We start from the raw sequence: 72,089 nt of genomic DNA, 5'->3' as shown, positions 1-72,089 counted from the left end.
AAGACCTACCACGAGCCAACTTAAGCCTAAAGTGCCAGATTACCTAGTGCACAATGGGGTTCGCCACTATTGGACGGCTGTTGAAGTTTTGACTATTGTTCGCACTCCTAAGTAGGAACTTTCACCGTTATTTTGTCCTCTCACCAGAGCCCAGGGTGAAGAGATGTTTCATAGGGCTTTGCATTTTACTATTTCTTAGGAAAATGTGCCTCTTTGCTTTGCCCAAAGCAATAGAGTTTTGTTTTATAGGGTCTTTGTTTCAAGAAATGACTGTTGATAAATAAAAATGTCATTTTGTTCCTTCGTTAGTTTTTCCCTTTTCTTTTTTTTCGGAAATTGGTAATCCTAAAAAACACCCTAAAAAACATCAAAATATTCCATTAACTGCATACACCGAGTCTTCCCTCGTTGTCTAAATAAAAATTCATCACACATATGCAGATTAATCATAAAACACCCCATTGAAACGTGCGACCGTATGACTTCTCCAAACTTTGGGTTTCCTGTATTCGAGGCAGAGGAAGAAGAAGACGAAGAAATATCAAAGGAAATTTCCCGATTACTTCAACAAAGGGAAGAGGCCATTCAGCCACACAATGAGCCTCTAGAGATCATTAACCTTGGTTCCGATGGAAACAGAAAAGAGGTTAAGATTGGAGCTTCGCTCACTTCAGAGATCAGAGAGAGTTTGATACAACTGCTCAAGGAATTCTCAGATGTCTTCGCTTGCTCCTATCAGGATATGCCAGGGTTGGATACTAGTATAGTGGAGCATCACTTGCCATTAAAACATGAATGCCCTCCGGTCAAGCAAAAACTGAGAAAAACTCATCCGGAGATGGCTATGAAAATCAAAGAGGAATTTCAAAAGCAAATCAACGTTGGTTTCCTCGTCACTTTAGAATACCCCCAGTGGTTAGCTAACATTGTTCCCGTTCCTAAGAAAGACGGAAAAGTCCGCATGTGCGTCGACTACAGAGATTTGAACAAAGCTAGCCCAAAGGATGATTTTCCTTTACCACATATTGACATGTTGGTTGACAGTACATCAAAATCCAAAGTTTTCTCATTCATGGACGGATTTTCGGGATACAACCAAATCAAAATGGCACCTGAAGACATGGAGAAAACAGCTTTCATCACCCCCTGGGGCACGTTCTGCTACCGCGTTATGCCTTTTGGACTAAAGAACGCATGGGCAACATATCAAAGAGCCATGACTACACTTTTCCACGACATAATGCATAAGGAAGTGGAAGTCTATGTGGATGACATGATTGCCAAATCAGAAAATGAGGAAGATCACATACAGAATCTGACAAAGTTATTTCAACGCCTACGGAAGTTTCAGCTTCGTCTAAATCCCAATAAGTGTACCTTTGGTGTCTACTCAGGAAAACTCCTTGGTTTCATCGTCAGCAAACGAGGAACTGAAGTGGATCCAGACAAAGTCAAGGCAATTCAAGAAATGCCTTCACCTAGAACCGAGAAACAAGTTAGAGGATTTCTTGGACGTCTGAATTACATCTCGAGATTCATATATCTCATGACTGCAACTTGTGCTCCAATTTTCAAACTCCTACGGAAAAATCAGAGTTGCGTCTAGACAGACGATTGTCAGAAAGCGTTCGACAGCATTAAGGAATATCTGCTCGAACCACCCATTTTGTCTCCTCCAGTGGAAGGAAGACCTTTGATAATGTACTTAACCTTCTTAGAAGATTCCATGGGTTGTGTCCTTGGACAGCAAGACGAGACGAGAAGAAAAGAGCATGCCATCTACTACCTAAGCAAGAAATTCAATGACTGTGAATCCCACTACTTCATGCTCGAGAAAACCTGTTGTGCTTTGGCCTGGGCTGCCAAGCGTCTCCGCCAGTACATGATTTGACATACTACTTGTTTGATCCCCCATATGGATCCAATCAAGTACATTTTTGAGAAGCCTGCCTTAACCGGGAGAATTTCCCGTTGGCAGATGTTGTTATCAGAATATGACATTGAGTATCACGCACAGAAAGCCGTGAAAGGAAGTATCCTAGATGAGCATCTGGCTCACCATCCACTCAATGGTCATGAATCAACCAATTTTGACTTTCCGGACGAGGACGTCATGTACCTCAAGATGAAAGATTACGACGAGCCACTACCAGACGAAGGACCTGAGATAGGATCCCAATGGGGCTTAATCTTTGACAGAGCTGTCAACACTTATGGACGAGGAATTGGGGCAATCATTGTTATCCCTCGAGGTACCCAATTCCACTTACCGCCAGATTAACTTTCAAATGCACAAACAATGAGGCCGAATATGAAGCTTGCATCATGGTTCTCGAAGAAGCCGTGGATCTAAGAATCAAACACTTGGATGAATACGGAGATTCTGCTTTGGTCATCAATCAAATCAAAGGAGAATGGGAAACACGCCAACCTGGGCTAATCCCTTACAAAGACTACGCGAGAAGATTGTTACCATTCTTCGACAGGGTAGATTTTCATCACATTCCTCGTGAAGAAAACAACTTGGTTGATGCATTAGCCACACTCTCTTCCATGATTAGGATAAATCATTGGAATGACATTCTTCAGATCGATGTCATGCGCCTAGATAGGCCCGCTCATGTCTTCACAGTAGAGGTAATCATCGACGACAAACCGTGGTATCACGACATCAAGAACTTTCTTCAAAGGCAAGAGTACCCTCTTGGGACATCAAAGAAAGATAGAAAAACTTTGAGAAAGTTGGCTGGCAGATTCTTCCTGAATGAAGATGTTCTGTACAAGAGAAATTTCGACATGGTTCTGCTCAGATGCGTTGATAGAAAAGAAGCAGAAACACTCATGAGAGAAATACATGAAGGTTCCTTTGGTACTCACACCAATGGACACACCATGACAAGTAAAATACTGAGAGCAGGATATTATTGGCTGACGATGGAGTCAGATTGCTACCAGTATGCGAAGAGGTGTCACAAATGTCAGATCTACGCCGATAGAATTCATGTGCCACCATCTCTTCTCAACATACTCTCTTCCCATTGGCCTTTCTCCATGTGGGGAATCGACATGATCAGAATGATCGAGCCAAAAGCGTCCAACGGACATCGCTTCATCTTGGTAGCCATTGACTATTTCACCAAGTGGGTCGAAGCAGCTTCGTATGCAAATGTTACAAGACAAGTTGTCGTCAGGTTTATCAAGAATCACATCATCTGTCGCTACAGCATTCCTAGCAAGATAATCACTGACAATGGGTCAAATTTGAATAACAAAATGATGAAGGAACTTTGTGAAGAATTCAAGATTGAACATCACAACTCATCTCCTTACAGACCAAAGATGAGTTGTAGAAGCAGCTAACAAAAACATCAAGAAAATCATTCAGAAGATGGTTATCACTTACAAAGATTGGCATGAAATGCTCCCGTTTGCTCTTCATGGTTACCGTACATCCGTACGTACTTCGACTGGAGCAACTCCTTTCTCCCTTGTATATGGCATGGAGGCAATCCTACCCATAGAGGTCGAGATCCCATCAATGAGAGTCTTGATGTAGGCAAAATTAATAGAAGCCGAGTGGTGTCAAAGCAGATTTGATGAATTGAACTTAATCGAAGAAAGGCGCATACGTGGTCAAGAGAGCTTTCTCAGGAGGGGCCTTAATACTCACGACTATGAATGGAGAAGAATTTACCCGTCATGTGAACGTCGACGCAGTCAAGAAATACTTCGCCTAAATAAATAAAAGAACAGCTCGCTAAGTTGAAAACTCGCAAAGAGCGACTTAGGCAAAAAAGAGCGTCTCGGTGAATCGAAAACCCGAAAGGGCAATTCAGGCAAAAGTTAGAGACATAAAAATATATATATAATCAATCCCGGTAGACTTAAAACCTGAAAGGGGTAGTCTACGCAAAAGTTAGGGATATATGGCAAGTAACTGTGTTCAGGACAAACTTGATCATTCGAAAATCCATAGCGGAGTATTCATCATCAGTAGGCCATCTTCTACGAAGCACGAATACAGAACAATTCATAGTGGAAGGGAAAGATAATGGTCGTCACGTTTCATCGTAGCCCTTTTCCCAAAAAAAATTACCAATTTCCAACTTTGTAAATACTCCATGGAATCAAGCATTTGGCTGATCACCATTCTATAAATAATAATTTGAGCCTTGTGCCTTTTCTTTGCAATTGAGTCTTATTCAGTTTCTTAAAATGCGTTTTAAGTTTAAACAGTCATTTTCTTGAAACAAAAAAATGTTTTCATAAAATAAAATGAATTTACTTGCAAAATAAAGGTGAAATTTCTTTCTACGGTTTACAAACAATAGGAAGAATGCAAACAGTTGCTCCGAGAACGGTTGAGACTCCGGGAACAGGTTTCCCCATGAGGTCGCTTTGCGAACATCTCCCGATAACGGATCTTCACTTTAAATCATATCACTCACTTCAAACAACGGGCAACTGATAACCAGTTATCCCCAATGGAGTGCAAACTGCAAGAAGAAGGCATCTCCTGATCAACGAAGATTCAAGTCGTATCATAGGATTTCACATCCGCGACAATTCTGTTCACATTCGCGTCACATTTTATAATCATCATAATATTCATGCATACTTCACACATCATAATTGCATAGTTAGCATAGTCTAGTTAGGCTCTGATCATGTTAGTGCCCGAGTCACTTGAGCATGTACTTAAGCTTCCCCTGCAAAGTCGTGGAAGGGTTTTCTTCTTAAGAAAGAAGGTTCATACACCCGAATTTCTCCAAGAGGTTAACAAATGGTGGTCTTCTAGAGGAAGATAGTTTGTTTACTTTGAGAAATCCCCAGCAGGTCAACAAATGGTAATCTCCCTCAAAGAGATAGTTTGTTCACTCCCAAGCAAAGTCGACAATAGATATCTACGTCAAATAAGATAGTTTGTCCACTTTTGGAATTCCCCACCTGGGATTCTCTGACAAGTCGATAGTTGGCAGTCTTCTCCGGAAGATAGCTTGACCACTTTCGAATTTCCCCAAAAAAGTCAGCAAATGGCAGTCTCTTTCAGCAGAAGATAGTTTGCTCACTTTTTTTCCTAAGCCGGGTTGACGAATGGCAGTCTCTTTCACAGAAGACAGTTTGTTCCGCTTAAGGATTCCTCAGCAGGGTTGACAAATGGCAGTCTCTTTCAACAGAGGACAGTTTGTTCCCCTAGCAATCGACAAATGGCAGTCCTTCGCAAGAAAGACAGTTTGTCTGTTTAGTACCCCAAGGAATAGGCAAATGGCAGTTCCTTTACGAGGAACAGTTTGTCTAATTACGGATGTTTCATCCCCATCAAAGTTGACAAATGGCAGTTTTCCTCCTTAAAAACAGTTTGTTAACTCCCCAGCGGAGTCAATGAATGGTAGTTTTCGTCAAGAAGACAGTTCAGGTTCCTCAGCTGAATTAACAAATGGTAATCTTACTTTGGAAGATAGTTTGTCCTTATGGAACTGAAAAATGGTAATCTTACTTTGGAAGATAGTTTGTCCTCATGAATTGACAAGTGGTAATCTTACTTTGGAAGATAGTTTGTCCTTATGGAATTGACAAATGGTAATCTTACTTTGGAAGATAGTCTGTCCTCATGGAATTGACAAATGGTAATCTTACTTTGGATGTCAGTTTGTCCTCATGGAATTGACAAATGGTAATCTTACTTTGGAAGATAGTTTGTCCTTATGGAATTGACAAATGGTAATCTTACTTTGAAGATAGTTTGTCCTTGTGGAATTGACAAATGGTAATCTTACTTTGGAAGATAGTTTGTCCTCATGGAATTGACAAATGGTAGTCTTCCTCTGGAAGATAGTTTGTCCTCATGGAATTGACAAATGGTAGTCTTCCTCCGGAAGATAGTTTGTCCACTTTTGGATCCTTTCAGCAGATCGACGAATGGTAGTCTTCCACTGGAAGATAGTTTGTCCACTTCCGGAACCGGCAAATGGTAGTCTTTCTCCGAAAGATAGTTTGTTCATCTCCGGAATCTCCCCAGCTGATCGACAAATGGTAGTCCTCCTCTGGAAGATAGTTTGTTCGTGTCCAAGACTTTCTCAGCATAAGTCGATGAATAGTAGTTTTCTTCCCGAAGACAGTTCGTCCACTTTTAAGCAAAGTCATTAGCTCCTCAAAAGGACGCATAATCATATGGTATCCCTTCGAAGACGTTAAGTTGAAGGAAAGTATGATGAAGTTTCTTATTTACCATCAAATGGTATCTCTCCTCCAAGTGCTGGTGAGAAATTTGATGAGGAAACGAACCCTTGGAGATTTTCTCTTCATCAGAGATATCTTCCAAAAGATGATGAAGTTTCTTATTTACCATCAAATGGTATCTCTCCTCCAAGTGCTGGTGAGAAGTTTGATGAGGAAATGAACCCTTGGAGATTTTCTCTTCATCAGAGATATTTTCCAAAAGATGATGAAGTTTCTTATTTACCATCAAATGGTATCTCTCCTCCAAGTGCTTGTGAGAAGTTTGATGAGGAAACGAACCCTTGGAGATTTTCTCTTCATCAAAGATATCTTCCAAAAGATGATGAAGTTTCTTATTTACCATCAAATGGTATCTCTCCTCCAAGTGCTGGCGAGAAGTTTGATGAGGAAACAAACCTTTGGAAATTCTCTCTTTATCTGAGATATTGTCCAAAAATTGCAAGCAGAATCCAGTTTCGCGATTTAGACATCCGAAACGAGAAGAAGTTGTTTACCTTCCGAAACTTAGTCAAAGAAGGCAAGTCGAGCATTTTGCATTGCTAACCATTCACTAGAATCCGCAACACATTTTCTATCGGAGTTTATCTCCCTATCCCCCGCCAAGCGCGTCAAGGGGATCAAGTCATGCACGAGGACTTTGTTATCACTGCGACATCTTATGGACGCCCAAAATTCGGGCATTCTTTAATATTTAAGTCTCTTTCGCGCAGGAGAGACCAAGATGTCAATCTTTCTCCCTCCGGAAGAAAGAAACTTAAATAGGGGCATCTGTCATACCCTAATTTTGACCCCCCCTGAGATGTCATACCTTCAGACTTTTCATCAAAATTAAAACAAATACTCAGGGCAGTCACTTATTCATCTGGTACTTAATCGAGGATGTTCAAGAACAAAAGAGCGCAGGCAAAGGATCAATCAATGAAAGGAGTAGTATCCAATACAATCATAGGATTCAAAAGCTTCATTCTATTCACCTGTGATTGATTAGACACCAATCATCTGGGCTCAGGTTTGCTTACTTCACCAATCTAGGGTTTTGAGACCATCAGGGACTATAATCAGGGATCACATTTGGGAAACCCTAAAAAGCTCCAGGGCATCTATCAATAGGTTCAAATATCTTCAATTGTTTCATATGACATTATCCATTGGGCATTACACTTCAATTCAAGATCTACAGTCATCAATTCCATCTGGTCGACAATTAGGGTTTTTGACCTAATTCATCTAGGTAGTTGACTTTTAATCAGGACATGGATCCAAAACTCAAAACATGACTTAATAGCTTCCATCACCTCAATATAATCCATTCATATCACTCATTTAAGGAGGAGGACTTGATTCATTACAAAAGACCAAAATTTCACTTCATTTGAAAAAGTCAACTGTACAAGATCACCTTTGACTTTTAGGGTTTTTAGTTAAACCATGACTTTGGAGGATCAATATCATCAATATATGATTATTAAAGTCATTTGACCAAAGAAATTCAAGAAAATTCATCAAGGATCAAAAAGTCAGGAATTAGGGTTTTTGAGGGCATTATGGGAACTCAAAATTTTACCTACACAACTCAAAAAACTTCCAACATGAAAGTTGTAGATCTTGCAAAGTAAAACAACATCTTACAATGCAACTTTTTTCAAGAAATCAATCATTTAAGAGATTTGGGATTTGGAAGTTATAGGCCTTAAAGACTTAGAAATTTTTCTAAGTGTTTTTGACCTAGTTTTCTTCCAACTTTGGGCTCATTTTTCACAATTTTCCTAAATGATTCTGAAGAAACCCCAAACTAATGAATTGAAGTCGATGTTTAGGGCTTTCCAAATTGTGCTCAACCTCCTCCAAATTCATTTTGAGCTAGGAGTTATGCTTGTTCAAAGTTGGCCTCATGGAGTAAAATTATAGGTCATGTACAATTTGAAACTTTGCAATTTTGTGCAAATGACTTCACTAAATGATGTTACACGACCCATAATACATCTGAAAGCATACCATACATCCATTTTCATCATTGCATAAGGATTGAAGAATATTCCCAAAAACAAAGGCATGTGATTATGTAATGATTACATTTGGGAATTTATGGCAAATGGATGAATCACCAATTGGAATCTTCTCCCAACCAATTAAAACTCTCCTTTGCATCAGAATTGTCCCCTAAGATCAGAAGAGATCAATGGATAGGGAGCTAGCTCGAAAATGCAATGATCACATTTGCAAGATTCCTTGAATTTCTTCATGGCCAAGAAACCAAAATGACTTCACTAAGCAAGCTCACTCCTCTCCAATTACACTGAACTCTTTGCCTATAAATACAAGTGCTCTCCTTCATATTAATCACACCCAAAGCAACTCCAATTCTTGATTTCTCCTTATCTCCCTCATGTTTATGGTTTTCAAAAGTTCTTTGGCAAGAAGAATCGAATTCTTCAAACCAGAGCTCTTCTTTTGAAAGTAAGCATTCTAACATCTCAAGGAGGTTGATTAGAGGTGATCCAAGCACTTGGATCACTTCTGTAAGTGGAGAAACACCATAGTCACTCTCACTTTGGAGCTTAAGCAGTTGGAGGTCTATAGAAGAATTCAGAAGGTGTCAAACAAATCTAAGCACATCAACATGTTCCTAGAGGTGTAGTGAAGCTATTCAGATGCCTGCAGCACATCTATAACCACAGAATCACCAACCTCCACGTTCACTTGAAGCTCAAATAGAAGGTGTCGAGTAGAGCAATTCTGAAGCATTCAAGTTACAATAAGCATTCAGTTAGCATCACTGAGTCCCCAGGAAGCTTTTAGGATCATTCAGCCATAGCAAGAAGTTCTCCAATATAGCCATCGACCTCCATTTTCAGAGGTATTTTTTCAAACTCTAACACTCATATTTAAGTACTCTTCTTGATATATCTCAACACCATTTCATTCAGCATCATCAGAGGATTGAAAACCCTCTATCATCATTTATTCATCTTATAGTATAGCCATTTAATTTCATTTTTCAATTTTTAGGGTTCTTCATGTCTTTTATATAATTCGTTAGTTATAGTTAATTATAGCTTATGTTAGTTACATATTTGAAACCATGAAAGAATTTAGAACAAGTTTGATGTTTACATCTTTGCAAATGGTTGAGAATTGAGAGAGTTCAGAAATTCAAAAATGTTTGACCTGGAGGTTGAAGACGAAGATGGTGATGGCGCCATTCTTTTAAATATCAGGGTTTTAGTTTAAATATATTTAGTTGAATCTGTTTACTAAACGAATTCATCGTTTGCCCTAGTGGCCTCACATGCGCTCTTAGTACTCTCTTGCCCACAAGTCTGGGGTTTGAATCCCCCTCGCCCCAGACTTTTTGATTCTTTTATTTTTCAATGATTTACCACTTGTTTGAAAACATAACCAAATGGGTGTGTGTTATAATCACCAAGCGCGCGTTGGCCCAGTGGTGTTATTTTGAGCTGGTGACTTAGAGGGCGTGTGTTCAAACCTTGAAGAAGACAAACCCAGTTTTTTACCACTATTTTCTTTTATTCTCTACACAAACTTCACATAATTATTTCACTTATCATATTAAATCATTTTCTCTGCATTTTTCACACACTTGTTTTTTTAAATATACCTATTTTATGAATAATCAAAAAATCACAAAAATATTATTTATTTGATATATTTTTATTAGGTTTAAAATGGTATGTTTTAAGTATTTTAAAATACTTTTAATACATATTTTCTTTAAAATTTCAAAACCTAAATATCTCATAATTATTTTAGTAAGAAAACCCTAATAATTTAGGTCTTAATTAAGTATAGACTTTGTCTTTACCCTAATTAAGTTAACATTTGTCAATTTTCAAAACTGTTTTCAATCTCCGATCAAACGGACGATCAAGGTTTTCAGACAACAAAACATTGTATCTCCTCAACTGTTTCTCATGAACAGTAAATCATTTTTTAGTGGGCCTCTAATAGAGTGTAAGTCCCAACACCTTTTTCTTTTCTTAGTATGTTTTCAAAAAACTGTATTTACAAAATCTTCTTTCTGTTTTCAAAATATTCTTCTAGTATTTGAAGGGCATTATTCCCGGTGAAACTCTTCAGATACCTATGTGATCTATGTCCATCTTCACTTCTTCTGTTTTCAAAAACCTTTAACTGTTTATCATAAATATTCAACTGTTATCAATAACAACAAAATTGCTGGTAAGACTTTCCACTCCATCCAGGTTAGGCTTTATAGCTTTCAATTTACAGTCTTTATTTAAATTACTGTCAATTATAAACTGTCTATATATTAGAACTACGTCTAAGTGAAACCTTAGGACAGTTAAACTATATATATATATATATATATATATATATATATATATATATATTATAGGAATATGGCCTAGGATTGAGAATGTCTTCCCGGTGAAGGCTCTTTCCTAATTAGAGATCTGTAGTTTAAACCCTCAAGATGAATTATTCCCGATGAAACATCTTGAAAAAGCCTTAGAACCCAAAATAGGACACATTCATCCAAGAGGAATTATTCCCGGTGAAACCTCTTACCCATTTGCTTAGAGGCAAAATAAGTTCAAAACCACATAGCTTTCTCTTGTGCTATAACAAGGACCCTCGATGACCCTCGACTAGCCTCCTCTTGGGCTTTGTACAAGGACCCACAGGCTTCTTAAAAGCATTCCCAGCTTCCTCTTGAGCTTGTATACAAGGACCCATCAGGTTTATTATAAACATAGGAACAGGTCTTTAGTCACCTTTTAGCCTATTATGGTGAGTCTCTTCTTTTCTTTAAATCAGACTTTAAACAAGCTAAGAATGTCTCAATCTCATATTGAGTACATCTTTTGGAATGAGAGACATGGACAGTCTCTGTCACCCTTATCATCTTTAATCTTCCTTAGCAGAGTCTAGGATCCATAGTTATCTATCCTCAATCAGAGTCAGCCTTAATCTTGGGCTTTAAACAAGAAGTCTCAATTAGATAATCTTTCTGCTATCATTCATAAATCCCTGGAAAGGGTTAGCTTCCAAAAAAATCAGTCATTTAATAGATAATTTCACCAGCTGAGTCAAAATCCCTGGAAAGGGTTAGCCTCCAAAAATTGAACTTTCAAAAGATAAATTCTCCAGTAGAGTAAAACCCCTGGAAAGGGTCAGCCTCCATTCATTCTTTAAAAAGATAATCTCACCAGTCCCAGTCAGTAAAAGACATATTCCTCAATAAAGAGTCAGCCTCAATTCTGGGATTTGTATAGAACACAAAAACTTCTTAGTTTAAGTCAATCCCCAGTAGAGTTATCTCCCAGAGTCAATAAAAATCAATCAAAAGCCTCAAGCTTGGGCCTCATACAAGCCAGCTAAAGTCAAATCTTTCATACAGTAGATAGACATAGCTTATCTATATAGAGAGATCTTTCTCCTATCTCACCACATTCAAACAAACAAACATTACATTACATTTTAATTTTAATCAGTCTCCCATTTAGGATTTTGAAAGGCATGCTCTGGCAGTAAAACCCAAGCATGTGGTAACTTTCCCTAATTTGGATGAGCACCTCTCTTTCATTCAAGACGCAGTTGACTGGTATACTTGCATATACACAAGTAAGGTCCCCCTCTTGAATGAAATGAATCCAGTTATTTTGTCACTCTTTTAATGTTTGTGGTGAAATGGTAGAAATACCTCTCTGTAAAGATGATTTCATGCCTCTTTACTGTAAACAGAGATTTAATTCAAGCTTCAACCTTGAGCTTCAAGCAAGGCACCAAAAATAATTAATTTTCCTAATTAGTTCTCCGAACTACAAAAAGCTCTGACTTCCATTAGGGATATGTAGGCATGAGGTTCACAAGGAATCTCAGCGAGCTAATAAAAAACCAAAAATAGTCAGTCTGTCTGTCTTTTTAAATCAATTCAATTCCTTCTCCTAACACAAAAGGAGAAACTTTCCCAATAATAAGCAACAAACACAAACACATAGACACAGAGAAGGTTCCCGTAGAGTACTACGGATATGTAGGGTGCTTAAACTCTTCCCTATGTATAACCGACCTCCCGGACTCCAGAATTTCTAGTCTAGGTGAATCCCCACACTTAGCAAACTCCTAGGGTTTATTTGAGATCTTTTTCCCCTCTCCTACTCGTAGGATAATTAAAAATTTCGTGTGATATCGTTGGAAGATTTGAAACATAATTCATCCCGCCCGGGCGCATTCTCCTTCCAAATTTCGCGTGAAGGGTCTAGCGTGCCGTCCTCCCAAGTGAAACGAGGAGGTAAAGAAAACGACACCACACTATACAATAGTTATCAATATGCTTCGACTATATAGTCCATCCCTGCATCATTCATAAATACATGCATAACATACAGTATTCTCGTTTATTTCAAGAATCTCAATACATGCATCATGACATTGCATAAAACTAATCTTCCCTTTTTAGGTAATAATCAAAAGAATATTATCATCCAAGTGCGGTGCGAATACAATCGTATCAACGATTCAATCTCAACACTCAAGACAAATACAACTCTGACACTTAACTCCGGGTTATTCTTCACAGATAATTCAGAAACAATTAAAGAACTTCATATCCTTTCTAGGAGCCTTTCCAGGTCGGTCTTGTTTAAGACATATCACAACCTTTCTAGGTAGTCTTTTCTAATACATATGACAACCTTTCTAGGAACCTTTCTAGGTAGTCTTTTCTAAGACGTTTCTTACCCTTTCTAGGAACCTTTCTAGGTAGTCTTTTCTAAGATGTTTATCATCCTTTCTAGGAACCTTTCTAGGTAATCTTTTCTAAGATGATTCATATCCTTTCTAGGAACCTTTCTAGGTAGTCTTGTTTAAGACATGTCATATCCTTTCTAGGAGCCTTTCTAGGTAGTCTTGTGTAAGACGTATCATATCCTTTCTAGGAGCCTTTCTAGGTCAGTCTTGTTTAAGACATATCATACCTTTCTAGGTTAATCTTGTTTAAGACGTATCATAACCTTCTAGGTAGTCTTGTTTAAGACATATCTCAACTTCTTTAGGTAATCTTCCTTAAAATAGTTATCCAATCTCTTCTAAGACACCTCTTGCCCTTTCAAGGAGTTTCTCAGTTATTCTTCTACAAGACAGTTATTCCCGAGCTTTGTTAAAAGCCTAATCTCCTTTAAATCAGTAATCATAGTCTTCTTTAGGCCAGTGATCTACCCTTTTCAGGAACCTCTCCAGGTAGTCTTCTGTAAGACATTACTTCATCTCTCTTTCAGATACAATCAATGCATATGATCCATTCTGAAAAGCATTTGCTTTAGACAAACAACTCTTCAAACATCTGATGGCATCTTCAAGCCCATCTCCGACAAGCGCCTTTCAATACTTCAAGCTCGGATATAGTCTAACGTACGACTTATCCTGACTTTCGTATTTATCCAGATCAGACGACATCTTTAAGCTCGTCTCCGGCAAAAGTCCCTGCTTTAGCTAGGGCAAATTCCTGGGTATTCTAGTGTTCAATCCTCTTTTACCCTCAGATTCCGACAGGCACACAAGCCAATCTACATCCTCAGGTATAAGAAGATTGAACAGGGGCAGCTGTAATACCCCAAAATTTTCCCATCATATTTATTCATATTTCAGTCCATCTGACTTTCAAATGCTCAAAGATACACAGGCAGGAAGCATGCAGTCTCTCTCCTAAACAACAGCCTCTAAACTAGGGTTTTGTCTCTCTCTAAGAAAAGTCAGGTTCTGATACCTCAAATGGATCTCATGGCCTCTCATATGCCTTAAAGAATCCTCACATCAAGTCCCAAGCTCTGATTCCCAAGATTGCCCAGACAAAAAGTTCAAATAGTCAACAGCCGACTAGTTTGACCTAAAAGACAATTATGGTCAAAGCACAGTCAAAACTCCTGATTTTTTGTCAGCATCCTTACTATGAAGTATCATTCATCATTTGATCTAGGATTGATCATGGTTCATCAAGGAAAGATCAGAAATCAACAAATTCAAAAGTTTCTAAATTAGGATTTTCATAGGAGAAAGTCAATTGAACTTTGATCAGCCATAACTCCTACATGGAACATCAAAAATTTCCCATCCAAAGCTCATTTTGAAGGAAATTTAATTCTCTACAATTTTGTCTCTCACATGCCAAGTCTAAAAATGCTTCATTTGGGAGATATGACTCAAAACATTATGCATCCTTCCTTTTCAATCCTCCGGTTGTAGCAAATGTGATGAGCGGATCTTCAATCCCTCAATTCCTTATGCTCGGCTGAATTGATTACCAAAGCGAAGCGATTGTCAAAAACCTTCGAATCATGCCTTTGATGTAGAAGGAAAAACCCTAAGGTTTTATACAAGAAACACCCTCGATAATCTTCACCCGAACAAGACGAATGTCTATCGTCGATCCTTATCAACGCACGTTCCTTACTTCGATCGAAAAAGATGATTATGTGTGATTTTCGATCAATAAGCGAAAGGTTGAAGGTGAGAAGAATCTTGAGTATATCTTTCATGTTTCTTGTTAAAATACTTAAGAATGATCAATTGGATATATATATATATATATATATATATATATATACCACACACTTTGCATAGGCCAATTAAAACAGAGCAAAAACCAGTATAAGAAGCGATAGGTCGACCTGCTCCCCTGGATAGGTCGACCTATTGAAGTTTTGCATCTGTTTTTGAACTGAGTAGGACACTTGCGTCGACCTGAAGGGTCGACGTGCACATTCCCGAGGTTTCCTCAAAAATGCCATGCGTCGACTTGAGCCATCAATGCGTCGACGCAATCTGTTCATACACTGAATTTTTGAATCACCAAGATTGGATGCGTCGACCTGAAGGGTCGGAGTGCACATACCCGAGATTCCTCCAAAATGGTATGCGTCGACCTGAGGAGGCAATGCGTCGACGCATTCTGCCTTGACATGAAACCCTTCACAAATGTTTCCAGTAGGTCGACCTGTTTTACTTGTGAGTCGACCTATTGAGGTCTTGTAGCCAAAAATACTTTTCTTTGTTGCATCCATTTGATTTCTTTGATTCCACTTTGATTGTGTCAAGTTCACAATGTTTTGACATCATGAAAACCACACAATTGTCCTCACACAAGGGACAAATGTAAACATTGGACTTCAGAACTCAAAGAAAGGAACAACTAAATATGAAAGGCGAGTGCAAATTAACAAAGTCGTGTGGACTTTATCCAACGCACGAACAAGAACATTTTTAGAGAAGAACAAAACTCGCAACAATACATTCTTTTGTAGGTCGGTAATAGCATAAAGGGTAAAGATAATCTTTGAAAGCCCTTTATATCCTACTTGAGCATTGAGGATCATACGATCACCCCGCACTACCAATGGTTAAGATTTCCTCAAAAACAGTTCAAAATGCACCTTAGTACTATAAAGAAAAAGAAATATCATTACTGGCTAGCATACAGAGGCATTAGAACGACAATGTCTCATTTGGAACTTCCACGTCCACAGGTTTTGTTGTCGAGCAAAGATACATGTCACAAACCCTCACCCTGTAAAGTAGAAACAAGGGATTGGAAGAAACTATTCTAGGTCGTTCACACAGACCCGAAGAGGCAAAGACCCAATAACGACACAACAAAACATTTGTCGCAAAACAGGTAGACTCTTTTCTTTTCTCCTACCGAACAGATAATCATTCTCGAGAGTGTGCTGCTAGCTGTCTAGATCTAACTAACCATTGATTGCATCTCACATTCTTCTACATGTGTGTAGTTACCAATCATTCCCCCTATTTAAAGAGGAAATTGTACACCACTTTATAGATATTCAATCCTTTCATATTCAAAATCACTTTTCACTCTCATACTAACTTGAACATAGAAATTTTAATCATGCATGACATCCCCCTCTCCAACATATCAGTAGCTCTGAACCACTGTGTCATACCCCAAAATTTGCCCATACCATTTCTCCTGTTCAAATTCAAAATCAAGGCACAATGTTCAAAGACACCCTCTCCCAAACAAGGTTAAAGAACTAGGGTTTTTGTTGTTCTGAAGGAAGTCAATAGATCAAAAGCTCCAAGGAATCTCATATGGTCTATGATACTCCACACTATCTCCATAACAAAATTTAGGTCTTAATTCAAAAGATTGATCACTCAATTGTTCAGAAAGTCAACAGTCGACTAGGTTGACCTAAAAGGCAACTGTGGTCAAAGTACAGTCAAAGCTCCTGATTTTTTGTCAAGATCCTCATATTGAAGTATCATTCACCATTTGATCAAGAATTGATCATGGTTCATCGAGGAAAGATCAGAAATCAACAATTCCAAAAGTTTCTAAATTAGGGTTTTCATAGGAGAAAATCAAATGAACTTTGACCCGCTATAACTCCCACATGGAACATCAGAAATTTTCCATCCAAAGCTCATTTTGAAGGAAATTCAATTCTCTACAATTTTGTGTCTCACAAGCCAAGGCTAAAAATGCTTCATTTGGGAGATATGGACCAAAACATTATAGGTCCTTTTCAGAAGTCAACCAAAAGTCATTTTTTTTCAAAAGGACACACAAGGAGCATGGAAAATTATTTTGATATGGGACCAAATACATTGGTTAGAAGACTCTTCAAGGTTTCTAAAAAGTCCAAGAACTTGAAAAAATATTGAAGTATGAGGAAATGGCAAGGTGTACAAGTTCATTGATTTTCAAGGGTATGCATGAAGGAAAAAGGTCCAAAATCCCAAACATTTCCAAATGGGCCTATCTATTTATGTTTGAATCATGGCCCTAAGCATATCCACGACCTCTATGGCCAATCACATGATTTTTCCTTTATTTATTTTATTTATTCTTGGATTTAATCAATTTAAATTCAACTTTAATTAAAATAAATAAGAAAAATCAAAGATTGTATGCTAAGTTTATTTTGTGATCAATATTATGGATATATTCATGATATTTGATTGAGTTATTCATGGAACACAAGATTTGAAAAATATGGAGTGATTTTGGCCAAGTTTGGAAAGATTGAAAACCAAAATTCAACAAACTTCAATCTTTGATTCAATAAAGATTTGATGCAAATTTGTTTGCCCTAATCCATTCCACTATAAGTAGACAAGGATCCCAGACCTGGAACAGGAGGATTCGCAGCCTCAAGCAAGAACAGAACGCTTAAAAAAACCTTTGAAACAGGGCAGGTTCAAATTCGGGGTTGCAGCCATCTTTAACCGTCTCTAAAGATCAAACAAGCCGGTTTATGGTCTTCTGAAGCTAGTGCAATCACCCTCATCAATCATAACGTCCGGAATTGCTCTCTATAGCTCTCGGTTTGCTCTCTCCTTCTATGGATCGATTTCTGTAATTTATGCGCTCTAAATGGATTTTAATGGTATATTCGGCTTCATAATCATGCTTTCAATCTTTCTGGATAGTTTAATTGGGTTTTAGATGCAGGTTTAGAAGCACGCCATTGTTAGGGTTTTGAATTCGTGATTTGGGGATGTGCGGTCGGAACCAAATTAGCCGAAATTAATAGCGTTATTGCGTTTAGAGAGCAACGTTTTGTTGATCTGGATAAGTTATTGGACTTTATTTGGATCATATGACCAGTTTAAGGGTTGCAGGTTTTTAGCCACGGGTGAAATCTGTAGCTAGAAGGTGAGAAAACCGTGGGCAAAAGTCTCATCCCCACGAAGAAGATGAAGACTACTAGGCGTGCGAATGGCTTTTAAAAAAAAATTCACTGTGCTGTTTAAATATATATTATTCAGTGTTTATTTTATTTACAGAAAAGAGAACGCGCACTATTGGCAAAGACAAGGAGCTGGTGATTGAGGACATGCTGGTTCGATTCCCAGGTCCAGCGTTTATTTTTACGAATTCACAAGTTTGTTGATCCCATGCGCCTCATGCATACAAGCCTACCACACGCCCTCAATGCTCAGCCATAGGATCTTCCCAATACAAGATCCAACGTCTCAGAAGGTGCAGTCCATCATACACCCTCAGGAGCGTATCACATGCAATCTGAGCTAAGTGTTTTTTTAATTTTTTTATTTATTTTTAATTACACAAATTGTTTTCTTTTATTGTTTTAATAATAAAAATCCTTTTATTTATTTTTCTTAACAAAAATTATTTCAAACTTATTTTTTCTTTTAAACAATGTATTATAATAAAATATATTTATTTTAATTATTACCCATCTTTGTTGTTTCTTTAAATTAATTTAAAATTGTTTATTTAATTATTAATTTTCATTCATTGATAAAAATAAATATTAGGGTTAGATGTTTAATCAAAACCTTATTTTCACCGATTTGATTAATTAGGTAGAATACCGATAATTAATTAAATTGATCTATTTATTCTATTAAACTTAGTCAATTCGTATCCTAATCAGGGTTTGCGAAGAATTAGCCATACGCTGAAAAAATATTTCTTTGTGTATTCCTTTCAGGGCGATCTTCAGATACCTCCCGATTATGCGCCACGCCTTTTACAAAGATGATCAAAGTCAATGCTCGAGGCTACTCCCGACTACAAACCATATCAGATCAAATCAAAAGCTAAGTTCTATTTTTATTTCAAACATCTATTTTATTTTGTTTTATTTATCAAATTAGGGTCAACCCTAATTATCGTTTGAATTGATAATGCACTCACTGCCCTTTGGTTTCTATTTTTCCCACCTTTTCAGGGTTTGCCAACCGCCAAAGCTCAGATAGTCGGTAACCCTAAAACCTTAACCTCTTTTATTTTTTCTTATTATTACTTATGTCAAACCCGCTGGTTTCGTTCTCTCTTTCCCCCGCTGGTTTCTTTTTCCCCTTCCCCATAGTGCTTTAATTATATTGTTTATATTAATTGATGTGGTTAGTAATCCTAGGGAGTGACAACCTTTTAATTGAATTAGAATCACCTAATTACAAGATAATATAATCGAATCTGATCACGTGATTGTTGCACCCACGCACACTTTTTGGTAACCCCTCTTGTTGCCTTGTTGCCTGTTGCCTTGTGTTTTTTGCAGAATAGCCATGTCCCTCGAATATGAGGATACCTCAGCCATGTTTCCTCGGTTATGTAAAGATCATAGGTCCCTAATGATGCTGCCTTCGATACACTAATATGATTTCGTCCCTCGAAGTTGCCTACGAAAAGGCTGAGGTATCCTCTGGTTGCCTACGAAAGGCTATTCTGATCCTTCCCTTAGACTACTTGCCTCTCTATGGCATGGGACAGTCTTATGGCGAACGATATTGCGACGACCCTTCAACCTCCAAATGAAAGGCTTCCTGCCCTCTTATGGCATGGATAGACCCTTTCACCCTGAAAGGCTAAAAGAACTGATTTTCTACATTATTAAGGTAATTGCCCCTAATTGCCTTGCTCTGGCTAAAAACATTTTCATATTCTTTCTCATAAACCTTCAAAATGGCTACGCTCATTTACGAGCTAAAGTCCGTATTCACTTCTTCTACATTTCTGAACGAAAAAGAGCAAAGCAATTAAGAGCCCATGGAAAACCATGGATGCAAATGGTGCTTTTTAAACCTTCCCTTTGCATAATTATCCCCCGAACCCAGTTTTTCTTTTAAAAAGGTTTTTCCTGTTCTTTTAGCCTTTCTATTTATTTGGATAAAATAAAAGTCGGTGGCGACTCTTGCTATCCGCACATTTCTAATAAAGTCAGTTCACCGTATTACACACCGCAATAAACTTTAAATTCACACATTCCGATCAACTCTAACTCCCGTATGGAACATGTGTTATGTGATTCTTCAATTTTGTCTACTTAGAAGGTGTGTTCCATGGTTTCAAATTTCATCTGCAATATTGTTATGTTAATTACATCAACCATTTTAGCCATTTTAACACCTGTATAAATGTTCATTTTCATTTTCATAGTTGGTCGGAATTTTCTCAAAAAATTAACCTTCCAAACATTCAATTTAATCTTAAGAATATTTTGTCCTTTTATGTCCCTCAGAGCCATGTATATCATGAACCTTATTATAAATCTCAGAATCATGAAAGAAATTGAACTTGGAAGATTGGGAGCTCGAAATCATTCTGAAAATGAGAGAAAATTCACATAACAAATCTTGATTAACTAATCAATATATTAACAAACTCTAACTAACTAAATACACTCATCATAAAAATATATGTGGTATAAGCTAAAAAGTTTCTATGGTAAGTAAACATAACATTATATCACACTACAATGTGCATTGTAACATTGTATTGTATGCAATCGTAATTTTAAACCATATTGTCTTCACCTAATATTAGGAATCATTTCTTGAAAATTAGATGTGGATAGATTTTTTAGGAGCATAAAACACAAAGCAAGTTTAACACATTGAAATATTAACAACCACACAAACGTGTTTAGAGAACACATCTTCACCCAAAATCTTAGCACAATCTTAAAGTGATAAATATATGGATCATTTCCTTTATATAACATTAAAGTTCAAATTCAATTACACTATAATTGCTTACACGTAAAGAATAAGATGCAAACAAAGATGATAAATAAACATGAAGATACATTATTGTCATAGAGACTGATATTTAAAAAGATGGGAACTCAACATTAGATCCACATGATTTGCCATTAGGGAAAACTGGGCAGTCAATGAAGTTTGATCCAGAAGTGTCGACGCACAAGTAAACTTGGTATAGCTGACTGTTACGAGATGAATCCACATTGCATTCAATGAATGGAGCAAACCCAACTCCCTTTTGTATAGCTCCTTTGATACTGCTCAAGCTGTAAGAACCTCCATCAGCTTGTATTCCTGCACTTGTAAGAGCATCAAGGAGGTTTGATTTTTGTTTCAAGTTGAGAGTTGTTTCAAAATAATCATGTTGTTTAAGGCTTGATTCTGAGCAAGTTCCGTGCTTCTCCCATTCATGAGTCCAAAACTGAATTCCATTTCCACTTGGACATGCAAGTGTGGGCCAGTTCTTTAGTAAACTGCTTTTGAGATCGGATATCTGTAATAATAATATGCACAAACACAAGTCAGTAGAATGAAAACATGACATAAAAATGCAATTGGTGAAGAATGAAAAAGTACCTGAGATTGATCAAAAGGGCTGTTGGGATCACAGTTAGATGGATAAGTACCATCTTTGTAATTAGGCCATAAACCATGAATACTAAAATCAGCAGCAGGTTTTCCACTTGTTGGATAGCAGCAACTCTTCTGTGAATCACAGAATGATCCTGGCCACTGCAAATACAAAAAAACCATATTACTAATTCGAATGTAAGCAGTAACTAAACTTATGTTGATGATGATTGAAATGAATTATAAGTTACCTGTTGAACAAAGTAGAAGAAATCAAAATCTTGTTGTGAAAGACATAGAACTGATAACTGAAGAAGCAAGAGAAGCTTAACTAAAATTGACCCTTTGGACTCCATTTTTTCGATTGACGTGATTCTGAGAAGAGTTAGTGAGGTTTTTATAGTTTTGAGTGAGTGTGACAATTATGAAATGGTTGAATGGGTTCATGTATTTATAGGAAGAAACTCAAGAGTCAAAAAATATTGAAATTAATAATAAACCAAAAAGGTAGAGTATCGTAATGGGATATGCTTATCATGCAATAATAATTGTGGTTTCCAATTTCATGTGAAAACGGAGCTTATGATTGTGACAAGTCGGTGCTTCTTTTTTACAACTAACCGTATGTTGTTAGTATTATAACCATCATAATAACCATGAATCTCTTTAGTCACTGCTTTCATATTGGTCGGTAGAATGCGTGTGCAAATCGAAACTTGTTTCTAACTCTTGGTTCTTTTTGGAGCTATGGCCAAATACAAAACAAGACGCAAGGTTGTTTTGTGATATCGACTCATTGATATTTATATAAATTACTAGATTAATCAAATGTTTGGTCCCAAAATAATAAAATGTTTGAATCATCTAAAACAATTTATCAACAGTAGGGTTTCAATAAGATGTTACTAACTTGTTCTAGTTTTAGGTTACCTTGAAATTGTAAGTGTATATGAAAACAATTTTGGACTTAGTTTTAGTTTATGTGTAGTATAATTTATGAAAATAGTTGTTAAAGAATTCGTTATGTCAAAGTTGGGGAGAGTTGTTAGAATCCAAATTGTACATATTTTGTTTATAACTTTTGTGGTATTTCTATAACTCTTTTCCCAAGTGTCTATTCAATTATGCATTATACTTGAGTAAATAAATAAAAACGAGTTTTGATTGTAAATATCAAGTTTCTTGACTTTTCTTTGTTTTTATAGGTTTTTATACTTTTGGCAAGATTAGAATGAAAAGTGTAGAAGGATTTGGCTTGGGAGAAGCTTGGAACCAAAATCAAGAAGTGGAAAATCATCAAGTTTGCTTAGTGGCCTCCACGCGCGCTTCCCCAGCCTATTTCCCGAAGCTAACCAAATTTTGGTGCTCGCTTAGCGGACCAATCTCGCTTAGCGAAGGTCTCTTTCAATAAGCCAGCTTCAAGCGCGCTTTGATGAACTCAAAACAAAGGCGAGACACATTTTGGTGTTCGCTTAGCGGGCCAATCTCGCTAAGCGAGGTATGTTTACTTTTCAGATATTTTGAGTAGTCTGCTTAGCGATCCAATCTCGCTAAGCGAGATTACTTTTTGGGCACTTGTGATTTTAAACACTTGAAAGATATTTTAGGGGTGATCTTATCCTTTCCACCAACCATACTTTCACACAGCACATCTAGGGCAAGAGAAGAAGAAAGAAAAAACAAAGTTCAAGAGAAATACTCAATATTTTCCAAGCATCTTTCTTCATCTTCTTTGAGTTTTTATGCTAGTGAATCTTGTTATGTTCCTTGTTGTTGAAGTTTTCATGGCTATGGAGAGCTAAATTCCTTTTGTGTCAAGATTAGAGGTAGTTAGCTTGTAAAATATGTATTTCTTTTAGTCTTTTGTGTATGAACTTGGTTGATGATTAATATATGGTGAATATATTGTTATTCATGTTCTATTTGTTGTTTTGAATCACTATTGAGAGATATGTTTCAAACTTTGACCTAAAAGATATTCATCTATCAATAAACAAACTCTAGAGATATATTTGTGAGTTGATAATCACTTGTATCAAGCTTTTAAGATTATCATGTTGATTGTTGGCATGAGAGATCATCTAATAGTTAATATGATAATATTCACGATATTGCTTTAGAGATAAACGGTATCGAGAGGATACGTGGTTATATTAATCATTAATAAGTTCATACGCATGATTAATCGAGTATGTATGAAGCAAGCTAACAAAAACTAATCTTGGCACAATTTTCTCAAATCGTTTTTAAATCCTATTTTACTATCTTTGTCTATTTTTCATGCAATCTACATTTAATGTAATCTACATTTCATGTCACCAAACTCTTACAAAACCTTAGCTAAAAACACATTTAACTGTAGAACGGAGGTAGTATCGCACTAATCCCTGTGGAAACGATAAAGGAAATACTTACCCTTCTAACAGAAATGAAAAATCTATGGCAATAAAAGAAAATTGCACTCATTAAGTTGGGTAACCATCACCTGATTATTCAACCCAATGGTGATTGAACCTCAAAGAAAAAAAAAGAACAACCAAGTTTGCTTATGTGGTGTACCAAATAAAAACCCTCGATCGATCTTGCATGCATGTGAAGATTATCATAATTCAAAAATGTCTTAAGTTGATTGTCAAATGAAAAGGGAAGAAAATCGAAAAGAGACTTAAGTCCAAATCGTAGCTAGACATGTGACCTAAGTAAGAAACGGTTGACTATATCTATTTTATGATTTTGTGTTCCGGTAATGCTTTTGGTATTAGTGAGTAAGGGAGAACTTGAATCTTTGTTAGTCACAATAACGAACCGCCTATGAGTATCGATAGATTTCATCTTTTTGAACCTTTGAAGATCTGAAAACCGCTTGATCTTAATTCTTTCTAATCAATCTTATTGCTTGAGAACAAGCAACGGTTCAAGTTTGGAGGTATTTGATAAGCGGTAAATGCATCATATTTATTGCTTGTTTTTCTTTTGATTTCTTGTGTGTTTTCATCGTTCTAGTTCATTTTTATGCATTTTTGTCCCAAATGTTTTTTCAGGTAATAAGAGGTCAATTGAGCGAATTGGGACAAAAAAGACCGAAGATCGCACAAAAAGGAATGTTTCCAGTGCAAAATTCCCGAGACCAACACGACCTGACCGTGTCCCATGACATAGGTCGTGTTGTCCCCTTGATGCCCCATCCATACAAGCAGCCATAGGATGACATGGCCAGCCTGTGTTGCCTAACACGACTCGTGTCAGTACTCAGACAATTACGAACCTTTGATCTTTTGACAGTGTTCTGTGACCTTTTGGCGTTTGTAACTTCCAAAACTTTAGTGATTATTGTCCATTAAACTCAAATTTAGTGTCAATAATTAGTGATTTCTGTCTTGGATTAGTATAAATAGAACTTATAGAAGCTTGAGTATCAAGAGAATGCATCATCTTTTACTACTATCACTCATAACAATTGTTGTTCTTTGTTCTTAGCTTAAGTTCTTACTAGTTTTCTTGTAATTTATGCACTTGTGATATTATAATCTTGCCTTAATTTTCCTTTTGCTATTTATTTTCTTATTTTCAATTATTTATTTTTCTTGCAATTCCCCTAAACTTGTTTATTGTTGTTGTTCATATCACCATGCGTGAGTAGATCCTTAGGAACATGGGGATATGAGAATCCATCACATGATGAACCCCTACTAAGTCATCTATTTGCAATCATAATAAATATAAGTTTTCTTTATTTTAGAATTCAAATTCTAATTCATATCTATGTCGGTTGTGAAAGCAAAGGCAAAATAGATGTTGATCATGTATCGAAAGATAACGATTTAACATCCGAAAGAAGATTACTAAACAACTAAGTTCGAGCGCCACTGACAATGCAACTTGATTTTAGTTCAGAAACAATCAAGATGCAACATCGCGTGACAAGGCGTAACGCTCTTGATTGAAATGTTTAGTCGTACTTGAAACACGTTTAGATGTTCATGCCACGAAATTAGATGTCACACATATGTATCTAAAATTTATATAAAAATAACTTAGAAATTCTCTTGATTAAAATATAGATAATTATAGGGTTAAGTCTTGATGGATGCTCATAGTCCCTAGTCCTGATTTTTATTATTTGTTAAAATCTATTTTCAATCTACATTAAATAAAGTTTTTCCGATCGCTTTAGATAAACATAGTTGAGGTAAGATTTGATAATCATACATCTCCATGTGGGTTCAATTCTTTTTACTAATTGACACAACTGCGCACTTACGATTCACACACGATCATGGAGTGGTAGGTTTTGAGTCTTCTGCCGACACGGAACAATGTATTTTTCAACAAAAATACGTTATAGATCTATATAAAGAAACATGAATGAGTGGTAGTAGGATAGCTAACACTATATGAATCCTATTGTAAAGTTTTAGGGAGAAAGAAGTGTTTCTATTGATATCGGAAGATACTAGAGGTTAGTTTGTAAGATAATTACTTATTTTACACTAAACCTGATATTTTCTTTGCAATCATTATGGCTCGACAATTTATGCATTCTTTTTATGAATAACAACTAGTGGTAGATGGTAGTATATATATATATATATATATATATATATAGAGAGAGAGAGAGAGAGAGAGAGAGAAAACTGAGATAATTGAAGACCACTTCCAAAAATGTTCTTATATTTTATGAAGACAGATGAAAGAAATGTGAATATCTATATTAATGCAAGCTGAACAGATTCACTTTTAGATAGAAGATCAACCTCTAGATATTATCATTTGTCTAGGGAAATCGCGTGACCATGAGAAGAATAAAATAAAGAATTGTAAAATTAAGTAGTACGGAAGTCGAGTTTTGGTTTATGGCTTGAGGAATTTGTAAAGGACTATGGATCTACAGAGAATTTGAGAAACTTAAGATGAAAATTGAGCTTCCAATAAAATTATATTCTCACAGTAAAGATGTTATTAGCAGAGTCCACAATCCATTTTAACATGATAGAAACAAACATTCTGAGATTGACTTTAATTTTATAAAAGAGAAGTTAAATGTTGAAATTATATTCTTGCCTTTGTAACTTTTAGTAAAAAAAACTGAGGATGTTTTAAAAACTTAAGAAGATAGAATCTACACACCAACTTGAAGGGTGAGTTTTCTTCTAAAAGAAACCATGTGACTCTTTTAGTTAATGCATATTTTACTTCCTCAATGACAAATAAAATATAATGGTGTCTATTACTTGATATATTTATAATACATTATTTTTAAAAGGGACGAGATTAGTTACATATTTATACATTATACTCATGCATACCTCCATTTCATTTGAGAAGTGGAAATGTGAGATATTGGATCGAACTCTAGTATGGCTGAAGGGTAGTTTCTTGGTTCGACAGGATTAAGCATGAAGTCGAAGGTTGTTCACATGCTTGTGTCGAAGATGCTAGGGTTGTTAGCATGTTAAATTAGGTTTTAGTGTTTAAACCCTAATTTGTTAAGTTAGCTTGTTTATTAAGTTGACTTGTGTAATGGGCCTTGAGGAAAAAGCCCATTAGTTAGTATGTTAGGTTTTATTATAAATAGCATACTAGTCTTTCATCATTGCTAAGCTTCAAATCTTAATTTAGGGTGAGAGAGGTTATTTGTTATTCTTGTAAACTTGTAATATTGTTTTAAGAGAAAGTAAAAGAATATCATTTATAACCAATTCTTGTGTTCTTCTTATCTTCCCTAATTCCTATTATATTTTGTTCTTGACATCATTTTTCACAACAAATTAGTGCGGTGAGCATGGAGAAGATGCCTTCAACAAAGTATGAGATTGAAAAGTTCACCAGAGTGAATGATTTCGGTCTGTGGCGCTTGAAGATGAAAGCCCTACTGGTTCAGCAGGGTTTCTTGGAAGCATTGAAGGGAGAGGCAGCCATGAATGCAGAATAGACGGCAGCGGAGAAGACGAATATGATCGAGAAACCACACAGCGCAATTTTGTTGAGCCTTGGTGATATGGTTCTCCGACAGGTATCAAAGGAGACGACGGCATCAGGGTTATGGGTGAAACTTGAAAGTTTGTATATGACCAAATCACTGGTAAATCGACTCTACCTGAAGCAAGCTTTGTATTCATTCAAGATGATTAAAGACAAAGTGTTGGCTGAGCAGTTGGATATGTTCAACAAGCTGATTCTTGATCTTGAAAATATTGATGTGAAGATCGATGATGAAGATCAAGCGCTGTTACTATTGTGTTCTTTGCCTTGATCACATGCTCACTTCAAAGAAACTCTCTTGTATGGAAGGGAGTCCCTGGCGTTTGAAGAAGTTCAATTAGCCTTGTATTCTAAGGACTTGAATGAACGAAAGGAGCATAAACCTTCGACTCTTGGTGAAGGTTTGGCCGTTAAAGTAAAATTCTTGCGAAAGGACGGTAAGTTCGACAAGAAGAAGGGCAAAAGCCAGTCGAAGTCTTACAGTGGCGAAGCATCTGGTATTCGATGCTATCATTGTAAGAAGGAGGATCACACGAGAAAAGTGTACCCTGAACGCCTGAAAGATCATGGAGGTAAGGATAATGGCAATGCAGCCATTGTTCAAGATGATTTTGAATCATCTGATGTTCTTGTGGTTTCAAGCAGTGACTCGAGAAGAGAGTGGATAATGGATTCAGGTTGCACTTGGCACATGACTCCAAACAAAGACTTGTTCGAGGAATTATGTGATCAAGATGGTGGATCAGTATTGCTGGGAAACAACAAGGCTTGCAAAATTGCAGGTGTTGGATCTGTGAGATTCAAGCTCCATGATGGGTCAATAAGGTTGTTGACTGAAGTCAGGTATGTTCCTGATTTGAAGAGAAATCTGCTTTCTCTTGGTGAATTCGACAAGAAAGGATATGTTTTCCAATGAGAGAAAAGTATCCTAAGAGTCATGAAGGGGTCGAAGGAAGTCTTGAGAGGCGTGAAGAAACAAGGCTTGTATACCCTTGAGGCTGAAGTTGGAAGTGGTTCGACAAATGTTGCATCCACGAAACCTTTGTCGAAGACAGAAATCTGGCACATGAGATTGGGCCATGTCAGTGAAAGGGGTCTAATCGAATTAGGGAAACAAAATCTGCTTGGTGGAGACAAAGTCGAAAAGCTGGAATTTTGTGAACCCTGTGTATTTGGAAAATCTTGCAGAGTGAAGTTCAACAAAGGCATACAAAGAACACATGGATCCCTTGATTACTTTCATGCTGATCTTTGGGGGCCTGCAAGGTGTCCATCACATTCAGGAGCAAGGTATTTTCTATCCATAGTTGATGATTATTCCAGGAAGTTATGGGTATTCATCCAGAAGACTAAGGATGAAACTTTTGAGAATTTCAAAAGTTGGAAGACTCTGGTCGAAAATTAGACTGGCAGAAAGGTCAAGAGGTTGAGAACAGACAATGGCCTTGAATTTTGCAATGAGGCGTTCGACAGTTTTTTTGCGGCCTCTGGTATTGCAAGGCACAGAACTACTGCAGGTACTCCACAACAAAATGGTTTGGCTGAAAGGTTTAATCAAACTATTTTGTAGAGAGTCAGATGCATGTTGACTAGTGCTGGACTAAAGAAGGTGTTCTGGGCTGAGGCTGTTTCGACAGCAACATATCTGATAAACAGATGTCCTTTGACAGCGTTAGATATGAAGACACCTAAAGAAGTTTGGTCGGGACATCCACCAGATCTCGACAAACTGAGAGTATTTGGCTGCGTAGCCTATCCTCATATTAGGCAAGACAAGGTCGAACCTAGAGCTCTGAAATGCATGTTCATGGGATACCCTGAAGGAGTCAAAGCTTATAGCCTATGGTGTCTAGAGCCAGGTCACAGGAGGTGTATCACCAGTTGAGATGTAGTTTTCAATGAAGCTGAAATGGCTTTCAAGAAAACGGATGATGATGATGATGATCGAAGTGCAGAAGAGCTGGAATAGGTAGAAATTCCTGTTGAGGTGGAGCATGTTGATGCTAAATTGTATATCCCTGATGAAGTCGAAGAAGAGGAAGAAGATATTGAGGATGAGGAAACTGTCGATGACTACCTATTGTCGAGAGATAGGTCGAGAAGAGTCATCAAAGCACCTCAGAGACTTGGGTATGCAGATCTTATAGCTTATGTCTTAATCTCTGCAAGTGAGGTTCTAGACGAAGAACCTAGAGACTACAAGGAAGTTATGAGGAGTCGAAATAAGACTGAATGGCTGAAGGCCATGGATGATGAGATGAAATCCCTTCATGATAATCATACTTGGGAACTGATCAAGAAACCTGCTGGGGCAAGGTTAGTCAGCTGTAAATGGATTTTCAAAGTTAAGGAAGGAATTGAAGGAGTGACGTCGAAAAGATACAAGGCAAGGTTAGTTGCAAGGGGTTTCACTCAGAAAGAAGGTGTCGACTTCAATGATGTGTTTTCTCCTGTTGTGAAGCATAGGTCCATTCGAATGTTGCTTGCCATGGTGGCACAGTTCGACCTTGAACTGGAACAGGTGGATGTGAATACTGCGTTCTTGTATGGTGATCTAGATGAAACGATCCTGATGAGGCAACCTGAAGGGTATGTCGAAAAGGGGAAGGAAGATTATGTGTGCAGGCTAAAGAGATCTTTATATGGACTAAGACAATCTCCTCGACAGTGGAATAGGAGATTCGACAAGTTCATGGCACGCATAAGTTTCATTAGAAGTCAGCTCGACCACTGTGTTTACTTCAGATTTCGACCTGGTAATTCATTTATTATTTTGTTGCTTTATGTGGATGATATTCTCATAGCAAGCAACAGTGTCGAAGATGTAATGAGGGTGAAGGCTGAACTCAATAAGGAGTTCGATATGAAGGATCTGGGAGCTGCTTCCAGGATTCTTGGAATTGACATTCGAAGAGATACAAAGAATTCGAAGTTATGCTTATCTCAAGAGGCATATCTATGAAAGATTCTCGAAAAGTTTGGTATGTCGAATTCGAAGCCAGTTGTGACTCCAACAAACCCTTAATTAAAGCTGAGTATTGATCACTGTCTCAGTACTGATGTCGAAAGAGCCTATATGAATAGCATCCCATATGCTAATATAGTTGGTTCTTTGATGTATGTTATGGTATGTACTAGACCCGACATAGCATATGCAGAAAGTCTTGTAAGCAGGTACATGGCAAATCCTGGAAAGGCTCACTGGAAAGCATTGAAGTGGATTTTAAGGTACATAAATGGGTCTTTGAACAGAGTCCTAATTTATGGTGGAGCCTTGGGTGAAGATAGTAAAGCAGTAATCGAAGGATATGTCGACTCTGATTATGCAGGTTGTATGAAATCCAGAAAATCTATTTCTGGATATGTTTTCACTATGTTTGGCACAGCAATTAGTTGGAAAGCAACACTTCAAAAGGTTGTTGCTTTATCAACCACTGAAGCGGAGTATATTGCCTTAACTGAAGCTGTGAAAGAAGCATTGTGGCTTGAAGGTTTTGCGAAGGAGCTGAAACTTCAAGGTCGAGGTATCACTGTTAAATGTGATAGTCAAAGTGCAATACACCTGTCGAAGAATTCAACCTATCATGAGCGAACTAAGCACATTGATGTGAGGATGCATTTCGTCAGAGGAGTAATCGAGCGTGAGAAGTCAAATGAAGGTTTCAACTGAAGATAATGCTGCTGATATGATCACCGAGACATTGCCGAGTTGCAAGTTTTTCCACTGTATACAGTTGATAAAGCTGCATGGAGAAAGCTAGTTGTTCCCTTGATGTTGTAGAGTTAGATTCAAGGTGGAGATTTGTGAGATATTTGATCGAACTCTAGTATGGCCGAAGGGTAGCTTCTTGGTTCAATAGGATTAAGCATGAAGTCGAAGGTTGTTCACATGCTTGTGTCGAAGATGCTAGGGTTGTTAGCATGTTAAATTAGGTTTTAGTGTTTAAACTCTAATTTGTTAAGTTAGCTTGTTTATTAAGTTGGCTTGTGTAATGGGCCTTGTGGAAAAAGCCCATTAGTTAGTATGTTAGGTTTTATTATAAATAGCATACTAGTCTCTCATCATTGCTAAGCTGCAAATCTTAATTTAGGATGAGAGAGGTTATTTGTTATTCTTGTAAACTTGTAATCTTGTTTTAAGAGAAAGTAAAAGAATAGTAGTTATAACTAATTTTTGTGTTCTTCTTATCTTTCCTAATTCCTATTATATTTTGTTCTTGACATCGTTTTTCACAACAGAAAACATATTTATTCTCAGTAATTTGTAAAAAGAATGTAGAATTATCCTAGGTTTGATATTTACCTACAGCCATAAGAATGTATAATAGGTTGGCCATTTGTTTCAAAATTAATGCTGCTTCAAAATAGTCATGTGGATTAAGGACTGAATCTATAGTTTTTATCTGTCTCAATAAACCATAGTTGCTGATTTCTAAAGAACCATATTTTATTTCATTTAATATGATGGCTTTTTTCCATTCCCTAATAATACCATTTTCCAAATTATAAGACTTAGTTTTTTTGTATAGCACCCTTCTCCAGAAAACAAGAGGATTAAGGCCAAAATAGAACACATTACACTCGTTACTGCTTAAATTTCATGGTATACTCTCACAAGGTTAAAATACACAACGTGTATTTACATAGATACACTTCAATGTTAAAAAAATACCACAAAATAAGTTATATTACATGAGAGTGAAACTAAATCTTCCAAGCTAACAATATATGTATTTTATGTAAATATGTTTAATAATTATCCTGATATGTCAATCATGATCCCTTCCAAGGATTGCAGGAAAAAACCTTTCTTCTGGGCTTCTATACAGTGGCTGACTGGCCGGTCCTTAAAATTTTTTGGCAATAAACTGACCAATTTATCAGATATTGTTTGTAAGATTGAATGTTGACTCAAGAAACTCTACTACCAGTAATCACCACAAGAGCATTTCCCATCTTTAAAATGGTGAAATCTTTGAACATCTCTGAGAATAATTTGCCTGCCAAATACCAATGATATAAATTTAGCAGCATTATGGCAATCTCCACAAACTCTAAGGTTCTTGACAACACGGATTGTTGTTCCTGGCGGCGTATTCGTAAGTCCAAAAGTAATGGCCAATTTCTCACTGTGATATCGAAGAATAATTTCTTTCTCCTCGTCTTCCATGTCTGCGTGAAAGACTAGTGATGTGTCAGCTACATACCCAGCCAATTTCAATTCCTTCATCAACTCATCAAGTGCACGGTGCAATGATGTAGAAATGGAATGAACTCCATCCCCGGCAAAGAATTCATGCACAATGTTGTTAACCTCTATAGAGCTACAACCAGGAATTTTCACGGCTCCTTTGTTTAACATCATTTTCCGCAAGTGATTCACATCATCCCACTTTCCATATCTTGCACACAAGTTCGATAAAATAACATAATCTCCACCATGTGAATCATCCAACTCAAATATTCTCTCAGCTACTTGCTTTCCCATTTCAACATTGCCATGACTACTACAAGCAGATAGCAACGTTCGCCACAGAATCGGGGTTTGCTTGATGGGCAGTTCATCTAAGAATTTATAGGCTTCGTCCAATCTTCCGGCTCTACCAAGCAAATCCACCATACACCCATAATGTTTGATACTAGGAACAATCCCATAGTCATCAGTCATACTACGAAAATATTCAAAACCTTCTTCTACCAATCCATTGTGGCTACATGCATACAATATACCTAAAAAAGTTATCTCATCCGGCTGCACTTTTTCTTTCTTCATTTCTTTCAACATCGACATTGCTTGGAAACCATCCCCGTGTGTTGCATAAGCCATGATCATCGCCGACCACACCTGCGTATCTCTCTTAGTCATGCCTCTAAACACCTTAACAGCATCCTCCAAGCTCCCACATTTAGCATACATATCTATAAGAGCTGTATTTACCTTCACATATCGATCAAACCCATACTTCTTAACATACTCATGAATCCACCTCCCTAAATCCAACGATCCAAGCAAAGCGCAGGACGAAAGCACGACAAGCATGGTAACGTCAGTCGGCTTAAGACCACTCTCCTGCAATTCTCTAAACAAAGCCAATGCCTCATTAGGTTGACTATTCCTAGCCAAACTAGTAATGATTGCATTATACGCAACAACGCAAGGTTCTCCAATCTTATCAAAAACCCTTTTAGAAGCATCAATGTCACCACAGGAAGTATACATATTAATTAGTGTCGGAACAACATATATATTATCACTGACCCCAAGTTTCAAAGCAAAACAATGCAGTTGTTTCCCTTCTCCCAAAGCCTTAACCTTTGAACAAGCCTTGAGAAGTGAAGAAAATGTATAATCATCAGGAACAAGGCCGGAGAACAGAACCTGAGAAAAGAGAATCATTGCTCTAAGAGGGTCATTAACACGAGCATATCCGCGTGCCATGGTGTTGAAAAGGACAATATTTGGTTGAGTAATTTGGTTGAACAGGTGGTGTGCATGGTCCATGGAAGCTTCTGTGGGGTTAGAAGTGCAGAAATTAATGAACTTTGTGATGAGATTGGTATTGTTTTGGAGATGGGTCTTGATTGAGTAAGCTTGGATTTGTTTGAGGTCTGTGAGATTGGTGCATTTGGGTATGAGAGAAAGGATATGAGGTAAAGGTGAAAGTGAAAAGGTAGTAGTTTGGTGTTTTGGTGTTGTTTCTGTGTTGGATTTTGTGAGAGAAAATGAGGTCAATGGGAGAATGGGTGCTGCCATTTTTGTGTCATGCGAATTACTCGTTCATTGCCGTAAATTGTATCGGAAAATTAGGACTTGAAAGGAGAGATGAATGAAATGATACAAAATGGATAAAGTTCGAACAAGAAAGCACATGGAAACATAAGAAAACAGATTATGGTTAAGGATTTCTTTTAGCATGAACACAGGGAAAGTCTTGTCCACGACAATATTTTTGGATTGGGTTACTTTTCTTTTAATAAAGGCTTATAGGAAAAAATGATTAAAAATAAAAAATAAAAACTTAAAAGAAATTATGATTAATCTATTCTTTACAAAATAATTTTTAATTTTAATAGAGATGGAATAAAAAATATGGTGCAATTTGTGTTGAGATCTATATTTGCAAAAAAATCAACTTAAAAGTTTTTTTTTCTTGTATATGTGATGTGAGTGATTATGATGTTAGTATTGTTAGTTGGATGAATGTCACCTAATTCTCAGCCTCCAAGGAATCAAAAGAGGATTGGAGAAAATTTTGACTACCATGATACAATATGCTTCTTTTATCTAAAGCTTGAGTCAACCATGATTTTTTATTATTTCTATATGTTTCAAAACAACGGAGAATTCGGCATAAAAAGACGAACCATGCCTTAAATTTTCTATAGAAGGTAATAGAAAATCTCCCTTGATATTCCTAAAAGTCCCCCACACAACCCTAAGCATTGGTATTGGGATTAAAAGCCCCCTATCACAATTGCATTTGTGTCATTCATGGTTAGGAGGAGTCTAGAGCACATGGTAAGGGCTCCAGGAGAACGAATTCTAACTTCAAAAGTTTTAATGATAGAGAAATATGACATTGAAATCGAGAAAGTGTCGAGAGTGTTATTTTTAGCCATTTTTATCTGGGCCATGATCCAATTGATAGAAGAATTGATGTTTGCCTTTTGATTCTTATGCTTGAACTTGTTTCTAGAAATCCAAATCTGGTTGAGTAAGAAAATCATTGTTGCCTTTCAAAAGCAAAGTGGACTGTTTGGATTTTCCTTGATTCCAATATAAGAACCATTCTTCTAAAGAACGAGGATGAGCTTAGATCTTTGGCTTTCTCATTAGCTAATGACAAAGTGCCTTAGCAAAGTTGCAATGGAGTAAAAGATGACTTATGCTCTCCACTTCAGAATTGCATAGACAATATTTGGAGGTCATTGAAATACCTTTTGTCATAAACATTGCATTATAAGTGATTTTATCATGCATGAGTCTCCACACAAGAGTCACATATTTGGAGGGATGTCATTGCTTCAAATTGCTTTAGCCCATGAAGTTTTAGGGAGATGATTATACTTGAAAGTGTAAGCACCCTGCTTTGCCCAATGAGTTCTCTACTACTCAGCTTCAATGATTTGTGATTTTCTTGAGTATTTTTATCTGTACTTGTGAATAATATAGTTAAAATGTTCATACAAGTGTTTTATCCTCTTTTTATGATATATTAAGGGTCTTTCATTTGATTTTCTGTGTTTTAAGTTAATAAGTGGCTATGTGAAATAAGTGATTTTGACACTTATCAACTCTCCACACCTCATCTTTTTGTTTATCCTCAAATAAAATCATACAAACTTCAAATGATTCTAGTAATTTTATTATGCACACTATATTTATAGCTTATGACTTAATTAAAAACTTTGAAATCAATCACAATCATTTAGTATAATTCATTTAAATGTAAATTTAAAATCAATATCACAACTATCCATAAGTTATAGTATAAAGATGAAAAAATCTTATTTAACCAAAATATGTTTTCAATACAAGTTTAGATGAATAGTCAATTTTCATCAAAATCATATTCTCAGTGTATATCACTCAATTGTGTTGTGTTTTCTTCATTTTGAGACAATGCATATACTACAAATCAACTTTATATTTCATCAAAGCAATATTACAATATTTGTAATTATTGACAATGGAGATAACAGGAAGATTGTACAATGCTATGAAGAAGAAAGGTACATAAACTTGATAACAGAAAAGTAAGTTTGTTATGAAAAATAAGTTCTTTCTCATTAACCCTTGAAGGTTGATACAACATACAATGTATACAAGTAGATAAGCTATATATTCCTAATAAGCCAGGTGGCAGTCTATAATAGGCTAAAGATAATAAGCTTAGTTGTACAAAAAGCTTTACATAATTGGTACAAGTAGATATAATCTAATGGCCTCCCTCAAGTTGGACTATGTAAACTACATAGGCCTACCTTGACCAAAATAAAATTTAGGATAGGAGAATGTAAAGGTTTAGTGAAGATGTCAGCCAATTGAGCATGAGTAGACACATGAAGCAAGTGGATGAGTTTGGTTTGCGATTTCTCACGAACCACATGGCAATCAAGTCCAATGTGCTTACTCCTCTTATGAAAAGTGGGATTATGGGCCAAGTAAATAGCTGATTTACTATCACAGTAAAAAGAAACAGGCTGAGAGAATGAGATACAAAAATCATGAAACAAATATTGTAACCACTGAAGTTCACATGTAAGAAAAGCCAAGGCACGGTATTCTGCTTTAGTAGAGGATCTTGAAACTGTATGTTGCTTCTTGAATTTCCAGCATAGAAGAGAAGAACCAAGGATGACACAATATCCAGTAACAGATTTCCTTGATTCAGGGCATCTGGCCCAATCAGAATCAGCAAAACCAAAAAGCTTTAAGGGACTAGAAGCAGAAAAAAGTATACCTTTAGCAGGGACAACCTTCAAATACCTCAATACACGAGTTGCAGCCTGGTAATGAGGTAAGAGAGGATTTATTACATACTGGCTAAGGTGTTGAATAGCATATGAAATGTCAGGCCTTGAATTGCTGAGATAAATAAATCTCCCAATCAATCTTCTGTAAGAAGATGGATCCTCCAAAGGTTGACCCTCGGAAGAAGTAAGCTTGAGATTATGGTCAAATGGTACAGAAGAAGGTTTGGCATCTAGAAATCCAGTGTCTTCTAGCAGTTCCAGAGTATACTTCCTTTGGTTAAGAAAAATCCCTTTGTTGGATCTGGCAATTTCAAAGCCTAAGAAAAATCTCAACTAGCCAAGATCCTTGTTCTTGAACTGTTGGTGAAGAAGTTGCTTGACATGATGGATCTCACGGATAGAATCACCTGCCAGCACAATATCATCAACATAAACTAAAAGAGCAGTGAAGTGATGTTGATCATTTTTGACATATAATGAGTGATCAGCCTGGGATTATTTGTATCCAATAGCATAAGGAATGAGGATAGTTTGCTATACCATTGCCTACTAGCCTGTTTAAGACCATATAAGGATTTTTGAAGTTTGCAAACCTTTGAGTAAGGAATACCACTTAATCCAGGTGGGAGATTCATATAGACCTCCTCATATATATCACCATGAAGGAAAGCATTATTGACATCTAACTGCTCAAGATGCCAGCCCTTGATAGCTGCAAGAGACAATAAAACTCTAACAGTTGTGAGTTTAGCTACAGGGGAAAAAGTGTCAAAATAGTCAATGTCCTCCATCTGAGTGTAACCCTTGGCTACCAATCTAGCTTTGTACCTCTCAACAGATCCATCTGCCTTATATTTCACTTTATACACCCATCTACAACCTATTGGAGTTTTCCCTGTTGGTAAATCAACTACAGGCCATGTTTGGTTTGCCTCAAGAGCATGTTATTCAGCATCCATGGCAGGCCTCTAACAGTCATGTTTAATGGCTTGTTTATAGGTTTTGGGCTCAATGATAGATGAAATGGAATAACAAAAATGTTTATATGATGGAGAACAATTTTTATAAGATAAGACAAAGGATAAATGATATGCAACATGTGATGTATGATGTTGAGATGCAGAAGTAGTAGATGCATTATAGCAGTGGTAATCTGCAAGGTAACTAAGGGGATTAGAGACACGGGTAGAATGTCTCAAAGGTAAAGGAGAAGTAGTATTAAAAGAAGATGGAGAATCTGGTACAGAATCATTGGATATAGAGGCTGGGGCAGAACCACTGGGTAAAGAAGAAGGTTGGATAATATGATTATCAAGCTGAGGAGGGGCGGAGTTTATAGTACTTTCTGCATTAAAATTGGTGTCAGGCTGGGACATATGTAAAGGAAAAGGACTGGTGCAAGAAGTGTTGTCATTAAAATGAGACAAGGTGTTAGGATAAGTACTATTGATGGGACTGTTTTGAGGAGTGACAGAAAAAGGTCCTTGAGGACCAGTATCAAGGGATAAGGGAGAGGTCATGGGACTAGTATTTCCACCAGTAGGAAAAGAAATGTTGGTAGATGTAGGCTGAGGTACAGACTCAGGGATTTCATCAAGAGTTGATGTAGGGTTAGAGTTTGATGTATGTTTTGAAGGTAGAGATGTAGGTTGGAAAGGAAATACATTTTCATAAAAGATCACATTCCTAGACACAAAGATGTTGTTACTTTGAAGGTCATAAAGTATGTATCCCTTAGTACCATCCCTAAAGCCAAGGAACACAATTTTTCTAGATCTAGGTTGGAATTTTGTCCGATGAGCCTGTAGGATAGTAGCAAAACCCAAGCAGCCAAACACTTTAAGATGGATTAAAGAGGGAGGTTGTAGAAATAAAAGTTCATAAGGACATTTGGATTTTGAGAAAGGGTGTTGGCAACCTATTAATGATGTGGATGGCATGTTGGATGCAAAAATTCCACATGTTGGGTGGAACATAAGAATGGAAAAACAGAGTTCTTGCTACATTTAGAATATGCTGGTGTTTTCTTTCCACCAACCCATTTTATTAGGGTGTTTCAACACAAGACCTTTGGTGAGTTATACCTTTCGATAATAAGAAGTCAGTTAAAGAAATGAACTCACTACCATTATCATATCTTAAGCATTTCAGTGAGGTATTAAATTGATTTTCAATGAAAGCTACAAAGTGAATTATACTAGCTTTAACTTGATCTTTGGTTTTAAGAAAGATAACCCAAGTATATCTTGAGTAATCATCAACTAAAGTCAGAAAATATTTTTGTCCTAAAGTAGAAATAGTTGAAAAAGGCCCCCATAAATCAGCATGTAATATTTCAAAGGGTGTAGAAGATTTTGTAGTACTATGTGGAAAAGGTAACTTCTTTTATTTACCAAGATGACAAGAATCACAAGGTATTTTATTATGTTTGTAAGGAATAAAAGGACAAGTTTTTGCAATAGTATGTAAACCTATATTGGATATATGGCCTAATATTAGATGCTAGAGATTACAAGGAGATTGAGTAATAGCATGGCAGGCAGATGGGTGCTTGGAAGAGTCAAGGACATATAATCCTCTTTGAAGATTAGCTATACCAATCATTTTCTTGGAATGGTTCTGCAGGATTTTGTAAGAAGAAGATTAAAATGAACATGACAGTTATTGCTACCAACCAATTTAGCAATAAAGTTTAGATTAACATTGAAGCTAAGGATATACAAAACATGATGCAATATGAGTGAAGGTGACAGTTCAACACTACCAGAGATAGATGAAGGATAGAAAAACACTTAGAAAGGGGGGGTTTGAATAAGTGTAGCTTTAAAAAACTTGACAGATAAAAATAAATTGCACAGTTATTTTTATCCTGGTTCGTTGTTAACTAAACTACTCCAGTCCACCCCCGCAGAGATGATTTACCTCAACTGAGGATTTAATCCACTAATCGCACGGATTACAATGGTTTTCCACTTAGTCAGCAACTAAGTCTTCCAGAGTCTTCTGATCACACACTGATCACTCCAGGAACAACTGCTTAGATACCCTCTAAGACTTTTCTAGAGTCTACTGATCAACACGATCACTCTAGTTACAATCTGCTTAGTTCACTCCTAAGACTTCCTAGAGTATTCTGATCCACACGATCACTCTAGTTCCTTACAACTTAATGTAATCAATTCAAGAGTATTACAATTGCTTCTTAAAAGCGATAATCACAACTATGATATTTCTCTTAACGTTTAAGCTTAATCTCACTAAAATATTACAAAAGCAATGTAGTGAGCTTTGATGAAGATGAAGATTCTGAGTTTAGATTTGAACAGAGTTTCAGCAAGTTTAATATGAGTTGTTTTGGTGCAGAATCGTTAAAATCATTAACCTTGCTTCTCATCAGAACTTCATAATTATAGGCGTTGGAGAAGATGACCGTTGAGTGCATTTAATGCTTTGCGTGTTCCGTACAGCATCGCATTTAATGTTATACGCTTTTGTCAACTACCTCGAGCCTTGTTCACGCTGTGTCTACTGACGTAGCCTTTAATAGCTTTTAACGTTCCTTTTGTCAGTCAGCGTAGCCTGCCACTTGTACTTCCTTCTGATCTGATGTTTGTGAATACAACGTTTGAATATCATCAGAGTCAAACAGCTTGGTGCATAGCATCTTCTGATCTTCTGACCGTGAAGTGCTTCTGTTGCGTGATACCATCTTCTGAGCTTCAGTGCTTCTGATCTCATGTTCTTCTGATGCTTCCATAGACCCATGTTCTGATTCTGCTTCGACCATCTTCTGATGTCTTGCCAGACCATGTTCTGATGTTGCATGCTGAACCCTTTGAGACAAAGCTTCTGAGCGCTGAATTATGCGTACTCTTTATATATTTCCTGAAAGGGAAATTGCATTGGATTAGAGTACCATATTATCTTAAGCAAAATTCATATTATTGTTATCATCAAAACTAAGATAATTGATCAGAACAAATCTTGTTCTAACAATCTCCCCCTTTTTGATGATGACAAAAACATATATAAATGATATGAATTTGCGATCAGAAAGAACAGACGGCAAAAGACAAATTACACAGCTATAGCATAAGCATATGAATATGTCTCCCCCTGAGATTAACAATCTCCCCCTGAGATAAATAATCTCCCCCTGAAATAAATACTCGAAGAACTTTAATAAAAGACTTCCCTGATTATTTCGGTAGAGACGATCATATAAGCTTCTGTCTTTAGAGAATTCATAGCTTCTGACTTCTGCTTCCATAGGACAGCTTCAGAACTAGAATTTCCTTAGATCCCTAGAACACTCACAGCTTCTGATTCCTGCTTCCATCTAGGACAGCTTCAGAACTTGAATTTCTTTGATCTTCTGAACATTCACAGCTTCTGATTTCTGCTTCCATTCAGGACAGCTTCAGAACTTGAATTTCTTTGATCTTCTGAACATTCACAGCTTCTGATTTCTGCTTCCATTCAGGACAGCTTCAGAACTTGAGTTTTCTGGATCTTTAGAACATTCGCAGCTTCTGATTTCTGCTTCCCTCGGATAGCTTCAGAGCTTTGAATTTCTACCAACGTCACTTCATGCTAGATTTGTATCAGAACATTGTTGAATGTACCAGAGCATCATCTGAGCATCTCTACATCCTGAAATGTTACAGAACAAAAACTAAACGACAAAAGTCAGCATGAACGAGTTAGAACATAAAATGTATATTCGAACACATTATATGTATCAGAGCCATATAGGCTGAAATAATGTATCAGAGCAAATAATGTATCAGAGCAAATAGAATTTTGTCAGAACAAATAGACAAATATAGATCAAATTCTATTATCAGTGCTTCTGATTCATTCTTCTTTCTTGCTTCTGATTTCTGAAGCTTGACAGCACTCAGCTTGCTTCAGTTTCCATGGTTTTGCTTCTTGTGTTTGCTTTGAAGATTCTCTTCAGTTCTTTATACCTGCAAAACACTTAAACCATATAGAACTTGCAGTTCTTGTTAGTAAATGTGTGGGAGCTTTACCCTGCAACTGATAGATTTAATCAAATCATTTATCATTTATCTTCTCCCCCTTTTTGTCATAACATCAAAAAGAATATTTCAAAAAATTCAGATGATTAAAATGACAAATAAAAACACTGGAATGTAAAAGCAAAGAAACTTTTCATTGATAATCAAAAGATATTACAAAAGGTTCCTATGTTTAACAAGATGAGAAACATTCCTAGCAAATACATAAAAAGTCATCCAAAGAGGAAATGACTACAAAAATTAAAAACAGCACCCTAGCAGGACACGCTCGGTGTCAACCCATCAAGAATCCCTGTGGACTCTTGTCTTCCAGACTAGAACCTCCACTGTAGGAGAGATCCTAGTGACCAAAGAGGAAGAGAGGGACAGTTCACAGACAGAGAGCTAATGTTGCAAACGGGGCTTTCCCTCAACATAGAAGTTAAGAATATCATTCTTAACCTCCTCCCATAACTCAAGAAAGTCTTCTGTCTTTGGGTGAAAGTTGATAACAACATCAAAGAAGAGGTCTGACTTGAGAGGTATTAGGAGAGCCATCCCGAGATATGCAGAGATCTGTCGCCTTTGAGTCATAGATCTTCAACAGGCTTAGGGTGAACGCTAGGTTTGAGCTAGGATTTAAAAAAAATTGTTTGAGCAAGAGACGAAAAAAGAGAGAGAAAAAAAAAACTTGATGAGGAATGCAAATTGATAGAGAGAGATGAGAGGGAAAGAGAAGTGTTTGAAGAGTATTTAAAAGAAAATAAAATGAAACGAATGATGAATAGCATTTAATGTTGCGTGACGTGAGGAGAGATAATAAAGACGAATGAGGTGACTAGCACAGTTACCTATGGTCGGCGTCCCTTCAACTGCACGCACGTTTATCCATGAATAGTAACGACAGGTTTACCATCCCGAGATAAAACGTAACAGCTGTTTTGCTTTGAAAGAGGTTCTGAATCAACTTAGACAATGAAACGTTAGTAATAACCGAATCATAATTTCTAAAAGATTTTAATCAGAACTTCTGATAAAAATAATTCACATTCATTTCAGAAGATACTCATACATAAGAACTTCTCATCTTCTCATTCTGGGCATAAATCCATACTGATGTTCTTCAGAATGAACTTAAACCTATCTTCAGCCAGGGGTTTTGTAAAGATATCAGCCCATTGGTGGTCTGTATCAACAAAGTTTAAAGATATAACACCCTTCTGAACATAGTCCCTTATGAAATGATGTTTTATCTCAATATGTTTAGCTTTTGAATGAAGAATAGGATTCTTAGATAAACATATAGCAGAAGTATTATCACAGAATATAGGAATGTTACTCTCAAATATCTGATAATCTTCTAACTGACTCTTCATCCAGAGCATCTGTGTGCTACAACCAGCAGCAGCGACATATTCTGCTTCTGTTGTTGATAGAGCAATAGTTGCTTGCTTCTTGCTATACCAAGAGATCAAATGACTTCCAAGAAATTGGCAACTTCCTGAAGTACTTTTTCTTTCAATTCTGTCTCCAGCATAGTCAGCATCGCAGAATCCTACTAAGTTGTATTCTTTAGAATTTCTGTAAACTAAGCCAACATTAGTAGTACCTTTCAGATACCTTAGAATTCTCTTAACAGCAGTTAAATGAGATTCTCTAGGATCTGATTGGAATCTAGCACACAAACAAACACTGAACAGAATGTCAGGTCTAGAAGCAGTCAGATATAGAAGAGATCCAATCATACCTCTGTATAACTTCTGATCTACCTTCTTACTTACCTCATCCTTACCTAGGATGCATGTTGGATGCATAGGAGTTTTGGTTTCTTTGCAGTCTAGAAGATTAAACTTCTTCAGAAGTTCCTTCACATACTTGGTTTGGTGAACATACGTTCCTTCTGATGTTTGATTTATTTGTATTCCAAGGAAATACTTGAGTTCTCCCATCATGCTCATTTCAAACTCAGCCTGCATAGACTCAGCAAACTCCTTTCCAAGTGTAGCATTAGATGTTCCAAAGACAATATCATCTACATATATTTGACAAATTAAAATATCCCTTTTAAAGGTTTTACAAAAGAGAGTAGTGTCCACTTTTCCTCTAGTGAAACCATTATCCAGAAGGAAAGAACTTAAGCGTTCATACCAAGCTCTGGGAGCCTGTTTCAATCCATACAATGATTTCTTAAGTTTAAAAACATGATTAGGAGACATAGAGTCTTCAAAACCAGGAGGTTGATGGACATAAACTTCTTCATCTATATAACCATTTAAGAAGGCACTCTTAACATCCATCTGATAAAGAGTGATGTTATGTTGAGTGGCAAATGAAATTAATAGACGAATAGATTCTAACCTGGCCACTGGTGCAAAGGTTTCTGTATAATCAATCCCTTCTTGCTGACTATAACCCTGAGCCACCAGTCTGGCTTTGTTTCTTACCACTTCACCTTTCTCACTGAGCTTGTTTCTGAAGACCCATTTTGTACCAATTATATTGAATCCATCTGGTCTAGGAACAAGATCCCAAACATCATTCCTTGTAAACTGATTCAGTTCTTCTTGCATAGCAATTATCCAGTCTGGATCTTCTAGAGCATGATCAACAGAAGTTGGCTCGATCAAAGATACAAGACCTAATTGACAGTCTGCATTGTTCTTAAGGAAAGCTCTTGTTCTGATTGGATCATCCTTCTTTCCAAGAATGACATCTTCTGAATGACCAGAGATGAGTCTGGATGACCTTCTGACAGATGGTTCTTCAGAAATACTTAGATCCTCCAGAGAAGCTGATACTTGATCTTCTTGTTCTTTGCTTCTGAGAAGCTCTGCTTCTGATGCGTTGCTTCTTGGCTCAACAACTTCTGATATGTCAATATCATAATCTGCAAAATTATCAAACTGCTTTGGTTTTTCAGAACCAAGCTTATCATCAAACCTGATATTGATTGATTCTTCTACAATCAATGTTTCAGTATTATATACTCTGTAGCCTTTTGAGCGTTCAGAATATCCAAGAAGGAAACATTTTTGTGCTTTGGAATCAAACTTACCAAGATGATCTTTAGTGTTCAGAATAAAGCATACACATCCAAAAGGATGGAAATATGAAATGTTGGGCTTTCTATTCTTCCACAATTCATAAGGAGTCTTATTTAGAATAGGTCTGATAGAGATTCTATTCTGAATATAGCATGCAGTGTTTATTGCTTCTGCCCAGAAATGCTTAGCCATATTGGTTTCATTGATCATGGTTCTGGCCATTTCTTGCAGAGTCCTATTCTTTCGTTCTACAACCCCATTTTGCTGTGGAGTTCTAGGACAAGAGAAATCATGGGCAATACCATTTTCTTTGAAGAATTCTTCAAAGGATCTGTTCTCAAATTCACCACCATGATCACTTCTGACCTTTATGATTTTACACTCTTTTTCAGATTGAATCTGAATGCAGAAATCAAAGAACACTGAATGAGTCTCATCCTTGTGTTTTAAGAATTTTACCCATGTCCAGCGGCTATAATCATCTACGATGACTAATCCATATTTCTTTCCTCTGACCGATGCTGTTTTGACTGGGCCAAACAGATCAATGTGCAAGAGTTCTAATGGCCTTGAGGTAGAAACAACATTCTTGGACTTGAATGCAGGTTTGGAGAACTTGCCCTTCTGACATGCTTCACAAAGAGCATCTGATTTGAATTTCAGATTAGGGAGTCCTCTGACCAGATTCAGTTTGTTAATCTGAGAAATCTTTCTCAAACTAGCATGACCTAATCTTCTGTGCCAGACCCACTGCTCTTCAGAAACAGACATAAGACAAGTCACCTTCTGACTCATAAGATCTTGCAGATCTGTCTTATAAATGTTGTTCTTCCTCTTGCCTGTAAATAGGATTGAGCCATCCTTCTGATTTACAGCCTTGCAAGACTCTTGATTAAAGATTATATCATAACCATTGTCACTCAATTGACTGATAGATAAGAGGTTATGTGTTAATCCTTCTACAAGAAGTACATTAGAAATGGAAGGAGAGTTACCAGACTTTATAGTTCCAGAGCCAATTATCTTGCCCTTTTGATCTCCTCCAAACTTGACTTCTCCTCCAGACTTAAGCACCAGGTCTTGGAACATAGACCTTCTTCCTGTCATGTGTCGCGAGCATCCAGAGTCCAGGTACCATGACATGTTGTGCTTTGTCCTTTTTGCAGTCAAGGATATCTGCAATAGGAATAATCTTATCCTTAGGTACCCACATTTTCTTGGGTCCTTTCTTGTTAGATTTTCTCAAGTTCTGATTGAACTTGGGTTTAACATTGTAAGCAATAGGAGGAACAGCATGATAATTCTTAATGTGAGTTTCATGATACTTCCTAGGTTGTGTCACATGCTTTTTGGTGTGTGTTATGTGAAAACTTTGAGCATGTGAAGTGTGCCTAATATCATGGGAGTGGCCATACTTGAACTGATCATACAATGGCTTGTATGTGATTTTCATTTCATCAACAGGTTCAAGTTTGTATGGGGTTTCACCCTCAAAACCAATGCCTACTCTTTTGTTTCCAGACACAGCATATATCATAGAAGCTAGCTGACTTCTGCCAATACTTCTAGATAAGAACTTCCTGAAACTTAAATCATATTCTTTCAGAATATGGTTTAGACTAGGAGTGGATTTTTCTGAATTAGAAGGAGATCCAACATTATTGGATAATTTTAAAAGTTTTTCTTTTAATTCAGAATTTTCCAACTCAAGCTTCTTTGTTTCAAATTCAAATTGCTTTTTCAGCTTTTTGTATTTGAGACTAATCTGAGACTTGAGTTCCAGTAGTTCAGTTAGACCGGAAACTAACTCATCTCTAGTAAGTTCAGAAAATACCTCTTCAGAATCTGATTCTGATGTAGATTCTGATCCGTCATCTTCTGTCGCCATCAGCGCACAGTTGGCCTGCTCATCTTCTGAATCATCTTCTGACTCATCCCAGGTTGCCATAAGACCTTTCTTCTTATGAAACTTCTTCTTGGGATTTTCCTTCTGAAGATTTGGACATTCATTCTTGTAGTGTCCAGGCTCATTGCATTCATAGCACATGACTTTCTTCTTGTCAAATCTTCTGTCATCAGAAGATTCTCCACGTTCAAATTTCTTCGAACTTCTGAAGCCTCTGAACTTCCTTTGCTTGGTCTTCCAGAGTTGATTTAGCCTTCTGGAGATCAAAGACAGTTCATCTTCTTCTTCAGATTCTGATTCTTCAGGATCTTCTTCTCTGGCCTGAAAAGCGTTAGTGCATTTCTTGATATTTGATTTTAATGCAATAGACTTACCTTTCTTTTGAGGCTCATTTGCGTCCAGCTCTATTTCATGACTCCTCAAGGCACTGATGAGCTCTTCCAGAGAAACTTCATTCAGATTCTTTGCAATCTTGAATGCAGTCACCATAGGGCCCCATCTTCTGGGTAAGCTTCTGATGATCTTCTTTACATGATCAGCCTTGGTGTATCCCTTGTCAAGAACTCTCAATCCAGCAGTAAGAGTTTGAAATCTTGAAAACATCTTTTCAATGTCTTCATCATCCTCCATCTTGAAGGCTTCATACTTCTGGATTAAAGCTAGAGCTTTAGTCTCCTTGACTTGAGCATTTCCTTCATGAGTCATTTTCAAGGACTCATATATGTCATAGGCCGTTTCCCTGTTAGATATCTTCTCATACTCAGCATGAGAGATAGCATTCAGCAAAACAGTTCTGCATTTATGATGATTCCTGAAAAGCTTTTTCTGATCATCATCCATTTCTTGCCTTGTCAGCTTTACGCCTCTGGCATTTACAGGATGTTTGTAACCATCCATCAGAAGATCCCATAGATCACCATCTAGACCCAGAAAGTAACTTTCCAGTTTATCTTTCCAGTATTCAAAGTTTTCACCATCAAATACCGGCGGTCTAGTATAACCATTGTTACCGTTGTATTGCTCAGCAGAGCCAGATGTAGATGCAGGTGTAGGTGTAGACTTTTCACTTTCATCAACCATCTTTTACTGAAGCGTTTTTCTCTTCCTGAATCTTTTCTAAACACGGTTAAGTGCTTGCACCTTAGAACCGGCGCTCTGATGCCAATTGAAGGATAGAAAAACACTTAGAAAGGGGGGGTTTGAATAAGTGTAGCTTTAAAAAACTTGACAGATAAAAATAAATTGCACAGTTATTTTTATCCTGGTTCGTTGTTAACTAAACTACTCCAGTCCACCCCCGCAGAGATGATTTACCTCAACTGAGGATTTAATCCACTAATCGCACGGATTACAATGGTTTTCCACTTAGTCAGCAACTAAGTCTTCCAGAGTCTTCTGATCACACACTGATCACTCCAGGAACAACTGCTTAGATACCCTCTAAGACTTTTCTAGAGTCTACTGATCAACACGATCACTCTAGTTACAATCTGCTTAGTTCACTCCTAAGACTTCCTAGAGTATTCTGATCCACACGATCACTCTAGTTCCTTACAACTTAATGTAATCAATTCAAGAGTATTACAATTGCTTCTTAAAAGCGATAATCACAACTATGATATTTCTCTTAACGTTTAAGCTTAATCTCACTAAAATATTACAAAAGCAATGTAGTGAGCTTTGATGAAGATGAAGATTCTGAGTTTAGATTTGAACAGAGTTTCAGCAAGTTTAATATGAGTTGTTTTGGTGCAGAATCGTTAAAATCATTAACCTTGCTTCTCATCAGAACTTCATAATTATAGGCGTTGGAGAAGATGACCGTTGAGTGCATTTAATGCTTTGCGTGTTCCGTACAGCATCGCATTTAATGTTATACGCTTTTGTCAACTACCTCGAGCCTTGTTCACGCTGTGTCTACTGACGTAGCCTTTAATAGCTTTTAACGTTCCTTTTGTCAGTCAGCGTAGCCTGCCACTTGTACTTCCTTCTGATCTGATGTTTGTGAATACAACGTTTGAATATCATCAGAGTCAAACAGCTTGGTGCATAGCATCTTCTGATCTTCTGACCGTGAAGTGCTTCTGTTGCGTGATACCATCTTCTGAGCTTCAGTGCTTCTGATCTCATGTTCTTCTGATGCTTCCATAGACCCATGTTCTGATTCTGCTTCGACCATCTTCTGATGTCTTGCCAGACCATGTTCTGATGTTGCATGCTGAACCCTTTGAGACAAAGCTTCTGAGCGCTGAATTATGCGTACTCTTTATATATTTCCTGAAAGGGAAATTGCATTGGATTAGAGTACCATATTATCTTAAGCAAAATTCATATTATTGTTATCATCAAAACTAAGATAATTGATCAGAACAAATCTTGTTCTAACAATAGATGCAATAAATTCTGAACCATCAGGTAAGTTAACATGCACAGGTATGATTTCTTTATGGGAAATAAAAGATGATATGTCAAATGAGATATGATCAGTGGCACCCGTATCAAGAATCCAAAGAGAAGAGTTCTTACCTATGCCATTTGATGAGTGTGAGTTCAAAACAAAAGGTGAAGTGGATATGGAGTTAGCTTGTTGATGGGATTTTGACTATTGAAGCAGCTCTAGAATGTTGTTGTACTAATCTTGAGTGAAGCCAAAACAGGATGCAGTTGAAGTAGACTGAGAAGAATCTGTGGTTGCATTGGCTGATGCAGTGCTTTGAATCTTGCTTTTGCCCTTAGAACCTGGAGGGAAGCCTTGCTTTTGAAAGCAAGTCTGAATAGTATGGTTTGTCCTTCCACAGTGTGTATAAACACGACTATGGCCTTTAGCTCCACCAAAACCTTGAGATTTTCCCTTATATGATTGTTGCCAAACTTGTTTGAAGAATTGCCTGAAGCAGTGTTACATGAACCAGTTTGGACTTGAAATGCAGTCACCTCATCACCAGTTGAATTGTTGGGTGCAATAGTGCCAATTGAACAATTCATTTCCCTTTCTTGCTGAATTACAAGAGAAAAGGCTTTATCTATGTCAGGGAGCGGGTTCATCATCATAATTTGGGATTTGGAGTGAGTGAATTTTTTATTCAAACCCTTAAGAAACCTAATGACATAATCTTGGTCACGGTATTGCCTAATAGATGCAATAGCACCATAAGAACAGGGAATGGCACAAGAACAAGCAATGATAGGGCGATAATTTTCTAGCTCATCCCACATTACTTTGAGCTGAGTGAAATAGTTAGAGACATCGAGTGTACCTTGACGAAACTTGTATAGGTCTTCCTGAATATCTGAAATGCGGAAGATATCGTTGTGTGAGAAATGAATCTGCAGGTTCTTCCATACTCCAGCTGCACTATCAATCCACAACACTGACTTGGCAATTGATTCAGAAATGGAACGATGAATCCAGGCAAGCACCATGGTATTACACCGAATCCAAGGAGCGTATAGAGGATTAGTGACTGGTGGCTTGATGAGGGTTCCATCGATGAACTTTTCTTTGTTCTTGGAGATAAGAGCAATTTGCATCGAACGAGCCCAAGTGTGGTAGTTCTTGTCGTCGAGCAGTGGAGAAACAAGAATGAGAGTTGGATTCTCATTAGGATGCAGATAAAAAGGATTCGTTTTGGTAGAAAAATCAGCGAAGCTCTGGTATGCCATTGATTTGCAGAGATAAAGAGAGCACGATAGTTGAATCAAAGACTCAAGAAGATGACGATAACGATGGTACATACCCCAAACGAAATCAAAAACGTGGAAGAATCAAGAAGATAAAGCGATTTCAATCAAGCGAAAAGAAAACTAAAGATCGAAGATTGAAATCAGAAAACGCACAATGAATTGTGCAAGAATGAAGAAGGAGCAACGGCTAACATGTTGACAATGGAGATAACAGGAAGATTGTACAATACCATGAAGAAGAAAGGTACAAAAACTTGATAACCGAAAAGCAAGTTTGTTATGAAAAATAAGCTCTTTCTCATTAACCCTTGAAAGTTGATACAACATACCATATATACAAGTAGATAAGCTATCTATTCCTAATCAGCCAAGTGACCGACTATAATAGGCTAAAGATAATAAACTTAGCCGTACAAAAAGCTTTACATAATTGATACAAGTAGATATAATCTAATAGTTATTAGTCATGAATCACTAAAAATTTTATTAAAGCTATAAAGTGATTTGACTACAAGAAAGAAACATTGATTTTTTTTTTTTTTTAGATTTAAAGTGTCTTTAAATATAAGAGAACATAAATTCATGTTTATCTGTCTTGCTTTAAAAATTCTCCTTTCTTTTTCCACTTACATTTTATCTGGTGATTAGTTTTTCTTTGATATTTTTTTCTTTCTTTATTTTTTTTATTGTTTTTGTCAAAGTATCTTCCTTTTTCTATAGTCAATTTTTAGCATATTTAGCTTTTTTTTAATAAATCTTTTCTCCTCACCTTTGCATATCCTATTCCCTTTGATTTTAATGTTTTCCTATTTAAAGATAAAAAATGAGCATTATTTTTTTAAAATTCTTTTAAATTTCTAAGAGTTATTACTTTCAAAAACAAAAAATTTAACATTTTAGTTTAAATGAGTTTATCAAAGAACCACTTCTTCAGTGGTTAGGCTTTGACCAACAAATCTTTCATTAGCTATCCATATCATAAATCATGATTAAGAAAATTTGAAAATATAGATTTAAAAAACGTTCGAAATTTGAAAATATAAATTTAAAAAAAAAAAAAACGTTCGGCCTCTGGAACATTTACTCTTGCATAAAAAAAATTAACGAGTCTTAAAAAACATCCTCAAAATTTTTCTTCACACATACTGTTTATAAAAAACATTAAATAATTTGGTCAAAAAAAACATTAAATAATAGATTTTAATATATTTGATTGCTTTTAAAAAAAATATTTTTTAAATTACTATTTCTAACTTTAAGTTAAAAATAAAAAATTATTTTGAACTTAATTTAATAAAAATCATATAATTTAAATCAACTATTAAAAAAACAAAAATATATTTAAAATAACATGCATTTTATAAATAAACTCCTTCTTCTAAAATAAACAGTATTTTATTTTACTGTATGGTAGTCCAGTAGTCGTAGCATAAAGAGAAGACATTCCTTAAACCATGCCCCACTTCCCTTTTTGATTCCTCGGAGTCTCCGTTTAGGGTTATTATATTATATTCTCTCTTTTTTATTATTTTTATATTAAATACATTTATTCATTTTATTTATATTACTCTTCACTATCTTTCTCTTCTTTCTCTTTCTCATTTCTCTACTCCATTCCATTTTTCTACCTCAACAACACAAAGCAAAAAACAAACCATTTTCAACTTATATGGTAACTGTTTCTCTGTAATATCCTCTAGATTTTTCAGTCATTTTTCATGCTATCATTTCTATCCAAAAAAGTTTGTTTTTTTTTTTTTTTTAAATTTATTTTTGGTCCCCACATGAATCTTTTCACTGTTTTGCAGAACTGTGCCATTTTTTTTATTTATACCTGAATGATGTTGAAAGCTTCTCAGCTATTCTTGCTTGCTTTGAATGCCACTTCTGATTTTCAAGTTTTCAACTTTATCCTTTATTAATGTGTTTGATGGAGCTTTATACTTTTATTTTTGTGCAATGTTTGAAACCCATTTTTCAGGTACCCTTAAACTGTTTTTTCTTCTTTGGATTCAGCCTTATCCTTTTAGCTGTTACCATGTGACTCTATGGCTGGTTCTGTAACAAACAATGCTATGTTTGAATTTTCCTTTTCTCAATACATGCACATCATTTTTCTTTTGGTTGAGCCATCTCTGGAAAAACTAGTACTTAGAAATCGGCAATTTTTTGAAAGAATGAAAGTGATCGAACTTAACAGTACTCGAACAATGTCGTATTGATGTCGGATACCAACACATGCGAAGTAAAATTCGCATGTGACATAACTCGAACCGGTGGAGACCCACCTGAACCTGCCTTGAGTTTGACGGGGAAAATTCGCTTTGACTAGGTTTGGGTTCATGTTCGGGTTTGGGGGTTGAGAGTGAAAAGTAAGAAGTGAGATGAACTGATTATTATAGTTTAATCTCTCATGAGTCATTAGATTAAATAAGTAAAATTATTGTTTTGAAACTCTAGAGTGAAGTCGTAGAATCGTATGTGTTTATGGTTTTTGTTATCAAAATTCAAATTAGCTTACTCAAAAACTCATTCGTGTAAATTTTGAATCGTATGAGTTTATGGTATTTGAGTTTGTATTTGTTTTGTATTTACTAAGCATTTTTTGTTTCGTGTAGAAACATTATCGCTCAATGTTGTAGCATCTACTATTCTCGTTTCTTTGAGTCTCATTAACACTCAAATTGTTGGAAGATGACAATTATGCAAAGTGAGCAGCCTAAGCATGGCCAACAAGAAAAGAGCTGTAATAATCTTCATAACAACTTTGATCTAAATGTAACTGCTCAAGAGCTGGAGGAAGAGCCCGATTTGCAGTGCGAGTTAATAGAAAATCACTATAGCCAATACCGAGAGAAGCATGTAGATAACCATAATATGGAAACTGATAAACATGAAGAGCTGGTACCTCGAGCAAAGACTTCTGATGGATCCGTTGATCACTTGTTGATTCTAGCACAATCTGCTGAGATATTAGCAGCACAATCTGAGGATAGCGGGCCTAGCACACATACAACAAACAACCAAAATCAAGGTTTGTGATCGACTTCATATAACTGATTACTACAATGTCCATTTTCCTCTGTTAAGGTTTATCTAGCAAACTAGTTGATTACACGTCTCAAGAATATGCTAGCGGTGTAACCAGTGTTATCAAATAGCAGCTATAGTATAACAGAATTTGAACTTATAGTTGTTGTTTTGCGATACGCTATTCGGAATAAAGTCTTGTCAAATAGCAGCTATAGGCTATAGTAACTCTAAAGCTATGTAGCACAACAAAATTTGAACAAACTGCTATTTTTTGCAATCTGAGGATAACACCGATGATACTATCTTTATTTAGTTTGCACATGCATTCTATGCACTTCAGACTTCATAGTCTCAATGTGAGAACAATTTGATTACTATAACTGCTATTCTTCTGTTTATAGATCACACGTGCTCTCAAGAACTACTTGATAGATCGTCATCAGGAACCCGATTAACTCAAATACGGAAGCAAGCTAGATCTAAATATCTTATATCTGATCAAGATACGGATGAGGTTAACCAATGCAAACCTTTACAAGGAAAAACAGTGCGCCTGAGCGAAATAAAGCATCAAGCTAGATGTAAAAGCAAGAATGATTTGTCATCATCACAAACAATCACTGGACTGAGAAACTACCAGCGACAAGGAAAGATACTGCGACTAAGTCAGATGAAACACCAAGCTCGTTCCAAAAACAACGCAGCGGTGAAAGAAGGGACAGAGGAACATATGTGCATAAGTCAACATTCTAACAGAGATAGAGGTGAATAACACTTACTGTTTTAGTCATTATCGAGCACTTGTACATCAACATTTATATGATTCTAATTCTAATTCTACTACTTGTCTAGCTAGTAAGTGTAAGATTGATATATTCTAGGCGATTTAACATCAACAACATTTAGCAGACTACAATCTATACGTAAACATTCATTATTTTTCTACAGTGATGCGGGATAGTGAAAATCACAAGGAATGTCAACATGATGCAAAGCGATTAAGGTCATTCAAGACTAAAAAACCCAAGAAACAGTTAAGGACGGAGTGCGTAAGAAGTTCTGCAGGTACAAGATTGCAAGATGGTGCAATTTTGCCAAAACATAAAGATCTAATCAGTTGTCGACAAGAGCTTCCTCAAACTTCTGGCTGTACTGAGGATTTAGAAACAAACTTTAGTGTAAATAAACTCCGCGCACATCATGGATCAAATGAATCGTCAGAGCTCAGATGCGAATCTCTTCAATATATTCCAAACAGACTTCCGGTGCCAAACAATGTACTTTTGTTCACAGGATTACCAAATTACACATTTCAGCTATATGATCCAAATTTTGGGCCAATGTTGTACATGAATCATGTGCAGCTCAAGGAATATCACCGTGTTATTTCGCGCCGGCATAGAGCAGATCGTATAAAAGAGCTAAGGGCGTTGAAGTATAAGCAACAAAAATCAAAGAATTATGTACTAGGTAAGATAAATATACAAATTATTCATTCATTTATCAGTATCAAATACATCTCCATGTGACAACTTAATGTATATCAGAAACAAATTCAGAGGTGCAAAAAGAAAATCTACCTGTAAAAAGACTACGCTTAACTCAACTGAGACGTGAAGTTCGTATAGGGAATCAATGTTCTGTCATGCAAGGACCTGGTGAAAATTAGAGGTAAGATGCTACTTTAATCTCATCATCTATAATCAGTTATGCAAAAAACTATATGCAATCATTAATGAGAGATCAACCTTGTGTTTCTTGTGCAGAAGTGTTTGGCTGTAGCAAGAATTTTAGGGGACTAGAATGCATTACAAGAACAAGTCCTGCAAAGCTGCCGTGGACATTTGTGCTACCCTGCATTTTAAGATGATGTTTTGTATATACTCTTCATGACAAAATTCTGATAAGTTTTATTTGGTAATTGTTTATCCTTTGAGATATATAAATACAAAATGATTAAACAGTTGTTTGAGTCTTTGAATATGTCGGCGGTATCACTATAATGTATCGGAATTACAAAATCGTTCCTGAATGTGTGTTGTCACAGTTTGATTCTCAAAATGTATCTTTTGTTAATCAGTTTGAAGTTTTGATAATCAAAATAGTAGCAATGAACCGAAACAGTTAGAGTAGTAGGCTTCGATTTTTTAATCAGGTCCATGAACATGAATAATCAAATGAGCTGAACATGGAGACTAACATTGGTCTACTTGTTTGGTTCATAATCATCTTGGTTTGATTATATTAGACATTGGTAAAACAAATTCAGTAACAAGAGGAGAGTTTACTGTCACTGCTTTTTCTGCAGGAGATGGCATTTTTATTTATTTGGGTTTGACTATAAACAATTTGATTTGGGACATTAGAACCAAGATTGAGAATTGTTTCATTAGGATGTTTAATTTTTGGTTAAAAGAAAATAAAAGAACATTAATTGCATCAAAAGTTGATGTTGGGTGCCATGGTTGTGAATTGATGAAAGGTTACTTGAAGCAATTTGACACTGACATTGGAAAAGATTCTGGGAAAGAAATCAATTCAAAGAAGTTTGAGAAGTCGAAAAAAATGTTGAGAGTAACACGAAGAAGATGAACTTATTCATCATTGCTTTTATTTTTTCTTGGATTTATTTTTGCTTTTTTTTGTAAGTTGATAAATCAATTGTAATGTTTTGTATTATGAATGTAATATCAAATATAAAGTTTTTAGTTAGATGGATGGTGAAAAGATGCACTAGACTTCCGTGTGGTGCTGAAATTAAAGAGATTTGGGAGGGGGATGAATTTGAATACTTGATAATGACACACTTTTCTCTTTATTTACTAGGAGCAGGTAAATTGTCCTCGAGGGACACGACACGCCATGTAGGGAGCCGTCTGATTGAAAAGATGCATTTGACTTGCGGTATAGTGGTGTGGTGTTGGACTTTCAAAGTTAACACTCCATCATCTAAGTTACTGAGAGAATCAAAGTGATGTGAGAGGGGGAATGAATTTGAATACTTGATAATGACACACTTTTTTCGTTATTTACTAGGAGCAGTTAAATTGTCTGCGAGGGACACGACATGCCATGTAGTCAGCCGTCTGATTGATTAGGATGGTAGATGATGCATCAGCGTACGTTGACAAGAAGTGTTAGATTTAAGTTTGAACTCGCGTTAAGTTTCTTATTTGACCTTGTTCGTCCTTCTGATAGAGTTCGTTGCTATGGAGGTAGCCCCCACCATGATTCGGAAAGCAAAAGGAGATAATTCAACAGATTGGGTAGATCAAAAGATGTTGGATATTGCTTCTGTCTTTGCAGGAATGATCTAGATCATGTTTTTACTGAAGTTAGGTCTTCATTGGGTTGGAGTGTGTTCCTTCTAAATGAAGATAAAATGATATGCTGATAAATACGAAGACGTGTCATTCCCTTTCATGAGTGCTTATTCTTTTTAATAGGCTTTCGTCTTCCTTTCAACGACTTCAAGATAGACATCCTGAACCACTTGGTAATTGCTGAACCACTTGGTAATTGCTCCTTCACAATTGCACTTAATAAGTTAAGCGCACATCAAAAAATTTCAACATTAGTACGAGAAAAGTACGTAAATCTTAGAGCTCTAAATTTCAACATTAGTACGAGAAAAGTACGTAAATCTTAGAGCTTTTCTTTCATATAATTCTGTGATTCCTTTTGGTAAACTCAAAATAAATATCATATAGTAAATCTTAGAGCTTTTCTTTCATATAATTCTGTGATTCCTTTTGGTAAACTCAAAATAAATATCATATAATAATCGGGAGGTCAACTCTGACATCAAGTGGGTCAAGCCCACTCCCGATCGCAGTTGTGGGGATCGAACCATAGTCCTTCCTATAAAATCAATCGCCAATCACCACTGAAACAACTAACGATTAGTAGTGGTAACTTCTTTTTCCACACAATTTTTTTGAAGATTGTACCTTCAATCAAATCAAATACTAGTTAATAACATTTAATTATTATATATAATAATATAATAATTCAAAATTTTATTTTTTTAATACACTTGATTTTGAATAATTTACTCAACATTTTGAAATTGATAAATAAGATACATGGCTCGGGTAATAGCTACTTACAATTTTCTACTAAAAACAATTTAACCACTCAAATTTAAAATGACAAACACGCATTAATTCTGTCTCTCCCACTCCGCAAATTTCTCTCCCTCTCTCTCCCTCCGTCCGCGCTCGGGGAGAGGTCAGAGCCACCACCGCCGCCCACATCTCCGCCACACCACCACCCCTTGACATGATCAACAATCCCCCCTTCCTCCTCCATCTTCCGAATTCCATTTGATGCGACGATTGAATGCTCGCAATCGCGTCGGCTCAAATCCAAACCAAATGGATCCAACCGTGAAACGGATCCAAATCCGCTCCACAAATCTCTTCGCTCGCAACAACAACAGCAACAGCAATTCAAAGTGTCTCTGTTTCAAGACCACGTTCATCGTTCCTCTCTTCTTCTCGTTCCTCCTCATCCTTTCGTATTACACCTTCTTCTCCTCCTCATCGGGAGCCAGAACTAGAGCCAGTTTCCGGTACAGTATAATCGTCGACGGTGGAAGTACAGGAACTAGGGTTCATGTGTTTAAGTATAGGGTTAAAAACGCGTTGGATTTTGGGAAAAAGGGGGTGGTTACGATGAGAGTGAATCCAGGTTTGTCGTCGTTCGCGGAGGATCCGGATGGAGCGGGGAGTTCGTTGTCGGAGCTGGTGGAGTTTGCGAAAAGCCGGATCCCTAAAGAGAGATGGAGGGAGACGGAGATTCGGCTTATGGCTACGGCTGGGATGAGGATGCTGGATGTTGAAGTGCAAGAGAATATTATGGATTCTTGTAGGAGGGTTTTGCGTTCTTCTGGATTCAAGTTTAGTGATGATTGGGCTTCTGTTATAACAGGTTCTATTTGTGAAGTTGAATTTGCTTACTTTATGTTATTTAGTTGACTTTAATTTTTTTTAGAGTTGTTTTTTTGGTTGAGGTGTTTAGGTGAAATTTTGAAAATGAGAGATTTTTGTGCATTTGAAATTTGAATACTCTTTTCCATGTTGAATATAAGCAAAAGTCACTAATATTACACTTGTTAAGAATTTTAGTTTAGTGGAGTTAATCTTCTTAATCTTATAAAAATTGGTGTACTTTGAATTGTGTCCTTCTTTTAAACTTGTTTTATGGGAATTAAAGATTCATTGAAAATTAAAACGTAAGTTAATTGAGAGGTATGTTGTTAGGTATGATATTACTTAACAGAGTGAAAGCAGTTAAGTTTGTTTATATGTGAGACTAAGACTACTACGAACAGTTTTGTTTATATTCGAGATTAGAGGGATCAAGTTTATTGTTGATATTTATGAAACGGGGCTTTGTTAATTTACTCGGCAAGAAGCAGGATTCTCATGCTGGCAGGTGATAATTGATATTAGTATTACAATAATGTGTGTAGTATTATATATCAATAGCGCTGGGTTTAAAGATTGATGAAGAATGTGGCCTTTTAGTTCTGAGAAGGAAGAATGTAAAAGGCAGAGAGGGAGAATGACCAAATGTAATGTTTTTATGACTAAGTGGTTAAAGAAAATATATTTGCGTAAGATTGATAATGAAAGAGAATGTTTGCGGATACCTCAATGATTTACAATGTAGTGAACCTAGTTGTCTATCATCTCTTTCAATTTTTTTTTCAATCGCAGTTTGGCTTGTTGTCATGCCAATATTCTTGGCATTAGCAGCATCATAACGTAAATGTGATGCTTCTTTTGTTTTCTCCTTCATTCATCTTAATTTTGAAGTAATTTTTTAGTAGTTTTAAGCTCTGTCAATGTCTACGTTAATTGGTGATCTGGTTTATGTAACTTTGTTTTAACTTGTTATTCTATTGTGGTTTTACAGGTTCTGATGAAGGAGTGTATGCTTGGGTTGTTGCTAATTATGCACTGGGAACTCTTGGAGGAGATCCGTCTGAGACAACTGGGATTATTGAACTTGGTGGTGCTTCTGCTCAGGTAAGACTTCATCTTTTCCTGATTGCCTATGATAAAAAATTCCATTTTGGTTATATCAATACGTAATTGTTCACAATTTGAGCGCAATTTCTTTAGGAGTTTTAATTTTAAAGCCTATGTTTTAGATAAAGATATACATATTTGGAAGCATGACAGATGAATTTCTACCTTACTCTTATTTTAGGTAACCTTTGTATCAAGAGAAGCAATGCTGCCTTTGTTCTCACGCACTGTTAAATTTGGGAATATCACTTACAACCTTTACAGCCACAGTTTGCTTCATTTTGGCCTGGTGATTATTAATCTCTTTTCTATGTTGAGTATGTTCTTAAGGCTCATTAGCATGCTTGTGTCTACTGATGTACTGGATTCTTAATCACAAGTTACCAAAGACGTTCCACTGGAAAGGAATTACAACTTATGAAATATGAGTTTTGATGTTGTTACTTAAAAGTTGGAATGGTGATGTTCACCCTTTTATTGCTTTAATATCCTATCCATATCATAAGGTCATTAGTTCTTATTGGTTTCTTCTATTCCAATGTGATTCTCTTTGCGAGTCAAATGGCTGATCAAGCGTTCTAGATTTGGAATGACTCCCCGGTATCTGATACTTTCTGATTGTTATTCATTTTGCAGAATGTTGCTCATGACTCATGGAGAGAAGCACTTATATCAGGAGATTTAAACCTGGGTAATTACACATGCTGAATTTAAGAGACCTTTGAACTTAATTACCGTACTGTATTGTTCTTATAATTTATGCTTGACTTTGCAGTTTCAAACCATCAAATAACTCTTAAAAGAATTATTGTATTTTTTTTACCATGAAATATATAAAAAGTTAAATAACAATATTCTATTTGCAATTAAAGTTATTCTGGATAAAATACTATGGAAGCTTTGTATCATAGTTCTTATTCAGATGTGGTTAGTTTTTCAAAGTTTATAGGGGTAATTGTGATGTGCTCTTCTTATACTTTTATGTGAAGTACTTTCTTTGTCTATATTGGTGAACAGAAATATTTTTCTACATAATTTTGGCAAAATATGTTGATGTATTTAATGACTATATGCACTCCTTTAGTTCTGCTATGCCTCGTTTATTTTTTTATGTCAATTTTTTCACTAGGAGGCAACCTTCTCTTTTTTAACCACTAATTGCAGGCTTGCACTTGCATCATAATCACATGATCTCTTTAGATATTAATATGATGTGGTATTGATTCTTTATTCTCCTCAGTGCAGCTTCTCAATATATTAAGGATGGGTTGCACATAGATCCTTGTACTCCGGCAGGGTATTCTTATAATGTGGATTCGTGGAAGTCCTCGCCTAGCTCACATAGTGAAGAAAGCCAAAATCAGCACACTGTTCAAACAAGGGGAAACTTTTCGGCGTGCAGATCTGCAGCATTGACCCTATTACAAAAGGGGAAAGGTTGTATTCACTTTTACTAATTTTCTATTGTTAGATTCCCTTTTCTTGAGATTTTTCTCATTGTTGATTTTGTCTAATAGTTGGTCATTTCATTTTTAATTTTGCAGAATCGTGTTCTTATCAGCATTGCGACATAGGATCAACTTTTATACCTAAGCTTCAGGGGAAATTTTTGGCTACAGAAAATTTCTTTCACACATCAAAGGTTCTTTTTATGCTTTTTAGTTATTGGGGGTTAATATTTTAAGCTTCATTTGCTGTTTTCTCGTCTACTATCTACGATCTAGTATGATTGTGCATTTTTGTTACCCTAAAAATAGATGCATTAGAGTTAGAGAGATATTAATGTACCATAATTCACAACTCTATTCTTTCTTTAGCAACCAAGGTTGTCAAACCCGAAATTTTATGACTACTCAATATGCCTTCGTAGAATCAACTCGTAAACTCATACGAGTTTACCTTATATCAAAATTATTATACACATGTCATACATACTTATACAGTACTATGAATTCATCAATAATTCAAAAATTTAACTTAATTATTAAACAAAAAATATATCATATTACCATAAGAAAGTGTTATGCTCATAAAGTTACCATAAGAAAGTGTTATGCTCATAATACATAGAAGCATAATGAATAAGATCTAACCTAGGAAGTTCTTTAGTCTAGGAATACTAACAATCACTCTAGAATATCTACACTCATAATTAATTCTAACACTCCTCCAAGCATACATATCATATGCACCAAGCTTGTTACAAATAGATTGAGCCAATTGATCATTTGAACCAACAAAACCAGTTATGATTTCTCATGAAAGAACTAAACACATAGAGATCGACTGCCACTTTGCAAGACATAAGGTTATGTCCCTGGGTGTCCATTTAATTTAATATCCATCATTAAAATCACGTGTACCCTACCTTGCTCTGATACCATATGAATTTTGTGAGTTTTGTGTGTATCAAGTTAGATCACACTACATATATTTATAACAGTGTTACAATAAATACATTGAAGCTTAATGAATATGCACCAACCTCGGAAGTTCTTTAGTCTAGGAATGCTAACAGTCACTCTAGAATATCTACAGTTCTACACTCATAATTAATTCTAACATTGATAATACACCCTCTACTCAATTACAATTTACAAGCAAAAAAAAGTCAGTGTTTGGTAGAGAGTATATAAACAAATTCCAATTAACATCACCATGTTACATAGAAAAAAAAAAACTAACTTTGCCATATTGAACATTATGTTATCATTTTCAAAATACTCTTCAACAAATACAAGTTCTCGTAGAAAATTAAATAAACAGAAAAGATAATTTTGTGGCTGACTTTGTATTTACTTATTTTTGCTTATATTTGAGTTCATTGAATACATAATGTACACTGATTCTTAATTCTTTGCTGCTGTATTAGTTTTTTGGATTGGGGCCACGGGCTTATCTCTCCAATTTGATGACTGCTGGGCAAAAATATTGCGGAGAGGATTGGTTAAGGCTAAAAAAAAAGTATGTCTCACACGATGAGGAAGATTTACTTCGACATTGCTTCTCTTCTGCATACATTGTTGCTCTGCTTCATGACAGTCTTGGGATTGGTATGAATGATGAGAGGTATTCCTGCGCACTTTTCTTTTAAGATATTTGAATATATAGTGTGAAAATAGATACTATTGCCTTATTTGCATGGAACACTCGGTTACATTCCTACACAAAAACAACAAAATTAGGATGAAGTACCATATCTTCCTAAAGTTTGGTGTAGTTATACATGATACCCTTCTTGCTTGTACCTATGCATGACACATTAACCTCTCTACGGGTATGTTTGGTTGTGATGTGAGAAGAAAGTGGGGGAGAGAAATAGGTAACGAAGTTTGATAAGAGAGAAAAAGGTAAGAAATAAAAAAACAATATACAGTTTTATATTATTTGAATTTAATTGCTCATACAGAAAATAATTTTTGTTTAACTTATCTAATAAGTTCAATTGATTTAAGTTGATTTAATTGATCAATTAGTTTCATTAGTTTAATTTTATTACATTGTTAAACCAATTTAATTAACCAACATGAATTGGCCCGAGTAAAACTAGATTTGGATCTCTTAAGCAAGGTCTAGGGTTCACATTTTATGGATGAAAATAACATGATTGGCTGGGAGAATCCCCACTAAAGGTGCCCAGTGAGGTTTCTGGTGGAGGTTAGTCATCGGCAAGCAAACCGCTGTATACTTATTAAACTATTACTTGGTCAGAACTAAAACTAAACAAAGCCAACAAGTTGGAAACTGAAAGAAGCAAAAAAAAATCCAAAGTCAAGTCCAGCGATTTGCAAACCAGGGATAGAAATGGATAAAGCAAAAAACAGAGGCTCCATCTCTGTGGCATTGCTTCTCAGAAGTGGAAAGAATACAGATAGGTGCAGGACCCGCTGTCTTATCTCTCTATTATCTATTTCTTTGCATACTAAGCAACAGGGAATATGCTGTCTCTCACCTCTTTCTCTCTTCTCCATTTCTACTAAACCAAACACACTGATACCAAATGCACTGATAATGTGAAAGCGGATTCATTTAGCGGATTCATTTGTTTGTAAAATATATTAAATATGAAATTTCTCAATTACCCTCTGTGAACACTTATTCATTGCTGGAAAAAAAACTATAGTACCCTGAATCTCTACCGAAATCCTTTACCTATTCTCTCTGGTCGTATGAAACCCAACCATATATATAAAGAAAGTTGATGAACAGAAGAGGGTTCAAGGAAGTTGCTGGTGCAGCTAGCTTTGGTCTCTGGCTTTAGGGAGAGTAGTAGGCGGGCGCTTGCGCTTCCAATTATTGGTTGTTGTGCAGTCTCTGGCTTGAGGGAGAGTAATAGGCGCTTCCAACTTGCTTGTGACAATGTAGGCAAAGATTTGTTGGTTCCTGTTGATGAGTTGCAACCGGGTCAGGGGGTGGAAGTGGATGTTCACCAAACAGGAGCTCTATTGGGAATAGTAAGGCTATTCAATTCGAACACTGTTGGAGCTTGGTGTCATTTTGGCCTCAAATGCCAGTATTTGTATCTGGAACCCACTTCTGCAAGCCTCAGTGGCGAGCCCCCGAGCCCCCATATCTCCATCGTCCTAAATGAAGAACATGACAAGAAGATCATGTTGTCTTGATAGCTGTTGGCTTAACAAAGTTATTTTTGTGGTTGAATCAGTGATGGTGATTATTAGAGAATATTCAGTTTCTGAATTTCTATTTATTAAAAAAACTGGTGCAACCAACAAAGGTTAGTTGCACAACCATTCTTGATAGGCTTAGACTAGCTTTGCCGTATTGTAACTTCTATACACCTGCTGTACAGTATCCCCCTATGTCTAACTAATCCCTAAAAATCATGAAACTACTAACAGAAGTTAGTTAGAATCTCGAGCTATCCTCTGATACATAAATAGATCAATCGCAGGAAAATTGCACAGAATTTGTATTGTAGAAATTTGTGATGTCTAGATGGATCTAGTCTTCGATATAGCTTATAGGGAATTCTCAATTCAGTTTCCACACTTATAATCACTTGACTTTTGTTACCATTAGCTTTTCTCTAGTGCAATATCATGCGTGCAACCATAACAATGTTGGTAAGATAATTTGAGTATTTGGTAAATTAACAGATACAATAGTTGATAAGTTAATTTGATTGTTTGGTAAATTAGTAGTTACACTAGTTGATAAATATAAAATGACATAAAAGTATATTGGAATTTCCACCTTAATTGCGGCCCACCCCTAGTCGCCTTAATTGTGGCACTTTGGCTTGCCTTCATTGTAACCTCCAACACCTTCATTCATTGTGTTGGGTTTGAAGGGGTGGATTTAGTCCCACATTGCTTAGAGTGGCCTAGGTTGTGTTTAGTAGTGGGGACAATCCTCACCTTACAAGCCGGTTTTGTAGGGATGAGTTAGGCCTAACCCAAAAATTATGAAATGGTATCAGTGTCTATCCTAGATCATTTGTGGGGCTTCCCACATCATCCACGCTTCGGGCTTATTGAGGCCTAAGCGTGAAAGGGTATGTTGGAATTTCCGCCTTAATTGCGGTTGCCCCCTAGTCGCCTTAATTGTGGCATCTTGGCTTGCCTTCATTGCAGCCTCCAACACCTTCATTGTGCTGGGTTTGAAGGGGTGGATTTAGTTCCATATTGCTTAGAGATATGGCATGTGTTGTGTTTATAAATGGGGACAATCCTCACCTTTCAAGCCGGTTTTGTAGGAATGAGTTTGGCTTGCCTTCATTGCAGCCTCCAACACCTTCATTGTGTTGGGTTTGTAGGGTTGGATTTAGTCCCATATTGCTTAGAGATATGGTATGTGTTGTGTTTGTAAATGGGGGCAATCCTCACCTTACAAGTCGGTTTTGTAGGAGTGAGTTAGGTCCAATCTGAATTTTGAGAAAGAACATTCTTAATTAAGAAATTGATGGTCTCATTATCTTATTATATTATATTACTAAATTAATTTTTATTTGATGAAAATAAATATTTATATATAAATTTTATAATGAAAATTAAAAAGATACAAGTAATAATAACATTGTAACGTTGAATTCAGTTCTATTAATCTAAAATAATAATAAAAATATGTTAATTGAGAGGAATTACTGCTTGTGCCCCTTAATGACTTTTTTTGTACTTCCTGTAAGCCTATACTTTCCTGGCTTCACTTGGTAACAATCTTTCTGGGTTCAGTTTGTGTGCCTGCACTTTCACTTGTCCATTTCTGGGGTTGGGATTGCATATATGTTTTTTGGTTTTCTCAAGTCAATTTTATTTGTGTCCTATTGGTTGAATCATAATTGATTATAATCACTGTTGGGCAGGATCAAAGTTGCGAATCAGGTGAGAAATATTCCGCTCGATTGGGCTTTGGGAGCTTTTATTCTGCAAACTACAGCCGATACAGATCCACATAACCATAACTGGATTGCCGCCATTTTCAGCAATGAATCACCCACTCTCCTCACACTGGTTGGAATATTTATAATATTGTTGTTTACAGCATGGTCTATATCTAGGTGGAGAAAACCTCAGTTGAAGACAATTTATGACCTAGAAAAGGGGCGATATATAACTACAAGAGTTGCTAGGTAATGCTTGATAGTAGATCAGATCTGGGTTCTTGGTATACATACATGGCTGCATGTTGTGATTTTGACGAAAAATATTTATCATTTCAAACTCGATTGCCGCTTGCGTCATACCATCAAGGCCATGCTAGTTGAGCTGAGATTGTACAACATTGGATTTGGATGCAGCATGTGAAGATTGGGGAACTAGTGTAGAGTAGTAAGTTTAATTTTGTGTTGGGCAACATGATATACTGGTTACAGATAAGAACAGTAGGGCAAGAAGTTGAACAAGTCAGCCCAGGGAATTGCCTGGTGGAATTGGATGTTGCATCCTTCAAATGAAAATGCCAATGTTGTGTGATCTTTTGTAATTGTACCCAGCTTTGTACCATTAAAAAAACTCAACTGATATTTGCGAATTGCTAAATGCAAACAGAAACACATTCACTCACATTTATTCTCAATGGTTAAAATTTAAATAGTCTCATTAATCATGTATGATTGTGGCAGTGAGTATCTTGCTAGTATTTTTGTTACTCTCCTTTAACTCACACAAACCTTTAATGTGGTCTCATGGTACTTGTTAAACGCCTTAGTACCAACACCTCGGAAAAAATGGTGTGTATGCGTCAGAAATTGACACGACACTTGTAATCTGTGTCAGAATTAACACCGACACTTGTAATTATGTTTAATTTATTACTTTTTAAATTATTATCGATGTTGATGTGAGAGTGTTGGTTTCAATGAGAAACTTTTTACACCAATATTTCTAAAAAATCACACATTTGAAAAGTGTATTTTTAGACAACATATTTTGCTTAAAGGTATGCAAGTCATGTTGGAGGATATAGAAAGTTCCTAATAACATAAGTGTTGCTAAGATATTTTTTTTATGCAATTCTTTGTGAAATACAAGATTCACCAGCATTATTAAAAATTAAAACTCAACTACAAGAGTTCCACATATAAATTAAGTTAGACGAAAAACACCCTTGGCACAAACGCCATATAATATCAATCACTTTATTTAACACTAGTTAATGTTAAGATCTCTTTGCACAAACCAATGCATAATGCAAGTTCAACTTAATTAACAAAATTATGTTCCAAAACGGTAGTTAGACAAGAAATGTTGCATTTCCCTATAATCCCATAAGAAAAGAATCAACTACTCAAAAAATTTGACCATAGAATTAGTAGGAAAACATAAGAGGCTATAATTGCATGGCACCTATAATTTAAATCAAAACACCAACCATTTCGTAGGTTACTACGATAAATTTTCAAGGAAATCCAATTTTGAAACAAGTCATGCAAATAGAAGCATTGCAACTCTATTTTAACATGTCCAATTTTATTTCAAGGCACTAAGTGTGTGAGTGTACATGTGACTATATAAAAACATAACATAAATCTATATATAACACTTCCCTTTGGTTCCAACATGTTAGAAACTCTTGAAACATCCTCAAAAAAAGTACAATGTTGAATGTGGATGTTGTTGGTAACAAGAGAAGGAAAAGATGTGGGAGGGTTTTTAGGTTCAAGAATTTCGGGGAACAAGGTTATCCGGTCATGTTTAATGGTTCATCGTTTCGTGAAAATGTGAATGTTTTACTTGAATATGCGAATTTGGAGAGTAATATAAATATGGGAATGCCTATGTGGTCTTTTCAACTTGAATTGCACCATCATCCACCTTTGCATGTTTTGTTGTTTGTGATTGAAGAATCAATTGAAGCAGCTATGAATCGTCATTGCAACCATTGTCAATATGTTGGTAATGTTTATTAATTTAATATTTGGTTTGCATTGTGTAATTAGATAATATAATGTTCAATTTGCATTCTAATTAGCTTACAAAAAGTTGGTTTATTTTTTTAAAAAGTTAATAAGTTAAAGTCACATGATTTATTATACATGATTTCATGAATCAATTTTTTAGCTTCAAAATCTGACATAAGCCAATCCATTCAAATCAGATGATGTTTTATTTAGTTTGATGTTTTGAACCTACTAATCCAATCCTTTGATATGTCACATTATTATTTTTTAAATATAAATTTGTCTAAAATAACCTTTAGTATACATGTTTTTTTACTAGAATTATAGTTTTTATTAATTGTAAAAATCAAAGTTTTGATTGATTGTGAGAATATTTTATGTAAAAATTTATGTTTGAATCTATTAGATCACCACTTTTTCCCACAAATGTCTAGTATTTGTCAAAGGTGAATAAATGAAATATATTAGATTTGAATTCATATACTCTACAACTATCAATTGAGTTGACTTAACGACACAATTTACATATTTATTTGGTTTGATTTTAGTGATAATATTAAGGTTTAAATACTTTATCCAAATTAAAAACTATTGATTGACTTTAGATATTGTACTTTAAAAATGATTATGATAAAAATAGGAAGTTTTTAATAATCCGACAAAAATCTGATTTAATGTATAATATACAAACTAAATTCTTTTATTTAATCCATATTATTTTGGCTGAATACTATAATAATCTTAATTACATAAATTTGATTGGAGTTTATTTAGGTTGGGGCAACCATTTAATTTGCAATAAGAAGTATCATTTTCTATTACCTTCAAAGGAGGCACTAAGTAGCTGCACTACCTGTGAAAATTGCTGTGACTCAATTGGTACAATGAACAATGGTAAGTCAAAATTAATAGAATTAGAAGGCCATATGATGCATGGTGTATTTCACTCTAATGGATTTGGACATTTGCTATGTGTCAATGGCTTGGAAATGGGTTCTAATTTGGGTGGCAACCAAATCATGGAGTTTTGGAATCGTTTGTGCAATGGATTGCAAGCAAGGTTAGTCCATTTCCACACACTTTTAATTATGAATGCAAATTCACTGCATTCACGCATTTGGTGTATTAGTGACCGTACAATTGTCTGTGCATTAGTAACTGTTTGATGGAGACTCGATGATTTAAAAAATATATTTATTAATTTTTGAATAATAATTTAAAACTTATAATTTAAATTTAAACTATTTAATATTGATTGAACGATCACATATGTACCTAATGCATAAATGCGTATATTAGTGACTACATGGAATCTGCATCCTTTAATTACTATGTCAAATAACTATACAAAGACTAATTGCTTAATATGTACTAATCATGATAGGAAAGTGAGTTTGAATGATACATCACAAAAAAGAGGCATGGAATTGAGACTTGTGAATGGAATAGCATATAGTGAGCCATGGTTTGGTCGTTGGGGATACAAATTTGGTAGAGGATGTTTTGGTGTAACACAATCAATGTACCAAAAAGCCATAGAAGCAATAAGAAGTATGCCACTATACTTACTCACACACCACATTGCAAATTCAAGTCATGAAATCCCATTAATCTTCTCAAGGTACCAAACACTTTCTGATCACTCTCTTATAACCCTTGGTGACTTGTTTCACTACATGTTAGAGCTCAAGTCGCGGCTTCCGCGCGATACATGCATTGGTTCCTACAACACAAACGCCCTAGTCGAAACAAATTGTCGTTGGTCGCCTAAAAGGATTGAAATGGCGACGAGGGTTATCGTCGAGGCCTTGAAAAGAACGGAATTTAGATGGATTTCAAGACAAGAAGTTAGGGATGCAGCGCGCGTTTACATAGGTGACACGGGTTTGTTGGATTTTGTTTTGAAGTCGCTAGGTAACCATGTTGTTGGAAACTATTTGGTTCGTCGGAGCTTGAATCCGGTTACCAAAGTTTTGGAGTATTGTTTAGAAGACATTTCTAATGCTTACCCTTGTCATGAAGGGTTGGTTATGAGTAGTAGTAATAAAGTGAAGGACAAGTACAAGATCACAAGAGGTCAACTCATGAAAGACATGATTTGTTTGTACAAGTACATACTTATTGATACAAAACCAATTATAGGGTCAGAATTTCTTTCAGCTATACCATTGGCAGCTACAATAATTCTTGACACAAAGTATCTTATCAAAGACTATGGAGAGGTACCTTTGCAAGTTGAATTAGGATCAGAAGGAAAATTCAATATTTATTGTACAATTTTGTTGAGGAATGTTAACAATGTAGGACATGATCATGAGTATTATTTGAACAATGAAATGTCAATGCCTCCTTATGAATGTATCACATTGAAAAATTGTGCTACAATTAATGACTTAAAGCTAGAAGTTGAAAGGAATTTTAGGGAAATCTATTGGGGGTTAAGGGGTTTTGTGGTGGAATCAAATGAGAATTTGATGAATGCAAAAGGGAATGAAATGGTTTTTGGAATGATTGAAGTTGGTGGAAAACTTGTTCTTGAAGGTTGGCATGGTAGTGACATGGTTGAGCAAATATGTGAAAGGAATCCAAATAAGGGAATTGTGGATTGCACTTGTGGAACTAAAGAAGATGATGGTGAAAGATTGGTGTCTTGTGATATTTGTGAAATTTGGCAACACACTAGATGTGTTAGAATTCCAAATGATGAAGAAGTTCCTCATATTTTTCTATGCAAAAGGTGTGAGCAAGAAATTGTTCTTTTCCCTTCTTTGCCATAATGAAATTGTTGATTTCTTTGTTAACGTTTAGTCAATCAATCTATTGAGGTCTTTTTTATTAGTTATATTGATTTTTATGTAAAGTTAGCTTAATTTATGGTTAATTAATAAAAATATTTATATTTTAATTTAGGGATTATTACATATACAAACTGTATCGTGTCTTTTCTGAAGAAATTTTTTCACCCTTTACATTAAAAAAAACTAAAAGTGTTTTTAGAAATGTACATTGGAACGGCATATTTCTTCGATAAACTATACAAAATTTATTATTTTTTTAGGAGCGTGCTTCTAAAGTACAAAATTCCTCTCTATTAGATCGCGTGTTAGAGAATGTCATCATAATTATAACAAGAAGACCAAGAACATGATAATATTGGTTACATAGATAAATTTTGAAGGGTGTAAGTGTTGCTTATTTATATATGTGCTAATATACAAATTAAGATAATAGTAAGTGTTTATTAACTATGAGTGAAGATTCTTCATTATAGTCGGGGGTGGTCCTGAACACGGGTTCACGGAGCAGGAGTCCAAGGCACCATAATTTTACGGGTATCAAAGTCAAAATTATTAAATGGATGTAAATTTTCTTAAATAAATTATAGAGTAGAATAAAATCAATTAATATATTCATAATGTTAGCAACTAAAGAGGCTAATGAGGACGCTAAAATTAAAATAATGATATAGGAAATATAAATCATTGAAATTGTTATGAAATTAACTAAAATAATAGAGAGAGATGAGTGGGAGAAAGAGAAGAGAGAAAATAATCTTGTATTATCATCTTCAAAAGTATCCTTTACATTGCAATATGAGTCTTATTTATAGGACGCAAGGGAGATGAAAAGTCACATATATTAATAGGGAATATGAAGATGAAAAGGAAGAATAAGGATAGACATCCACTTTTATCTTTATTCATAACACTCTCCCTTTGATGTCCATTGAGGAAATGCCTCGTTAAAACCTTACTAGAAAAAATACAGTGGGAAAAATTCTAATGAAGGAAAAAGAGTACGATATCCTTTAAATGTAAATTGTCTCGTTAAAAACCTTACCAGGAAAATCCAGTGGGATAAAACCACGATGAAGGGAAAAGAATGCAAAACATATGTATTTCTTCCCCTTATGTAGACATTTATATGTGAGACAATATTCTTTGTAGCTAATGCTTAAAAGTTCTTCTTGGAAGAGACTTCATGTAGTGCATGATTTGTTGAATTTGTTGCTATGAGTTATTGCATAGATCTCCATGAAATAGTCGTACCATAGCATGTAAACAAATAATTTGTTTCTGATCTACCATTATGAGAGTCTGACAAGTAACCTGCATCTCTACGATTACGAGTTTATGTTTGAATCTATTTCAATGTCTTCATGTAGCTGAATAATTGTATGTTGCTAATAGATTGACCACAAATGATATATCAAGA

General features: G+C 36.0%; 5 protein-coding genes across 8 annotated transcripts; 3 read left to right on the top strand and 2 right to left on the bottom strand.

Moving 5' to 3' along the window:
• Window positions 1–20,685: 20,685 nt before the first annotated feature.
• LOC131643088 (ribonuclease 1-like) lies at window positions 20,686–21,764 on the bottom strand. Its single transcript, XM_058913232.1, has 3 exons — window positions 21,582–21,764; window positions 21,337–21,492; window positions 20,686–21,253 (listed from the first exon to the last, which is right to left on the bottom strand). The coding sequence occupies exons 1-3, from the start codon at window positions 21,684–21,686 to the stop codon at window positions 20,828–20,830; spliced, it is 687 nt and encodes a 228-aa protein (XP_058769215.1). The 5' UTR covers window positions 21,687–21,764; the 3' UTR covers window positions 20,686–20,827.
• A 10,052-nt stretch (window positions 21,765–31,816) lies between these two features.
• Window positions 31,817–34,241, bottom strand: LOC131643076 (pentatricopeptide repeat-containing protein At2g02980, chloroplastic-like). Its single transcript, XM_058913219.1, has one exon. It carries the CDS (start codon window positions 34,064–34,066, stop codon window positions 32,237–32,239), a length of 1,830 nt encoding a protein of 609 aa, XP_058769202.1. The 5' UTR covers window positions 34,067–34,241; the 3' UTR covers window positions 31,817–32,236.
• A 17,800-nt stretch (window positions 34,242–52,041) lies between these two features.
• Window positions 52,042–55,498, top strand: LOC131643093 (uncharacterized). Of its 4 annotated transcripts, none has more exons than XM_058913240.1 (6): window positions 52,042–52,116; window positions 53,063–53,478; window positions 53,879–54,241; window positions 54,426–54,947; window positions 55,037–55,148; window positions 55,244–55,498. In XM_058913240.1, exons 2-5 carry the CDS (start codon window positions 53,139–53,141, stop codon window positions 55,144–55,146), a joined length of 1,335 nt encoding a protein of 444 aa, XP_058769223.1. In that variant the 5' UTR covers window positions 52,042–52,116; window positions 53,063–53,138; the 3' UTR covers window positions 55,147–55,148; window positions 55,244–55,498. The 4 variants fall into 4 exon arrangements, with proteins under 4 accessions (XP_058769223.1, XP_058769222.1, XP_058769220.1 ...); XM_058913239.1 differs by having other exon boundaries at window positions 55,025–55,148; window positions 55,247–55,498; XM_058913237.1 differs by having other exon boundaries at window positions 55,025–55,148.
• A 2,094-nt stretch (window positions 55,499–57,592) lies between these two features.
• Window positions 57,593–66,537, top strand: LOC131643107 (probable apyrase 6). The gene is made up of 8 exons (XM_058913256.1): window positions 57,593–58,409; window positions 59,400–59,512; window positions 59,697–59,804; window positions 60,152–60,206; window positions 60,761–60,952; window positions 61,060–61,157; window positions 62,388–62,584; window positions 65,838–66,537. The coding sequence occupies exons 1-8, from the start codon at window positions 57,806–57,808 to the stop codon at window positions 66,106–66,108; spliced, it is 1,638 nt and encodes a 545-aa protein (XP_058769239.1). The 5' UTR covers window positions 57,593–57,805; the 3' UTR covers window positions 66,109–66,537.
• A 1,034-nt stretch (window positions 66,538–67,571) lies between these two features.
• Window positions 67,572–70,651, top strand: LOC131643072 (PHD finger protein MALE STERILITY 1-like). Its single transcript, XM_058913216.1, has 3 exons — window positions 67,572–67,869; window positions 68,649–68,934; window positions 69,259–70,651. The coding sequence occupies exons 1-3, from the start codon at window positions 67,572–67,574 to the stop codon at window positions 70,649–70,651; spliced, it is 1,977 nt and encodes a 658-aa protein (XP_058769199.1).
• The last annotated feature ends 1,438 nt before the right edge of the window (window positions 70,652–72,089 follow it).

Source organism: Vicia villosa, unplaced genomic scaffold, assembly GCF_029867415.1.
Source record: "Vicia villosa cultivar HV-30 ecotype Madison, WI unplaced genomic scaffold, Vvil1.0 scaffold7, whole genome shotgun sequence".
NCBI classification, from domain to species: Eukaryota; Viridiplantae; Streptophyta; class Magnoliopsida; order Fabales; family Fabaceae; genus Vicia; species Vicia villosa.
Note: the sequence above shows the minus strand (reverse complement) of the source record. Positions and strands in the feature narration are given on the sequence as shown.

Coding starts and splice junctions, on each gene's coding strand:
- LOC131643107 (XM_058913256.1), top strand. CDS start 57,806: ATGCGACGATTGAATGCTCGCAATCGCGTCGGCTCAAATCCAAACCAA. Junction 61,158..62,387: donor ATTTCTTTCACACATCAAAG/GTTCTTTTTATG, acceptor CTGCTGTATTAG/TTTTTTGGATTGGGGCCACG. Junction 62,585..65,837: donor ATTGGTATGAATGATGAGAG/GTATTCCTGCGC, acceptor ACTGTTGGGCAG/GATCAAAGTTGCGAATCAGG.
- LOC131643072 (XM_058913216.1), top strand. CDS start 67,572: ATGTTGAATGTGGATGTTGTTGGTAACAAGAGAAGGAAAAGATGTGGG. Junction 67,870..68,648: donor CAACCATTGTCAATATGTTG/GTAATGTTTATT, acceptor GAGTTTATTTAG/GTTGGGGCAACCATTTAATT. Junction 68,935..69,258: donor TGCAATGGATTGCAAGCAAG/GTTAGTCCATTT, acceptor TAATCATGATAG/GAAAGTGAGTTTGAATGATA.
- LOC131643088 (XM_058913232.1), bottom strand. CDS start 21,686: ATGGAGTCCAAAGGGTCAATTTTAGTTAAGCTTCTCTTGCTTCTTCAG. Junction 21,493..21,581: donor TCTTCTACTTTGTTCAACAG/GTAACTTATAAT, acceptor TTGTATTTGCAG/TGGCCAGGATCATTCTGTGA. Junction 21,254..21,336: donor GCCCTTTTGATCAATCTCAG/GTACTTTTTCAT, acceptor TTATTATTACAG/ATATCCGATCTCAAAAGCAG.
- LOC131643076 (XM_058913219.1), bottom strand. CDS start 34,066: ATGGCAGCACCCATTCTCCCATTGACCTCATTTTCTCTCACAAAATCC.
- LOC131643093 (XM_058913239.1), top strand. CDS start 53,139: ATGACAATTATGCAAAGTGAGCAGCCTAAGCATGGCCAACAAGAAAAG. Junction 53,479..53,878: donor AACAAACAACCAAAATCAAG/GTTTGTGATCGA, acceptor TTCTGTTTATAG/ATCACACGTGCTCTCAAGAA. Junction 54,242..54,425: donor ACATTCTAACAGAGATAGAG/GTGAATAACACT, acceptor ATTTTTCTACAG/TGATGCGGGATAGTGAAAAT.